The sequence below is a fragment of the Pelobates fuscus genome, chromosome 3, assembly GCF_036172605.1.
Source record: "Pelobates fuscus isolate aPelFus1 chromosome 3, aPelFus1.pri, whole genome shotgun sequence".
Lineage (NCBI taxonomy): Eukaryota > Metazoa > Chordata > Amphibia > Anura > Pelobatidae > Pelobates > Pelobates fuscus.
This window is the reverse complement of record NC_086319.1, coordinates 276,125,025-276,189,159: the sequence shown is the minus strand read 5'-3', so window position 1 is coordinate 276,189,159 and position 64,135 is coordinate 276,125,025. Positions and strand designations below refer to the sequence as shown.

Genomic DNA, 64,135 nt, shown 5'->3' with positions numbered 1-64,135 from the left:
AGAAATAATAGAAGAATTGAATTGTTTTGTGTTTGGCTTTCTGTTTTTGTGTATATGTTGCACGTACTGTCAAGTATAATCTATGATGTATGTATCTAATGGATTTAATTAGAAGGAAATTGTTACCTTCATATGTAAGGTTTATAAGATGTATAATGAAAAAACTAAATTATAAAATAAAATTAAAAAGTCTGGGCCACTAAAAATGGCCCCAGGTGACAGAGGGGTGCCCAATATATATATTGATACTTGGGGTTCATGGTGACAGCAGGGATTTAACCCTGCTCACACTATAATACCGTCTATGGGAATTGAAATCTCCATTTAAAGAGCTGAATGCTGATCTCACTTTGAGCTATGCATGCAGCTCACATGTCAGTTTGGGCATCCTAAATGGGGCTTTCAATTATCAGCAGGGAAAAAATCCCAGCTGGAAAAATACTGCAAGATGGGATGAAATACTGCATTCTGTCATGCATCCTTAAGTGAAGGGCCAGCATGGTGGAAAATGTCCGTCATGCATTCTGAAAAGGTTAATACTTAACTAATAACCATATCTCTTATAAAAGAGTATGGCATGCCCCCAAAATCTGGTATACTGAATGAAGTAGTGAGGAGAACATACTTCATAACCCTAAGCAAAGGATACACTGCAATTACCAAATGTAAAATTGAAATGTGAGAACCTGTAAGTGTAAATTTTACAGTCGATGAGGGGGAATTTTTTCGTTTGTTGTGAACATGGTCCCTATAAACCCTCATGGTCCCTATAAACCGATAACCGATATGATGAATTCAAACTGCACCCTTGCTGTATTACAAAGTTCTGTGTACTACCGTGTTTCCCCGAAAATAAGACCTACCCCGAAAATAAGCCCTAGCCGAATTTTCGGGGTGGGCTGCAATATAAGCCCTACCCCGAAAATAAGACCTAGGCATTTTACCTTTGCGGCCCGGCGGGACTTCCTTCTTCTATGAGGAGGAGGGGGAGGGGGAGGAGCGTTGCGGGCCGCGGCATCGCGCAGCGTGATGACGACGTGCGCAGCGCCATCAGTCTGCCTTCACGGATCTTCAGCGGAAGGATCCATTCCGGGCGGTGAGGCACCCAGTGGTCGGACTCTTCGAACTGTGAGTAGATACCGGTATTTTATGTCTGGGACTTAATTAATTAAAGGGGGGGTGAATTAATTAAACAGGGGGGTGAATTAATTAAAGGGGGGGTGAATTAATTAAAGGGGGGTGAATTAATTAAAGGGGTGGTGGATTAATTAAAGGGGTGGTGGATTAATTAGAGGGGGGTTGTGAATTAATTAGAGGGGGGGTGTGGATTAATTAAAGGGGGTGGATTAATTAGAGGGGGTGGATTTATTAAAGAGGGGGGGTGGATTAATTAAAGGGGGGTGAATTAATTAAAGGGAGGGTGGATTAATTAAAGGGGTGGTGGAATAATTAAAGGGGTGGTGAATTAATTAAAGGGGTGGTGGATTAATTAAAGGGGTGGTGGATTAATTAAAGGGGTGGTGGATTAATTAGAGGGGGTGGATTAATTAGAGGGAGGGTGAATTAATTAAAGGGGGTGGATTAATTTGAGGGGGGTGTGGATTAATTAAACGGGGTGGATTAATTAGAGGGGGTGGATTTATTAAAGGGGGGGTGGAGTAATTAGAGGGGGTGGATTTATTAAAGGGGGGGTGGATTAATTAGAGGCGGGGGATTAATTAAAGGGGGGGTTCAATGTACATACCGGTACCGTAAATAAATAAGCCCTACCCTGAAAATAAGCCCTAGTGTGTTTTGTGTGACTAAAATTAATATAAGACCCGGTCTTATTTTCGGAGAAACACGGTACTTAGGTCACGCAGAACCATTTAACATCCAGCTACATACTAATAATACAAATAACAACGTTCGATAAATCATACTGGCCAAATATACAGGCTGACTTTGGATACAATATGCTGTATTGCTAGTCTGGGGTTCAAATATTAAGTAGTTAAAAACAATACACATCAGAGACTGATGCCATAAGGTCCACAGCCACAAATATGTAGTGAAGCCGAATGTATTGAACCAAAGTGATTATGCTTGGCTGAATGTACGCTAAATGTACTGAAACCATGGTGAATAAGTAGCATGGCTGAACATACTTACACACAGTGAATACGTAGCATAGCCAAATGTGCTGAATCATAGTGAATATGTAACCTTGCCAGACGAATGTACAATGTTTAAAGGACACCTATAGGCACCCAGACCACTTCAGCTTAATGAAGTGGTCTGGGTACCAGGTCCCTCTAGGATTAACCCTTTTTTTTATAAACATAGCAGTTTCAGAGAAATGAGGGTTAATCCAGCCTCCAAATCCTCTAGTGGCTGTCTCATTGACAGCCGCTAGAGGCGCTTGCGTGCTTCTCACTGTGAAAATCACAGTGAGAGCACGCAAGCGTCCATAGGAAAGCATTGTAAATGCTTTCCTATGCGACCGGCTGAATGCGAGCGCGGCTCCTGCCGCGCATGCGCATTCAGCCGATGACTTCGCGATCAAGATGGAGAGGAGGAGGAAAGCTCCCCGCCCGGCGCTGGAAAAAGAGGTAAGTTTAACCCCTTCCTCTCTCCAGAGCCCGGCGGGAGAGAAACTGCTATGTTTATACTGAGGGTCATAGGCGTGCGCACGGGGTGTCCCGGGTGTGCCTGGGCACACCCTAATCCCCGCTATGTATTGAGACCGGCAGGGGAGATCTCAGGATCCCCCCTGTCGGTCCATGCAGAGCCGGCGCTATCCAAGCGCCGGCTCTGCTCTCAGCCTCCCCTCACCAGCTCACATGCAGGGAGGGAGGCAGGAAAGGACCCGGGGAGCTATTGCCAGCAGCTCCGCCGGGTTCCTCTCTCAGATCAACGCTCAGATCTCGCGTGAGTGAACTCTAGCCCTGCGGGGACCACTCCACTGGACCACCAGGGAAGGCAGCAAGGAAGGATCCCCCCTCCCTACATAAAGTAATGTACCCCCACAATCACCCACACACATACATACACAGCACCCACACATACACATACACAGCACCAACATACATACAGCACCCACACACACATACACAGCACCTACACACACATACACAGCGCCCACAGACATACACAGCACCTACACACATACAGCACCTACACACACGAAGCACCCACACACATACACAGCACCTACACACATACACAGCACCTACACACATACAGCACCCACAGACATACACACATACAGCACCCACACACATACACATCACCCACACACATACACAGCACCAAGACACATACAGCACCCACACAGCACCCTCACAAACACACAGCACCCTCACACTCACAAACACAAACAGGACCCTAACAAACACACACACACACACACAGCACACTACCAGTACCCTCACACATAAACAGCACCCTCACAAGTGCGCACACACACACACACAAACAGCACCCTGAAACACAGTACATTCACAGCACCCTCACAAGCACGCATACACAAACACCCTCACCCACATAGTACGCTACCAGCATCCTCACACACACATCACACTAACAGCACCCTCAGCTTTGTGTGTGTATATATATATATATATATATATATATATATATATATATATATGATATATATATGATCCTGATGAAAGTCCACATGTTGGACTGAAACGTCGATCTGTTTTATGGAACCGAATAAAAGTTAAGTTTTAAAGGAATCCGTGAGTGCAGCCACATCTCTTTGTATATATGGATAAACAGCCCTGGTATTGCGCCGTTTTTTTGGAAATTGTTGGAAATTACTGGCAGCCTGAGTGCAAGGTATTGTACACATTTTTCTATATATACACACGCCACGTGTGCTTGTGCTTTAGGGTGCACACCCTAATGCAATAGGCTGCGCACGCCTATGCTGAGGGTTAATCCAGCCCTCAAATCCTCTAGTGTCTGTCTCACTGACAGCCGCTAGAGGCGCTTGCGTGATTCTCACTGTGAAAATCACAGTGAGAGCACGCAAGCGTCCATAGGAAAGCATTGATAATGCTTTCCTATGAGACCGGCTGAATGCGCGCGCAGCTCTTGCCGCGCGTGCGCATTCAGCCGAATGGGAGGAGAGGAGGAGGATCGGAGGAGAAGAGCTCCCCGCCCAGCCGTGAAGAAAGGTAAGTTTTAACCCCTTTCCTCTCCCCAGAGCCCGGCGGGAGGGGGTCCCTGAGGGTGGGGGCACCCTCAGGGCACTATAGTGCCAGGAAAACGAGTATGTTTTCCTGGCACTATAGTGGTCCTTTAAAATAAGAGAACTGGGGGATGGATTTCCCACCACCAATGCAGAAATGCCATCATAAGCCGGGAAGCCTGTGAACAGGAAGTTGAGTGTGGCAACCAAGTTTCAAAACATCGGCAAAATGTCAGAAGGAAGCTGGGAGGGGGAGAAGGGATATTTAGGCCGGCAAAACCCCTCTCACAATTTGAGGCATACTGCCATTACATATATTAAACACATATATTGAATATATTTAAAAGCATTATTATCCTTTTGAAGAAATGTTGAATAAATGTATAGCACCCACTTTCCAATACCTAATTTAGGTTTAGGTTATAAAACAATACATTGTGATATGCAGATCTTCATTTTAATGATGCCTTTCAGCATGTTTGATACCCGTTCCCTGTGTAACAAAGGTTGCAAACTATTACAGCCCTGGTGTCCTTATCTGTTCTTAACAGGGGGAGGGGGGGGGGGGGGGGGCTTGTGCAGTGAAAGATTAAGCAAACAAGTGTTTTTAAACTGTGGGTATGTACAATGTCCTCAGGATAACCCTACTTATCACACTATTGTAGTTAAAAAGGAGAAACTTACAATTGGTTAAGCCCTTAGTGAAGCTTTCCCGAAATTCCATACATACATGACAGATCTTTTGTGCACTTTTGCTTTGTGTTTGTTTTACTGGACCTTCCCATTATGTGTGTATTATATACCATTTTTAAAGGGCAGATAGAGCATTCTTCTGATACCCTATATTTATACATAAGACATAGTATTTGTAGAAAATAGATCACCATTGTTAAAATGCCCAACATATCTAAGATATATAGTGATGTTAAAGATTATAAAACAAATATGGCAAGTTGTGATTCTCAGTTTAAGATATACATTAGCAAAATTTGGTCTACTCTGAATTTACCTTTAATAGCAGTCACAGAATTCAAAACTGTTACACAAAAGTATTTATTGATAACATTTCAGACAACTGCACACATCACATCCTACCCAAGTCCATTTCCAAAATCTATATTGAAAATATTCCTATTCCAGGACTTGGAACAAGTGTGCCAGTTTCTCTGAAACTACAATGTTTTACATTTGAGGGTTAAGGGAACAAGGACCCAGAGATGAAGTAGCCTGAGTGCCTATAGTGTCCCTTTATGTGAAATTCACATTGAATTCCTAACAAGTTTTACTTTATTGAATAACCCTGATAGTCTTTCCTTTGTGGAGATGACAGCGTAAGAAATGAAAGAGGTCCATATGATTTCCACTAACCCTTGCCTAATTCTAACTTGAAATAAATTCAGGTCTACTTTTGAAAGAGAGGTAAGCTAAACTCTAAACTCAGATATCCAATCAGTTGACTGGTCACTGCAGATAGGATGAGAGCGTCAGTTACCGCTCTCAGCCTATCAGTAAGTACCCATTCATAAAACTGAGTGAAAAAGGTACGATAACATAAGTTGGTGCCTAGAAACTTCTTGAACCATTGCAAGTTTATTCGGATGAAGTTGTAATGGTGTCCATTGTGTCCCTGTGATATATTTTTCTAGCCCAATCTCAATTGAGAGGGTAGCATCCAATAATTAGTGAACACCCGCACACTATGAATTGTCGGTTGCCCTCATGCATCTCTGACTCCATCAAGGATTAAGGACCAATTCTATTTTGATAAACTGATGGCAATGGTCTATTGGGAGACGTGTGGATTATGTACAGTTCTCCTACTGAAAATACAGAAAGAATCGTAACTGGCTGACAGATCTCTGTCATTTCTTTCTTGAATAGGATTACATTGCAGAAGCCATATATACCGGGCATTTACACCAAACAAGAGACATTTATATACAACAAGGTGGCCTTGAACAAAAATGGATAAAACATCCCATCTACCCAATGCATCGATTTCACTTCATTAAAATTTGTTCTGTTTTTGTGTTTTGGGACTAATTTGCATGACACATATGGTTTACACACTAAACTGCAAAGTAAGTGGACATTTTTTTTTGGCAAACTTCTAAACAAAACACACAAGCTTTGACTACAGCCAAGATGGATAATTTGTTTTCCAAAGCAGCATATTTAAACTAAAACTGTGCAATTTAGCAAACAAAACCCTAAATGTGGCTGCCAATTTACATCTTCTAGCCAAGGAACTAGATACGGAGGTTTGGTTTGAATCACTTGTAACCCTTAAATGGTGAACAGTCACTTCCTAAGATTTGAACTAGATTTAGTTATTGCCTACATTTAACAAAATGGAAAACAAGATTAAATATAGAAATCCACACCTCCTAATCCTCCATCTTAGCTCCCTGTCAGTCTTTGTTGTGCTAGGACTGAACTAGACAATGATTTGCTATATTGTTATTAGATTGCAGATGAAAACCGATGAAAAAGATAAACACAAGTTCTAGGTGCTTTTCAATGTTTTATTCCATGGTGTAATTCCAAGAGAAGGGACGGTTCCCCTTTAACAATGAAGTGTGATTTTATGTATAGGTCTGTAGGACCATGTACATCTTACTGCAGTGTTAAAATGTGAGTAAATTCAACGCAAGCACACCCCCTCTTCAAACACAAACATTGGGTTTAGTTTTTTTTTGTTTTGTTTTGTTTTTTTTTATTCAAAACTATATAGTTCTTGTGCATTCTGATCCCTTAAAAAGATTGCTCTTTTTTGACAATTAAGATGTAGAGAAGTATTCCGCTGATTTGTTTACGAACATTCTCCCGTCAAAAGCAAATGTTTTGATAAGCCGAGGACCCCATCTTGTTGGTGCCAGAGGTCCTGTTGTCAGAGCCCTAATTTCTATAACAAAATATGACTGCTTTACAAAATGAAAAACAAGACAGTTTCTTTGCAGAATCTAATACATAATAATAATAAAAAATAAAAAGGTGCAAAAGCTTTGAGAGACGATGTCATCAGTGCAAGTATAGTGCCAAAAAACACAGGGGTTATCAGGTACGGCAAGATCACTGCTTAGCCCCGAAGTAACAGCCCTTGAGAATCCATATCCTGGGAAAATTCACACAGGACACAGAGAGAGAGTCACAATCAAACACGCCAAATTTCTATACAGAGGCCCCATCTTCCTCATCCTTTTCCTTTCACACGGATCTAGTGGTCTCTGTACAGACATGCCCCTCTTTGTCCTCGTCTTTCCCTTCCTTCCCATTTTGACAGGCAACCTTCTCATCCTGCTCACAAAGTACTATTCCAGAATCCCCTGTAACATGACGTCTCCTTTCAACAGCTGTGACTCTGCTTTCTTCCATATCTTCATCACTCAGCACAAAGTGGTCTGTTGTAGGTCCCTGGGCTTCACTTTGAAGATCTGCCTGACTGGGACGAGAAGGGTCTACATTTTCAGGTGTAGTTCCTGGCAGTGGTAGACATTCTCGGCGGATTAAGTCTTCATCCAAAATCTCACAATAAGGTGGTGGAGGTGTTGGCGGCTCCTGGGTGACCTCACTGTAAGAAGGCAGTTTGCAGCTTGGCCAAGTCTCTGCAGGTTAAGATATATCAGACGTTAAAGACGTTAAATAAAGACTATAGTATTAGGAATATAGCTTTGTATTCCTAACACTATAGTGTCCCTCTGCAACCTCCCCCCCCCCCCCACCCCCCTGTGTTTATTAAAAGTTTAAAGTGCCTTTAAACACTTACCTTATCCCAGCACCTAGGTCCCTCGGTGCTAGTTTCATCTCTGCTTCCTCTGACGTCTTTGCAAGAAAAACATAATGTGCATGCGTTATGCCTTCCCCATAGTAAAGCATTGAATTAATGCTTCCCTATGGGGATTTAGAGGACGCAGGATGTCCAAAGTGGAGTTAAACATTAGGAAGCGCCACTAGTGGCAGTGTTAAACCATGCACTGGAAACATTGTAGCTTCTCTCAAATTTTCAGCTGCAGTGTTAAAGGGACAGGGATCCCAGACTACTTCAATGAGATGAAGTGGTCTGGGTGCCTATAATATCCCATGTTCATTTGAGTCATAAACAGACCCTTGAATTGTAATTGTTCTATTCCTAAAACAGAATAACAAAAAAAAGGTTCCACAATTCAGACAACCAATGTTTCCAAATTGTATGTTATGACTCTTTCCACTTAAAAGGCACACTGGTCACCTAAACCAATACAGCTTATTGTAGTGGTTCTGGGGGCTACAGCCTGTCCCTGCAAGCTTTTCAATGTAAATGCTGCCTTTTCAGAGAAAAGGCAAGACAGTGTTTACATTGCCGTTTAGTAACATCTCTAGAACAGCCACTCAGACGGCAACTAGAGGTGCTTCCTAGTCTAGTGCTGCACATCTCTGCATGGAGACGCTGAACATTCCCCATAGTGTTGCACTGATTCAATGCATCTCTATTAGGAGATGCTGATTGGTGCAGTGTGGCATTTTGACACACATGTGCAATAGCCTCTCAATGCTTTCCTATGGGAAAGCATTGGATTGGCTGAGATCATCAAGACTAGAGGCAGTGCCAGCCTCAGAAAGATCAGCTCGGCTAGGGAGAAAAGGTCAGTAAATTCCCCCTTTCCCTGCTATCTAAGGGGGGCTGGAGACCTAAATAGTTAAACACTATAGTGTCAGGAATACATGTTTGTATTCCTGATGCTATAGTATTCCTTTAAAGGTTACTAAATCAAATTAAAGGGAAACTATGGTAATGTAAAAACATTTTAACATGTTTGATTGCCCTAAAAACAATTATGATAAAATGAAAAGAAACAAAAAAAACGGTTACACTGTAGACAAATTAGAATACTACCATGGATCTGGGCTTATTAGAAGAGTGTGTAGCAATGGCCAATTACCTAAGGCAGCTGGAAATGGTGCAACTCCCTGATAGGCCATGAGGCTGATCTCTCGCTGCCTTTGTTCCTGCTGATGCCTCAGCTTCACACGGCGATGACGATATGCACAGCAACATCCAATCATGATGATTAGTGTCCAGGCTAACCAGAACCCTACAAGTGAGAGTGACAACAAAATCTCATATACACATGAATTGATGAAATAGTGATAATATGAAAAGGAAAAAAAAAAATACTTAAAATAATTATATTGAGCAATCCAATTTCAATTTCTTGACACATGAAACTGAAGAGAGTAATACAAGAAACTGCTAAATTCATAATGTCGTATAGTAGAACATACAGCATGAGTGTAGTCTAGGGCAGTGCTTTTCAGCCAGTGATGTGAAACACAACAACTCAAAGTGAGCCACAGAATCATTCAGTTTTTTTTTCCCGAAAGTAAGTAAATAATTTGAAATTTAAAATAACACTGTAGTCACCAAAACAACTTTAGCTTAATGAAGCCGTTTGGTGTAAATAGCATACCCCTGCAGTGTCACTGCTCAATTCTCTGTAAAAAGAAATGTGTAAAAAGTGCCCTCTATATCACTAAAAATCCCATTAAAAGTTAAAAACTGCTAAACTTGCTAGTTGGGTAGCCACTCCCAAATTAAAAGCCTATAAAAGCTATAATCACCAACATAGCAAGTAGCGTTCTCAATGAAAATATACAGTGCAGTAATATGATAAATAACCAATTGTAAAACTCATTTGTATAATATAGATAGTTTGAGTGCTGTTTAGCAGCTGAAGGTTTTCTGACAGTAGACAGTTCAATTCTCTGCCATTTGTTTATGCAGTGCTAGTCACCCCTCCCTGCATGTGACACACAGCCTTCCTAAAAACTTCCTGTAAAGTGAGATCCAATGTTTACACTAATGTGAAATTTTTATTTTACATTGTCTCATAGCTATAACAGTACCTCTATGTATCCGATTTTCAAGGTTTTGGTAAGTCACAGGGTCAAACATATCAGATGCCTTTTTCAACTCCCTAATACCCCACGTGTTTTACATTAATTTACCAGGGTCCGTATGTGTAACAGATTCTATGTGTATAAGTGTGTGCATCTGTGAGTGTATATGTAGAATAGTTAAAGGGACTCTCCAGGCAGCCGAATTTACTCACCTGGTTCCAGCGCCGGGAGCCTTGTGAAGCTGCGCCCCCTATTTCGTCGAAATGCCGAAATGGGCGGGCGCGAGCAATCAGACGCTTCCATTTGGAAGCGTCATTGCTCCCTTGTGCGCATGCGCGGCTTTGCCGCACATACTTCAGAGGGCGGCATTCATGCCGCCCCCTGAAGTCTTGAGCGCACTACCGCGCATGCACACGGTGCGCACGGCCGCGAGCTGACTGACAGTTCAGCTTGCGGTCTTTGCCCGCCCTCCTCTCCTCTCTGACAGGCCGTAGAGAGAAGACGCGCACACATTTTAGTACGTCTGACGTGTACAGGGCCTTTTTAGGGCTCTGCATGATAGGAAGTCCCTCTGGTGGCCGTCTGAGTGACGGCCACTGGAGGTATTCCTATCAATCAATGTAAACACTGTATTTTCTCTGAAAATACAGTGTTTACATTAGATTGCCTGCAGGGAGCTATAGATCATACCTGAACAACTACATTAAGCTGTAGTTGTTCAGGTGACTATAGTGTCCCTTTAATGTATCTGCGATTATTTGTAAAGTTTGAGTGTATACGTGTAATATTGTGTGTATATATATATGTAACCGTGTGTGTACCTGTATGTGTAACAGTTTCTGTGTAACGGAATTTATGATTGTGTATGCATGTGCCTTTGTATTATTGTTTATGTATGTGTAACAGTGTGTGTGAGCCAGTGAGAGTATGTGCATCTAGGATAGATTTTACAGCAGAGGTTGTGGTATTAGGTGGAGATTGGGCGAACTTAAAGTCTATTATTGAAGCCTCTAGTCTTTTTGCTACCTAGCTGTGCTCCTGCTCTATCTTCGTTTGAGTTATGTTTAACATTAATATTAACATAATCAATCTAAGGCTAACAAGACAGATAGGGAATTTATTCAATAAACACTGTATTAGAGTGAATTATAGGGTTATTCCAAGCATCATAACCACTTTAATTATTTGAAATGATTACGGTGTGTAGTCTGTATATGCAGCATTTCAGTTTGAAATGCACATACAAAGTTTAACCAATTTGCTGCCCGAGGTGTAACTCCACCCCTTGCAGTGTCATTCGGGCGTCACCAGCCTGCCTGGAACAAGAGGCTCCAAACTGGCTAATGTAAATTCTGTGCATATTTCTGTACACAGAGCTGTATTTATGAGCCATGAGTGGCGGGATCGTCATCCGGTTTGGTCACAAGCCAGAAGTACAGAACAGGTGCCCGGTAAGGACCCAGGTATAGATTTTGTAAAAGTTAGTTGGAATTGGGCCAGTTTACGCCTTCCAACACTACCACTGCGCTGGGAGTAACCCTTTTAAAAAAAAAACTCAAATTCCAATACTGCTGCTAAAACAGCCAAGCTGTAACTACAGGTTGGTGGAAGAACTTGTTGTGTCAGCTATCGTTGCCTAAATTAGCAATTCTGTTTTCAATTTACTATTTGATGTTTAATGAATAAACAGTTTCACATGTCTCATCTAAAACTCGCACACGTGTACAGTCATCCCCTGCTTTATACAGACCATCTGTGACATGGCCTATGGAAGAAAAAACATTTATTAAAACGAATACTTATTTTACTTATCTATAAAGGATTTAATAACGCCTTAATAAGACGTATCAACACTTACACCATAATTCGTAGTAGTACGTGCAGCACTCCATGTCTCCGCAGCAGTATCCAATCTCACATCTGTATGGCTTTCCATCCTGCCCAAAACAGAAATCCCGTCCCTACAACAAAAGACAATTAGGGCTTAGACAGACATGAAACATTGGTATACCTAGTGACCTTTAGCTTGCAGCCAGCAAGCACCAGCCCTTGTAAGGCAGATCGCTCTCAGCCAAAGAGCTAAGCCCTGCATTGCATGCTTTAGCTTAAAAGAGCCAACGGAAGTTCGGGTACAGGAATTTCTGGCTCTCCAGTGTTAGTGAAGGTGGGGAGTGGCTCCCGTTGGACCCTGGGTAAGAAGTCAGACCATTCAAAAATAGTTTAGCCTCCTTACATTTGGGAGAGAAGGCACCAGTGTATGCCTGGGACCATGACCACTGCACTGAGCTGAAGTGTTTATGGTGCTTGGAGAGTTCCTTTAACAATCCCTATCAATTATATTTATATGTTACAGAGTGTGCTAGTATTCGAAACTCAAAGTGAAATTTCCAGGCTCAGAGAGCAACATGAGGCACTAAAGTAAGGTATATTTAAGACAAAGTAGAGAGCACAATGCTTTAAGTATATCTTTAGAAGCAGTTATAGAAAACTCATTCTTTGGCATATGACATCACCAGCCTCTTCTAGCACTAATCGCACCGGTGTATATACACGCATTAACCCTTAAAAGGACACTGTAGGCACCCAGACCACTTCAGCTCACTGAAGTGGTCTAGGTCTAATGACCCCTGTCCCTACAGTGGTAATTATTGCAGTTTTGTGAAAAACTGTAATAATTACCTCTGAGGATTAACTCCACCTCTAGTGGCTGTCTACCAGACAACCACTAGAGGGCTTCCTGGATTGGAACGGATCTTTGGTCCGATATCTGATGCTGGACGTCCTCACGGTCTGCACGAGGTCTTCCAGTGTCAGATTTTTCCCCATAGGAAAGCATTAAATAATGATTTCCTATGGAGAAATCCTAATGCAGGCGTGAATGTTGCCGCATATGCGCATGACGTCGGCCGATGTCTCTTGTAAGGTAAATGACTGAAGGGGTTTTAACCCCTTCAACGCTGTAAGAGGGGGGGGGGGGGGGGGCAAAGGGAGGAGGTAACTGTAGGATTCCATAGTGCCAGGAAAACGGCTTTGTTTTCCTGGCACTATAGAATCACTTTAAGGACGGAAGCAATTGTCCAAGTTCTGAACCAAAACAAAGCTATATGTCTGTTCAACCATAGTTTACCTCTTTCATATTCAGTGCACCCACACCTGGAGAAACAGGGCTTTAATGACCAAATATTCATATGTAGAACACAATTTAATATGAATACTATCTAAAATAGTGTGATAAATTAATCAGTTTTGTTATTTTATGTCAATTGTGTCATTTTCACATACATTTACAAGTTATAATTTATTTAATATAAATTTGCCCACCCAGCCTCCCTATCTTTTGGGACAGCAGGAGTGGATACTGACGATCCAGTGGGGTGGCGCTGATCATCTCCCTGCTCAGCCCTCAGGTGCTATTTAGTAAGCCAGGCCGGAATTATGTCATATTCCGGCTCCCGGCATCACTGTGAGGCACGCGCATAGGGTTGCCACCTGGCCGGCTCAGCCGGTATTTGAAGCTGTGTGGCCGGTGCCGGTATTGCAAAAATACCGACAACACAATTGGGTGTGTGTATTCAGTATCTGCATATTTAGCAGTCTGTGTGTGTGTGTGTGTGTGTCTGTCTGTGTACGTGTATTCAGCAGTCTGCATATTTAGCATTCGGTGTGTGTATTCAGCAGTCTCTGCATATACTCGTCAGTCTGTGTGTGTACATGTATTAAGCAGTCTGCGTGTGTGTTTGTATATATATATACACATTTAGACAACGACACACTGCTATACACACATATACACTCATCCAGACAGTATATACACACACTGCCTCAAATACACAATACTATACACACAGTCAAAGTACAAACTTTGTAAGTATTTTATTAGTGATTTAGGGAATTTCCTGCTTCCAAATGTTATCGTTCTTTTATATATATTGTGTGCTTTGATGTCACACATATATAAATATGCAAATTAGCATGGCTGGTATTTTTTTCCAAAAAAAGGTGACAACCCTATGCACGCGCTAGGGAGCAGAGCTGGAAAAATACAGTTCCCTCCACAGTCAGTAAGCTGCCCGTCTCCATCCCTCAGATCTTCATGCTTCATGAACCGCATGCCCGCCCTCGCTCTCCATGAGCTGCCTGCCTGTCTCCCATTCCAGGCTGCCAGATTGGTTGCTTAAAAGGCCTTACAAATCCCAGACAACCTGGCGCCTGGGATTTGTTGAGCGATGATATAAATACTAAATACTATATAAAATACATTATCATAATTTTTTTTTAATGATTTATGCCTAATTATTTTGTTTTTAATAATTATGGGGATCTGCGTGACAATCCTGCACGCCAATCAAGCTGGTCTGGTCAAGTGATTGCAGTGACATTGTGATCACATGACATGGATAGGCGGGATTTGCTGCCGAGTGTGAGTGTACAGGCCGGGGGTGCTTATAGGTAGGGTGTGCTATGCTGCCCTATGCAGTTACAGCTCACCTTTTGTAGAAAGGCATAGCACACCCATTGTCGCTGAGAGGTTTAAGATACATTACTGTGAGGATTTTTGCTGTGAAGCTCTGTAATACTCACACACATCACCAATATGGAGCTCCTAGAATAGAGTGACCGTGGGAGAGAAAATAAGGACAAAGGGTTTGGGGCCCAAAACAGGGACCGTCACTCCTAGATAGGGACAATTGGGTGTTATGCTAGAGGGGATACATACCTGGTATAAATTATTGCCCTACATGCCAGCCCCCCAAAAACCCCAAACAATTTAATGCCAGTGTGCTTTAACATAACTTCCCAAACATTCAATTCATCATGCTTCAGAGTGAGCTGGCACCATGTGCTGTAAACAATCTGATCCGGTCAGCACCTTAATAGCCAGTAATCTATTAATAGCAGGCTACGCAGTACATGGTGATTTACACATCTGGCAATGCTGCTTTTTCAGGGGAAAAGTATATTGGTTATTGTGTGTATGTTCGTTTTTTGTTGTTGCCTGGACTAAATATGGACTGATAAAGATAACTGCAGGTTTAAACATTATTAGGTTTAAAGGTACCCCACTAATCAAAATTTTCATTTGGATTACGATAAATCCCATCGGCCACAAATATAAGTGACTATCAGAACCTTTAAGAAGTTATAGCTAAAGAGGTGAACATTCCTACTTTCAACTAGCCAGTGGTTGTTGACAGGGGTGTTTTGTTTAACCCTGCAATGAACAAATGGAAGTTTCTAAAAATAGAATATCTAGCATTGCAGGGTTAAACCTGCTTGGTTTAAATGAAATGGTCTGGGTGACTTCAGTGGTCTTTTAAACGTGCAAAAATACATGACGACAGCCCCTGCATTATCTGTACTTTCATGTATGAACTCTACCACACTGTAATCAACTATATTGCTGGGGGGAGCCCAACGTTTGAGCTGAATGGACGCCATTCTCCCGAGCTCCTGCACATTGAAAGTAAATCCAACGTAATCTCTGCAAGCAAAGTGCTACACCTGAGCCAAAACACTCACCTCACCAGCCTAGCAGTCAAGGCGTTGACCAGATGCCCTTCTTGTTCCCGCAAACGGCCAGGAAAGTCCGCCGCAGGAAAAAGGCCTACTGCGCTCTACCGCAGTACCACAGGCAGCATCATACCACTCGGTGCTGATACCGGACACCGGCCTGTACCCTCACAATACCAGAGAGCATCGCAAGCCTGCATGTCCAAAGACTCAAGATATAGGAGTTCTGCTTTAGCGCCCTGCAGCCTACAAAATGGCGACCCCGCCGAAGCACCATGCTAGCTCCTCTAGCTCAGAGTCAGCTTCTGTGGACCAGGTGAAACCTGCAAACCACAAGACGGCCGTCACAGTTCCTGCTGATCTGGACGCTCTGACCCCAGCCACTAAGCTGGATATCAAAAAACCTTCTGCTGGAACTAAAGCAGATGTTGACGGCTGACATGGACTTACTAAGAAACTGTACTGCAGCTACAGGCCTCACAAACGGAACTCCTTACCCAGTTAGACCTAGCTGACGACCGAAACCACCACACAAACATCAAGATCTGGGACATACCAGACACAACCGGCCCAACCGAACTGCCACATTGCCCAAGACGCCGTCACACCACAATGTTGCCTCACACGCAGACCAAAAAGCTGAATCTGGAAGGATATTTCCGCATCAATAAACCCAGGCAGGCGGCAGCACCCAGAGACGTGATAGTCAGATGCCAATCCATGTCTGATAAAAACAGAATTATGAAAAACCCCATTCGAATTCAAATCCACACAGCTCACCTTTTTTCAGGACTTAACTAGAAATACATTGTTTTGGAGGAGACGCTGGGGTGGAATATAGATGGACATTACCAAGAGCCCTTACAGTAGAAAAAAATGGCACTACCACTCGCTGTACATCGCCCATTTCTCCAGGCACTGGGACTCCCAACGGGACCTATGGTCCGAGATACCGACCACTATGCACACCTGGGATCCAGCATGAAATTGCTCCTTTTATTCCCCTTATGAGAGGGAAATCAGGAGCCAACACCTGAACTGTTCCTGTCAAGAGGGGCACAAAAACGCCCAAATATCTCTGCTCTGCAATGTTCTTGTATCTGAAGTTTAATTTTTGTTTTAGCTGTTAACCATTACTCTTTAGAAACATTAACATATACTGCACAACCGCACATCTGTGCACCTGACTCACTTACCAGTCACCGACAACCTTATACACTCATGGGAGTTTGGCTCACTTCTACCAACAACAGACAAATGGTCCCTGCCATACTGAAAGCACAAACCACCTTATACTAAATAACCTCCACACATCTGGTGCTACCCTAATAGCAATGGAGGCACGGTGAGGACCCTGTTAGTACACGACTATTCCCCCCCAATTAATCCCTACAAGCTCAAAACAGGGTGGAAAGACGACCAGTAACAGGACCATTCAGACTCTACATTACTCACCTACACCTGCTAAGCCAGAACAGACCTGCATTTAATCCACAATATAAAGCGTAGGCGCACCCAATACTTTTGAGCCCCTATCGATACACTAGTATTGTAATACTGTTTCAACACACTGTTAAACATGTCTAATCGCTAATCTTAGACCACCTGCCTAGTCCACTCCACTCATACAGACATGTAATTTATCGGTTTTCTCTTCTACACCACAAAAAAAAAGAAAAGAGGCGGTGTTATCTGAGAATTGTTTTCACTTTTCTATGATGTTATATACCGGTCATGAAAGCTTTCTGTCTGTAACACTTAACTCAATCACCTCAATAAAAAAAAAAAAAAAAAAAAAAAACTATATTGCTGGGATGTCAGAATGCTATTTATATTACAGGACACTTACTTACTAGACAGAAGTATTATTTAATTTTATTATTATTTAAGATACCCAAAGAGGTCATGATGGTACGTGTGCCAGAAAAGAAAGCCTTATCCATATTCCTTTCAATCAAACTCCATAGCTACATTTTGTTTGTACCTTTCACAAGCATAGACACAACAATACTGGAACTGCAATGACTCAGAAATAGACAAAATAGAGGAGAGCACTGTCCAGGAATATTAATAAGTAGAACATCCCAGAGACACGCAATACAATGTCAAAAGGCAAGAAAGATTGTTCTTCAACCATATAACAATAAAGAAAGAGCAGGTTGCCAACTTGTGTTTTCTTTAACCTAGCTACGCATGGACATTTACAACTGCTCATTCCCACATTAACCTACCAAGAAATTGGGAATCTCAAGGTGATATGTTGCATTAATACACAAACACTAAACAACAAATTGTAGTGAACCAGTTAGTAAAACCAGAATTGTGACAATTTGGGTAGAAGTGCACTTCCAAATATGATATTTTGAAATTAGTCTTTCAATTCTCCACAATTCATTGTCTAATTAATAGTTCATAAAATAGTAAAACTATTCAGAGTGAAATGCCCCAAATACTCGATCTAAACTATTTACAACGACTTGTTTCTTGTATTTATCCCCCCTCCCCATGAAAAAAAAAAATAACAACAAATCCAAGCCTTAGTAACTGTATCAGAAAAAAACACCACGTTTTGTACTACAAGTAGAATTTCTGATTGCTGTAGTGTAAACAGTTGCAATTAAGCATTTGCACTGTAACTAAGTAGGCACCATGGAGACCTAGCAGACAACTGCATGGCTTTTAAAGTGCAACTCACATGATTCTCAGCCAGCAGATCTTTGTATTAAAGCGGTTATCTGGCCATATATATGAAACAGGGTATAATCAACAAGTTGGCTCTCCCTATTCCATACATATGGGGAGATACCTAAGGCAATGTCAACACAAGTACACAACAGTGTGAGCAAAGTACACACAGACACAGCTGAGTGTGCTGGTATAGATATATCCTCATCACACACACACACAAAGATATTACACAATGCTATGTATGGAGAAATATATACACACATAAACTGATCCTCTGACTCCCAGCTCCAACTCCTCTCTTCTCATCTTTCTGCTGCCGCTGCCACTTCCTGTTCCTCACTTCTTCACTTCCTAATTGGTTGAGGGGGGAGGATTTCCTGCTCTATGATTGGTCAGATCCGCTTTGGCTTTAACACTTTGTAACCCACTTTGTAACAGGTCGGTGTTCACATGGAGCACAGGAAGGGGGTGGGGTAAGGTGTGTGTGTGAGTCACACAGTGTCATCATGGTGGCATGTTCTGCGTGACTTGGGCATCATGTAATAGCTGTTTGTAAAGTTTATAATGAAGGGATGCCTGACATACTTTTAATGTGGACACGTCACTTGGGAAAAACTTTTGCTCTATTTATAGAACGTTCTATTAATGTGAATGAATCATGCATAGGTGTAATCCATACATCTAATTTTAAAGTTAATTTTTTTAAAGGATCACCATAGGCACCCAGACCACTTCAGCTCAATGAAGTGGTCTGGGTACCAGGTCCATCTAGGATTAACCCTGCCTGCTGTAAACATTGTTTACATTAGGGTTAATCCAGCCTCTATTGGCTGTCTCACTGACAGCCGATAGAGGCGTTTCGTGCTTCTCACTGTGAAAATCACAGTGAGAAGACGCTGACGTCCATAGGAAAGCATTGAGAAATGCTTTCCTATGGACTGATTGAATGCGCGCGGCTCTTGTCTCGCATGCGCACTTGGCAAATGACGTCGGAAGAGGGAGGAGAGTCCCCAGCGCCGAGGGAGTGTGCTGGAGAAAGGTAAGAGTTTAACCCCTTCCTCCCCCTAGAGCCCGGCGGGAGTGGGACCCTAAGGATGGGGGGGACTCAAAGACCCTATAGAGCCAGGAAAATGAGTTTGTTTTCCTGGCACTATAGTGGTCCTTTAACAATAAGATTCGTCCTAGTTGACATAGCGCTAGATTTGTTTTGTCAAAGTTCCATAACCTTATATATTTCTTCTTAAAGGAACTCTTCAGGCACCATAACAACTATGTGATGTAGTGATTATGGTGCTGGGAATGCCCTGGCACTCCCCATCCAATGTAAGTGTAACTATTATTAGCATTTATACAGCGCCAACATATTCTGCAGCACTTTACAATTATAAAATGGGGATATTTAACCAGTAATTAGCATACAGAATATTACCGAGACAAGAGGTGAAAAAGGACCTGCTAAAGCGAGTTTACAATCTATGAGATTAGTCAGTTTAGTAATGGTTTGACGTCTTGCCTGGAGTCCGCAAAACGCGCTCCAGGTAGGAACTTCCTAGCTCCCCTGAGCTACACTCTACTGTTCACAGCCAGCTCATTGGCAGAGAGCCTGAGCTGATCGCAGCACACGCTAAACAGCAACTTCAATGTTGACAGATTTTATCAGGTTTTTTTTTTTTTTTAAATACCTAATCTCGGCAAACATAATGGGGGTTTAGTTACATTATATGATCATACATTGCATAAGCCTGCCACAACGTCAATGTACCCCATCTTTGGCAGGTCTTACTCTAACTATTGTCTGCTCTTATGAGATTAACCAATTTACTTTGGGAAAAAATTCAATCTGGGGCTCTCTGCAGTACAAGGTTAAATAGGGCCCTGGGATGAGGTACCTGTGACAGGGAAGGTTGAAAATGCATTGTATGATCATATACTGTAACTAAACCCCTATTATTTTTTCCTACGTAAAATGTTTTTAAAACAAATTATAAAATTCCTGCACTCCTCATAATATATTGTATAATTCTCTCTGCCGCTCAGCAAAGGACTTCTGGATCAATAAATAAAACGTAACCTTTATTGTTCACATAAAAAAATAGACGTTTCAGTTTGTCCCCCAAACTTTCATCAGTATATATATATATATATATATATATATATATATATATATATATATATATATATATATAGAAAGTTAAAGGTGAAAACAATAAATAAAAACAATAAAAAAAATCATTTTTTTTCCCTGTTTTTTATTTAAAATTTTCGTTGTTTTCCTTTCTTCTCTTTTCTCCTTCCTTATTGCAATCACCAACAGAAAGGCTGAACTAGGTAGCCAACTGTATTATTAGATAACAACAGAGAAAAGGAATATCTATATATTAGGGGTCTTCTTTTCCTCTCTCTTTATTGTCTCCTGAACCAAGTAAACAAAAAATAACAGAACTTTAAATGCCATGCTTCTAACTGTCCCTGCTTTCACATTGAGTGCATCTCATCTCCTCCACTTCCTGTGTGTTACATCATAAAGGTATGTTATAATGCTTTTTTTTTTTTTTTTTTAACCCCTTAAGGACACATCACATGTGTGACATGTCATGATTCCCTTTTATTCCAGAAGTTTGGTCCTTAAGGGGTTAAAGGGACACTATAGTCACCAGAACAACTACAGCTTATTGTATTTGTTCTGGTGAGTATAATCTTCATATGCTGGCATTTCCATGCAAACACTGACTTTTCAGAGAAAAGGCAGTGTCTACATTGCCCCATAGGAATACCCCCTGTGCCACTCCTCAGATGGCCACTGGGGGTGCTTCCTGGGTAGCAGCACTGCCGTTTAGCGTCTCCACGCCATGCATGGAGAAGCTGAAGTTTCCTCATAGAGATGCATTGATTCAATGCATCTCTATGAGGAGGTGCTGATTGCCCAAAACGGGGTTTGCCCCATCCCACCTCCTTGCCGATTTCAGCCAATCTAATGCGTTCCCTATGGGAAACCTTTGTATTGGCTAAAAATAGTAAATTCTGATTATGTCACCAAAGAGGCGGGTTGAGGGCAGGGCCAGCGCCGGCGGACCTGCGCAGCACTAGAATTAAGGTACATTTGAATTCCTTCCAAGAGGACTAAGGGGGGCAAGCCACCTAAACGGTGGTTTTAACACAAGTGGGTCAGGAATATATGTTTGTGTTCCTGACCCTATAGTGTTCCTTTAAATTTCAAGCATTTACCTGCTGGCTGGCAATACATACTGTGCAATACATGTAAAAATTGCAATAGATCAAAACGTTTAAAAATATAAAATAAAAATGTCCAGCTTTCTAAGGAGGGATTAGCAGGTTGGACATGTTTTGTAAAAATAAAGAGATCTGGTGTGCCTATTGCAACACACAGGGATAAGGGAGTCGGACTCTTGGTATGTCCCTCAAACTGGATAAAAATAGGGATAGGGATTGGACATGTTTTGTGTCAACTTTCACTTTTGTGTCAGACGAAAAAGAGTAGTGAGTATTTTTTGCATTTAAATTTTGCTACTTGTTATTTTGGGTTACTTTGAAGTCTTATTTTGAGATTATACCTACCATAAGGTTCCGGGCTGTCCATCGGGCGGGCCTTTTCTCTCAAAAGGCAGTGTTTACTTTATAAAGCCTGCAGGGACAAGCTGTAGACATAAGAACAACATTAAGCTGTAGTTGCTCTGGTGAGTGGTGACTATAGTGTCCCTTTAAATTCCAATGTTAGTATCTGGATGGATACACTAACATATTAATTCAATGCTGTCATGTATAATAGCCAGGAAAAGAACATTTGGGTGAGTATTGAAGTAATTATGGTGCCCTTATAATGTGAGTAGTTAAACCATCTGCAAACAGTTTAATAACTTACCTTTCAATCCAACAGGTGCCTGTCATGACCTCCTTCTCTGCTGCTGCTCTGAGCTAACCCTGGCGATGCAATGTTTAACTCATTGGCTAGAAAAAAATACTATATCACCACTTAGTGAGTAGTGAATACTAGTGAAAATATACTTATCTCAATATGCAAGTAAGAGAGCCTCCCAGGTCATTACCCAGAATAAATTACCTTTACACAGCAAAATACAAAACAACCAAATAGATTTGGGATACGGCTGAAAGATCTAAAATTAAAAAACAAAAAAAATACATAGTGTAATATGTATATGTAAAATACAGAATTTTGTTATTGTTCCGTATACTTGATTTTTAATTTTGGTCCCTGAGGAAGTTCCAATATTGCGAACGAAGTGCATTGGACCTCTGCTGTTTTATATTTTTGTATCTACATCCTAGGAGCAACTGGAGGAACACTTTAGCCCCCCACTACTACCTGGGGAGGCACCCTTGAGCGCTATTTTCCACGTAATCTTGTGAGTGCATTTCATGAATATTAATTGATTTCTTTAAACTGAATTACACTATGTATTTTTTTGTTTTTTAATTTTAGATCTTTCAGCCGTATTCCAAATCTATCTGGTTATTTTGTATTTAACTCATTGGCTGAGGGTTTTCAGCTGACACTACAGGAATGAGTTGGCTCTGTGGAACTCATGGACGCTCCTAGCAGAAGAAACTGCAGCCAGCAACAGGAAGACCCCAGTGAAGTTTTCAACCCATTAACAAATGTTTTGACTTTTTACCCTTGGAGTGTGCCAGGGCACTGCTGGCAAAATATCCATTACAGAGCTCTGTAGTGGTTTTGGTACTTAGAATGTTGCTTTAATACATTTTTTTTTCACAGTAGGCACATTCAGTAGCATAGAACCTTTTGTATTTTTTATTAGTTCTATTAATAAAAATATGTTTTTATATTTGTATTTGGTCATATTTTTTATGTTTGAATGTGCTTCAGTGCCACCTTGTGGACAGTTAACCAGTGATTATTGGTCTGCTGTTTTCTTGTTTGTGTGTTTGTTAGTTTTTCACTTGTCATGTACTTACTTGTATTATTGATTTCTGTAAAATCTACAGGATCTTAAAAAAAATCTTTTCAGATGCATTTATTTTAATTGAGAACATTTCACCCTTTTCTGTGGGTGAAAGGCTCTGCAGACAGCTGACTTTTTCAAAGAGCAGCAAAGTTTCTTGGATGGTAAACTGTAGTCCACAGTAAAAATGTGTTTTTGAAGAATATAGATTCCCTTCTGACAACCCCTTTGCTGTAAAAAAAAAAAATTAAGTGGAATATTTATTATTTACCTTGTTTCCAGTGCCGATACTCCTTAGCTGCAGCTGCCTGCCTGCTAATGTCTTCCACTTTCTCATCTAATCAAATGTTTCTCATAGAGCAGCAATGGATTGGAGATGCCCGTGGGCAGCCAAATGGCGAGCTAATCCAATCAAATGCTGCTATGATCAGATTTTTTTTTTTTTTTTTAATTCTTTATTTTTGCGTGCAAGAGTGAACATAGCAGCTTACTCTGCCACAATAGCATACGTCAGCGTGGACATAACACATTGATTTTACAATTATGGCATTCGAAGTAGTGCACATTTTTTGAGTATAGATGCTCCAACAAAGTATAGACTTCTATTGAATACAAATTGCATTTGAACTTGTTAGCTTGATCTGCGTATTTTATGAAAAGTATACAAGCTTGATAAGTACAGTGCTAGAGGGTAAACTGTGTGGAACATGAGGAGAAAACACTGATTTGAAACGTAAAAAATAAAAGTAAAGCCCCCTAGCTACATCTTAGCTTTATATGCAGACCTCCATTTTGGCTGCGAGTGATGGGATTTTAAGAGGCAAAACTGAACAAAGTAAGAAAACAAAATAAATTATATATGTCAGCAGACATTCGTGTGAGATCCAGTGGGGCAAAGAGTTATGTGTCTGATACTATGCCTGGGTTAGAGTCTCAGTCCCTTTGGGGTCAGCCGATGCCTTGACGGGGCTGGGTGAGTACCCCCTTCTGTAGGTGGTGCAGCTGGTGCGATCTCCTTGGTGTGTGGGTGCTGAGCTCTCCTGGGCTGTTCTGAGTTGCTGTGGGTGCTGAGTGTAGCTTCGCCTGCCTTGGTTGGGGTGGTCTGGTGCTTGTCTTCAGCGGTTCCCTCTGCTTCCCCGTCTTGCCTGGGAGATGCCGGTGTTTGGCCACCCGCCGCCTTCCATCATCCGCTTTTTTGGGTTGTGCGTCCTGCCTCTGCCCCTGCTGGTTCAGGTTAGTGTCGCCCTTTTGCTGCATCTGCCGTTGGGGTCGCGCTGCTGTTTTTCCCCGTCTGGCGTCTTGTGGGGTATCATGTGGCAAAGTCTGGGGGATCTCTTCAGGCTCTGAGCCCCTCATGTGGGCTTCTAGGGACTCCCAGAAAGCATTGAATATACTGTTTAGTCGCATCTCAGTTTCCCGCCATGCGTTAGACGTGTCGGCGGCGCGAGAGACTTCCGCCATCTTGGAGGTTGCAGGAATGGTAGCTTTTGGGCTCCACGTAGCCGGTACTGGGCCATTGCTTTGCCCGGTGTTGGTTGGGGGTGGACCGGGATGACCCCCACCGGTCCAGAGGGGGGGGAAACGAGGGCTTGCAGTCAGCTTTCCGGCGTGGCCTTGCTGCTGGGGAAAAACAGCAGCGCGACCCCAACGGCAGACGCAGCAAAAGGGCAACACTAACCTAAACCAGCAGGGGCAGAGGCAGGACGCACAACCCAAAAAAGCGGATGATGGAAGGCGGCGGATGGCCAAACACCGGCATCTCCCAGGCAAGATGGTTTAGTAGGAGCTGCTGAGATGAGCGTCTGCACAGCTCTGCGGTTAGGCCCCGCCCCCCATGAGCAGATTTTGATCCCAGGAGCTTCATTTGTTTCTGGAGTTGGAAGCAGCGTTTAGTGGCTGTCAAGAAGACAGTCACTAGAGATGTATTTAACCCTTCTATGTAATCATTGCGGTCTCTACAAAACTTCAGTGTTTTACATGAAAAGGTTAAAATGACAGGACCACTGCACCCAGATGGAGATGAGGGTCTGGGTGACCTTAGTACTTCTTTAACATTAAACGACTACTATAGTGCCAGGAAAACAAACTCGTTTTCCTGGCACTATAGGGTCTTTAGGTCCCCGCCACCCCAGGGTCCCACTCTCGCCGGGCTGAAGGTGTTAAACTCTTACCTTTCGCCGGCACCGGGCTCCCTCGGTGCTGGGGAACTCTCCTCCCTCTTCCGACGTCAGCGCCGAATGCGCATGCGCGGGAAGAGCCGCGCGTGCATTCAATCAGTCCATAGGAAAGCATTTCTCAATGCTTTCCTATGGACGTCAGCGTCTTCTCACTGTAAGTTTCACATTGAGAAGCGTGGAAGCGCCTCTAGCGGCTGGATTAACTCTAGTGTAAACTGAAAACTGCTATGTTTACAGCTGCAGGGTTAACCCTAGATGGACCTGGCACCCAGACCACTTCATTGAGCTGAAGTGGTCTCGGTGACTATAGTGGTCCTTTAAATACAAAATTATTCAATTATTTATTTTTTCAGTTATTTCTCCCAACCCTAAATCTTGCTGCTGGTCTGAAGTCATACTGTTTCAATCAGATTAACATAAGCGCATGTGCTTTGTCAATTTGTGTTATTTACCTGTGTTCCATACCTGCCAATATAGGGAGGTATCAAGCAGTGTTAGAAGCTTGTGCCCGTTGTGCTATTCACATCACTTGTGATGGCTCAGACTGTAAAAGGTAATTCCAGCAAGAATGCATGCCAAGATGTCAGGTTGCCCTACAAGGACTCAAGACTGTCCATTCATGGGTCATTGCTGGAGCAATGTTGTATGGGCATAAAAAACATGGACTTTAAACACTTGTTTAAAGAGAAAAGGTAGTGTTAAGACTGCACCCTAGGGAAAAATTCTATACCAGCCCAATAATAAGTCGCACCAGCATAGTGTGCTGATATAGAGGTGGACAAGATAACTTAAAATCGAAAACTATTACTCCAACGAAGGAAAGCATAAAGGGCTTCAAAATAAACAAACAAGTGCCTTTATTTTAAGAAGATGTACATTTGCATGTAATCAATGTTTCAGTCCAACTACCTTGACATATTAAAGGGATACTATAGTCACCTGAACAACTTCAGCTTAATGAGGTTGTTCAGGTGATAACTATAGCTCCCTGCAGCCTTTCTCTGTTTTTTTCTGAAAAAATACAGTGTTTACATTTAAAGCTAGTAACACCTCCAGTTGCAGTCACTCAGACTGCCACCAGAGGGACTTCCGAGTTGATGAATGCATAATTCACATTCATCTTCACGTTTGACGTCTTCACACTTCGGTGAGGACATCAAACATGCTATCAGCATACAGGAGACTGTGAACGTGCCTCCTATGTCCTGTAGTAACCCCTGAGCCTGTGTGGGAGATAAGATCTCCAGCACATAGTGTCAACTCAAGCTGACAGGCTGAAGACCGGAGACCGATGGGTGAGTCATTGTGTGTGTGCGTGAGTGAGTGACTGAGTGTGAGTGACTGAGTGTTGGTGGTGGGTGGGTGACTGAGTGAGTGTGGGTGAGTGACTGAGTGAGTGTGGGTGGGTGAGAGAGTAAGTGTGGGTGGTGGGTGAGTAACTGAGTGAGTGTGGGTGACTAAGTGTGGATGTGTGAATGTGGGTGGGTGAGTGAGTGTGGGTGGGTGAGTGAGTGTAGGTGAGTGACTGGGTGAGTGTGTGTGGGTGACTGAGTATGGGTGGGTGACTGAGTGTGGGTGAGTGAGAGAGTGAGTGGGTGAGAGAGTGGGTGGTGGGTGTGTGGGTGACTAAGTGTGGATGTGTGAGTGTGGGTGGGTGAGTGAGTGATTGTGAGTGTGGGTGGGTGGGTGACTGGGTGAGTGTGGGTGGGTGAGTGACTGACTGAGTTTGGGTGGGTGACTGAGTGTTGGTGGTTGGTTGATTGAGGGAGTGTGGGTGAGTGACTGAGTGAGTGTGGGTGAGTGAGAGAAATAGATAGATATAGATAGAAATAGAAAAAGATAGATAGATACATTGTGGTAACCGCGATGGAGCATGGTAGTTAGCTCTGCCCCCTCCCTCAGTCCTCCTGTGCTGACAGCTGTACTGCTGTCAGTATCAGTGAGTGTGCCGCCAGACTGGTTAGGGGGCCGCCTGGCACACTCACTGATACTGACAGCAGTCATACACCACATGAGATGTCGCATCCAGCCGCAAGGTAACCCCTCAGAGTGCGCCACCGGACCAGCCACCCGGCGGCACCTAAATCCAGCCGGCGGCCATGAAAACGGACACAGGGCTCCCTCTCTATTGGGAGTTAGAGTTGTGCAGTCCCCAGGTGCTGCGGCCCACCGGGAAATTTCCCGGTATCCCGGTGGGCCAGTCTGACCCTGCTCTCGTACTATTCTGTCTGTTTCTCCCCCTCCCCTTGTGTCTCTCTATTAACCCTCTGTCTATTTGTCCCCCTCCCCCTGTGTCTCTCTATTACCACTCTGTCTCTTTGGACCCCTCCCCCTGTGTCTCTATTTTTCCCCTCTGTCTCTTTCTCCCCCTTCCCCTGTGTCTCTCTCTTACCCCTCTGTCTCTTTGCCCCCTTCCCCTGTGTCTCTCTATTACCCCTCTGTCTCTTTTTCCCCCTTCCCATGTGTCTCTCTATTACCCCTCTGTCTCTTTGTCCCCCCTTTCCCTTTGTCTCTCTATTACCCCTCTGTCTCTTTGTCCCCCCTCCTCCTGTGTCTCTCTATTACCCCTCTGTCTCTTTGTCCCCACTCCCCCTGTGTCTAATGCTGATCTTGTCACAGGAGGACTGAGGGAGGGGGCAGAACTGACTACCATGCTCCCTCGCGGTTCCCATAATTCCCAACATGGACACATCATAGAGTAATCACTACTCTATGATGTGGCTTTGCTGGGAATTGTGGTAACCGCGAGGGAGCATGGTAGTTAGCTCTGCCCCCTCCCTCAGTCCTCCTGTGCTGACAGCTGTACTGCTGTCAGTATTAGTGAGTGTGCCGCCAGACTGGTTAGGCAGCCGCCCGGCACACTCACTGATACTGACAGCAGTCATACAACACATGAGATGGAGGTAACCCCTCAGAGTGTGCCACCGGACCGGCAACCGGGCGGCACCTAAATGTGGATGGCAGACGTGATATTATTGCAAACGGCCGCAGGGCTCCCTCTCTGTTGGGAGTTAGAGTTGTGCAGACCCCAGGTGCCGTGGCCCACAGGGAAATTTCCCGGTATCCCGGTGGGCCAGTCCGGCCCTGCTTGTGGCAGTCACTCAGATGGCCACTAGAGGTGCTTCCTAGGTCATTGCCTCCATGCATGGAGGCACTGAACTTTCCTCATAGAGATGCATTGATTCAGTGGATCTTTATGAGGAGATGCTGATTGGTGCAGTGTGGTGTTTTGCCACACATGCGTGATAGCCTTTCCTATGGGAAAGCATTGGATTGTCTGAGACAATAAATTCAGACGATCTCAGCCAAGGAGGCAGATCAAGGGAGGGGCCAGTGCTGGCACCCATGCAGCTCTAAAATAAAGGTATTGGGTGGGGCAGCTAAATAATGTTTTTAACACTATAGGGTCAGGAATACATGTTTATATTCCTAACCCTATAGTTTTCCTTTTAGCTGTAGTTGTTCTGGTGAGTATAGTGTTCCTTTAACAAATCTTAAATTAAGTAATGATTCATATATAATTGTTTGTATACACTTGGAGGTGCACAGCATGCTTTCAGTGCACAGGGGCACATAAACCAAATATGACAAAAGAAGAATTGACATGTCTAAAAAATCTAGCTGACTGAGACGACCTCATCATAAAGGAGGCAGATAAAGGGGGAGGATCGTTATTATGACCACAGAGGCATATATGACAGAGGCATATAACATTCTTGGGGAAAAAAATACATATGCAGAGTTAGATAATAACCCGACAAAAAAATGCAAAAAGGAACTACAGACTATTCTAAAAATAGCCTTATTAGAAGGTGTCATTATATCAAAAAATTATCAATTTCTAGACGTGTGCAATTCATTTCCTAACGAATGTCAATTCGAACGAATTACAGGCAATTCAGACATTCGGATACTTCCGAATGTCCGAATAGCTGAATTGCCAAATTGCCGAAGTTCCAAAATTGCCGAAGTCCCAAAGTTGCCAAAGTGTCGAAGTTCCGAAGCACAGAATTGCCGAAGAACTAATATACCCAGTGGAAGAATGAAGAATGTTACACTGTATAGCAGTTTAAATAAAAAGTATACAAACATAGCCAGGATTTAGCTGTAAGCATTTGCAACATGAATGAGTAAGTAGATAACTCCTTAATTCCCACGGTATTAGGGAACTATCTACCAAAAGGCTGAAAGAACTATATTGGTCTTTCAGCCAAATGTACTAATACTAAGTACTGTAAAAAAAAAAATGTGTCCCCCCTTCCGAGTCCTCACCCGTGCCGTGTGAGTGGGGTCTCCTAATCTGAAGGGGGGACCTATTGGGGCCCTAAAGTAAAATAGGGGGGGACCTATTGGACTCCTCCCTGGCCCCCACCCCTGAGCAATGGGTGAGGGCCCTAAATACCAATAAGGAGAATGGGGACCTCTTGTCCTCCCCCCCGGCCCCCACCCCTGAGCAGCAGGTGGGGTCCTTAAATAAAAATGTAACCCCCCAGGTGACTAGGGGTCCCCAAACCCCTAGTCACCCCCCTCCCAACAAAATGAATTAACCCCTACCTACCCCACTCACCCTAAAAATAGTGAGGGGGGACCAATAACTAGGTACCTGTAAAAAAATAAATAAAACTTTGATGTCTTCGTTTTTCTAAAATCTTTTTTTTCAGCCCCCCAAAAAGGCCATATAAAAATCCATAATAACCATCGCACTTTGAAGAAAAAAATAAAATAAAAAAAAAACAGAGCGCAAACACAGTAATCCATCTTCACCCGTGGAGGGCACCGTGCAGACTGAGCTCCGCAGGGTGGGGGAAGGCTTATAAAGCCTTGCCCCACCTTGCAATTAGTCTCAGAGCACTGTGGTTGGTTGGTTTAAGCCATCTAATCAGAGTGATGTGTCAGGTAAATGAAGACATTGACAGGTTAGTCTCTACATTTACCTGTCACAGAACTCTGATTGGTTAGCTTGAAATCCAGCCAATCAGAGTGCTCTGTGTCATTTTACACAGCATGGGAAAGTGCTTTGGAATTTTCCCATGCTGTGTAATTTGACTCATAACAACACTCTGATTGGTTGATTGAATGTAACCAATCAGAGAGTTATGAGTCAAAGTTCCGAAGTTACGAATTGCCGAAGTCCCGAATTTCGGAATGCCGAAATGCACATCCCTATTAATTTCTATATAACTCATACCCGGTCATCCCCATTTTTGATTTTTTACCCAAAATACACAAATTCCTCACTTCCCCACCTGGACCCACCCCATTATAAGTGGATTTAGTTACATTACATCAGGCTTATCAGCCTTTATAGATTTACTGTTACAAACCCAAGCACAACACGCCCCATCATATATTAAAGATACCAAGGCCATTATACAAGAACTGGAAAATATAGAGTGGGGAAAACAGTATAGTTGGGCCACTTTAGATGTTACCTCCCTCAATACTATCATCAACCATCAATTAGGTATAGAGGCAGTGGAACACTATTTACACAACGACATAGCTATTTCCCAGTCACTTGGGGGTTTTATTTTACAAGCCATCAGTGGTGTATCCTGGTTTTGTGCTGCCCTAGGCATGACAAAACTCAGGCACCCCCTCCCCCCCGCCCCGCCTTCTAAATACACATATGCACTCACTGACAGACACATATACACTCAGTGTCATACGCACACTTTCACTGACAGACACATACACACTCACTAACAGACACATACAGTCACTAACAGACACGCATACACTCTCACTAACAGACATGCATACACGCTCCCTAACAGACACACACACACACACACACAAAACTAACAGACACACACATAGTAACACACTCCCTAACAGACACACACTAACAGACACACACACACACACTCACAAACAGACACTCAAAATGTTTTTTTAAATTCAATCCCCCCAGCCTCCTTACCTTTGGGAATGCTAGGGTGGATTATCACTTTCCCTGGGGTCCAGTGGGGCTGCTCGGCGTCCGGTCACTGCAGTCGGTGAGGGAGCAGTAATCCTCCTGTTCAGCTCCCTCGCGCGCCGCGTAGTGATGCCAGAGCCGGAATGACGTCATATTCCAGCTCCGGCATCACTGCGGGGCACGCACGGGAGCTGAACAGGAGGATTACTGCTTCCTCGTCGCCTGCCCGGAAAGTGCTGCTGCTGCCAGCCTGGGGGCCCTGAGGTGGTCAGCCAGCCAGCTCCTGGGCCCCCCAGGATAAGAGGCTGGCAAGGCATTTGCCAGGGCGATTGGGGGGGGCGGCTTTTTTTGCCACCCCACAGAAAGTGCCGCCCAAGGCAAATGCCTTGTTTTCCTCGGGGTAAACACACCCCTGCAAGCCATCACTTTTATTTTAGAACACAATTATTTTATGTTTGATGAGGAGACGGACTCACAGGGACAGCCATTGGGGACCAGGTTTGCCCCCAGCTATGCCAATATTTTCATGAGAAGGTGGGAGGAGTTAACTGTGTGGTCCTGGCATGGCTGGGGGAGAGACCTGGTCCTCTGGGGAAGGTATATAGATGACATACTCATCATTTGGCGTGATACAGAAAATTCTTTCACTCAATTTGTTGATTTTCTAAATCAATAAATTTTCACAATTCTTATAATTTATTCACAGCGAAATGGAATAAAAAGAAAATAGATTTTTTTTTGGATGTGACCCTTTCAAATAACAGATCTGATACAATTTCTAAATGTTTTTTCAAAAAAATAGATGGCAATAGTTTTGTACACAAACAGAGCTGTCACCAAGAGGAATCGCCAAAAACCAATTCACTAGAGTACGCTGCAATTGTTCCAAATTAAATGAGCTTCAGACCCAAGCCACTGTTGTCAAAAACAAATTAGTTGCAAAAGGATACAATAAAATTCACTTAGAGAAGGAACTAAAAAAAGTTTCGAGAATAAATAGGAGTAACTTATTGGAAGATAAATATATAGATAAAGAAATTATAAAGAAATATGATCATGCCTTCATCACAAAATATAATATGGATAATTTCAAGATAAAAAGGGCAATGTTAAAATACTGGTCTATATTACAGGAAGATAGACTTTTAGGACCTCACCTTCCAGATCGTCCACCCATAATTTTTAAGAAAACAAAAAATCTCAAAAATACCCTAGCACCTATCTATAGTATCAAAATTACCAATAAACAGAAAGAATTATCCAAATCGGTAGGGTTCAAAGGATGCATAGCATGCAAGTCATGTAACACCACAGGGAACAAAGTGGGAATAATAAAAGACTTTACCAGTACAGTAACCGTAAAAAAACATCTTATTAGAGATTATATTGGATAATCAGATTTTTAGAACACCTGAATAACATTCGGAAAAAATACATCAATCACACAGTTCCAGTTCACTGCAACAATTTCCCCCTTTTTAAATGGCAGACCATGATGTGTTTTGGTATAGAACATATAAGACCCCACTGGAGAGGTGGCAACAGGGACGAGAGGCTAGCAGAGCGAGAGACCTTCTAGATCCATCAATTGGGCACTCTGAAACCAGGAGTTCTCAACGCTGAAATAGACATTATCTGTTTTCTGTAATGTGAATGAAATTACAGTACACCTCTCATATGGACCCATTGTGGGAATAATACCATCTTAAAAAGTAGATCTGAACATTCAGATTACCTAATTCATTCTCGTATTATTATTATTATTTTCATTTTTATTATTTATATTATTTATTATTATTTACATTTTTTACTTTTATTCTTATATTCATTTTTATTTTCATTTAATTTATTTTATATTTACTTATTTTTTTCATTATTATTATTTTTATCCATTTATTTTAATTTTATTATTTTTATTTTCATTTTTTTTTTTTTTTTTAATTCTTTATTTTTTCGTGCAAGATAATTACAGGCATACGTAAAGTGCCACAACAGCACAAATAGAGGAGTCAACAGAAGCGTAAATTTGGCACTGATAAACTGCACATTTTTGTTGTTATATTATAATAGGCTAGACTAGCATGTCTGTATCAACATCGGCTGAGTGGAAATAATTAAGCTAACAGAGCTAGATAGCAGCACGTTTGTTATATTAAGTGAAGACATGCTGAAAATAAAGAAATAAACAAATACCACCAATGGGCCACTGCTTGGGTTAGACCTTAACGTAATGGGTGGGGGAGAGAACGACTGTAGAGTAACAGGGAGCCAAGACTGGGCTCAAAGTCCCGTGTTCAGCCGATGCCTTTAGCTCGCTGGCAAGGCTGGGGCAGGTGGTCGGTGTCCTTGGGGCCATCGCAGGTGTTATCTCCCTTAGCTGTCAGCCATCTCCCATTGTCACAGGCTCTTCTCACTGCAGTCAGGCTGGGTCCTTGTGGTGCTGGCAGGTACTGGGCTGCTCGAGTGTGTGAGCTTCTTGCAGGCAAGCTAGGTCGCCGAGGTCTCCGTCTGGGAGTTTGTGTCTGTGCTGGAGCTCTGTGGGTACGCTTAATCCCAGGTGCAGGCTGCGAGGGGCACTTGCTCCTCTTGACCCTCGGTCCTCTGAAGGCACAGTCGGTGAGGTGACTGTTAGCTTTAATGCCTGGCAGGTGTGGTGGTGTTCCCAGGTGGGGACCGGGATATCCCCCGCCGGTCCAGAGGGGGGGGGGGGTGTTGAAAGACCAAATCTGCGCGGTCTGTTTAGCCGACCAGATCCCCAGGAGAGCAGCCGTCCCTCCTGCGGCAGGTCTGCCTGTAGGCCGCAAAGTCAGGAGTCGGGCAATCAGGTGAGTAACTTGAAAGTTGGACACTCGTGGGTTCGCCTGGATGCCCTTGTTCACGTTGGTGATTTTGCAGGGTTTGAGCTGTGGATTGTCGGCCTTTTAATGCCTTATTTCAGTGTTTAGAGCAGGAGCTCGCCGGGCATGCGACTGCTCCGCTTGAGTGTCAGGCCCCGCCCCCTTTATTTTCATTTTTAACTTTATCTTTATAATTTATTTATTTTCATCTTAATTCATTTTTATTTTTATTTTTTTCAATGGAACGCAAGTGTCATCATTAAGTATCCATACAAGCCGCCGCACTGGAAGTGACGTTTTTCTATTGCCAAAAACTGGTGGCGTCACAAAATCGTTGAAACCCGGGAAATTTGATTTTCTACAGCTGGAACAAGCCAACAACGCCCAAGGGAACACCAATGAGACCAGCCAACCATATAAAAGGAGGGGCTCAGGGGGGAGGGATTATACTGCTTTCTTCTGTTATTGTTACTGCTGTTGCTATTTGTAATTTTTAATACCAGGAGGTCCCTGAGGAAGTCCTTTTGAGAACGAAACGCGTAGAACCTGGAACTATTGGAGCTTATGCTTTTATTTTTTGTACTTATTTTTAAATAAAGCAGAATTTTTTATTCTACTATCCTGAGTCTGATCCCGTCACCTTCCGAAATAGGAGAAGTGTTTTTTACCTCCCATCTACATCAGGGGAGGCACCCTTGGGCAATATTCTTTCATCCTTCTTGTGAGTGATATTCTACACAGTGCATTTACACTTATTTAACAGTGTTACACTATTATTTGTTTTTTTATTCATGTTGCAGATCTGCAGCTGTGTCCTCCTTTGTTTGTATACATGTGTTATTTAAAGAGATTATCCCTGGAGGAAGCTGTCATCACTATCCATTGAGATAAGTGCTGTTTTTCACTTTCCTATTACATTTAGGTGTTAAGTGATCGTTTTTGCTCATATATATATATATATATACACAGGGGCACATAGTTTGAATATGTATACCCACTGCATGAGATTGCTAAATTACAAAATTATGGTAGCCATTTAAAGAAACAGTGCGTGGCTTGTTTAGGTGGACATAGAATTAATTTTATTGGGCATACTGAAGGTGCATTTAATGCCTCTTTTGTGATCTGATTGTATACACTTTTTAGTTTGCTATTTTGTACACATTGTGGGGGTCCAAAGGGTTTGTTATTTGTGGCCATTGTTCTTACATTGTTTAGTTTGTAGAATTTATGATTGCCTAATTAACTAACTAAAATTAAGCTATTGGTTTGCTATTTTGTATTTTATTTATTTATTTTAAGTCTGACTGGATTCTTTTTAATTGTAAGTTAACTGAACACAGCACGAAAATGAGTTATCCCCTGCAGTTCCATTTGAGCCTTTATGGCAGACTGCATCCAAGACTTTGTCATCCATAATGCAGGAGTGCAGATAAATAAGCTTTTCTTACCTGAGTGACTTATATATTCACCCTAGAAAATGTTGCAATACATTTGACCTGAGAAAAGATAGATATCAGGTGTATTAAATAACAAATATTTGGGACTGGCAGCTACATACATACACAAGCGTCTAAAATTGAGTGGTAGCTCAAAAAAGTATAAAGAAGTATGTGCGCTCAGGAATGAATATGTCAAAAAAAGGACTATTGTATTTACTGTGATTTAGCACTTATACAATAAATAGATATATTTATTTAAAAAATCAAACAAAACATTGAATCAAATAAAAAGTCACAATGTGTGCACGGATCCACTTTAGTGAACAATGTATCGATCAACTTTCTCTATAGAATATGTAACACAATACAAAGTGTAATACAGATACTAATCTGTCACCTAACTCTGTGTAGAGAGTACAAAGTATCACATACGGTATCAGAAGCAGCTGCCCAAAAAAACAACAAATAAAAAACCTATATATAAAAAATAAAACTATAATGCATAAACAATAATAAAAAGTACCTGCCTCGGTGTGGGCCCCCCACCGAGGTAATAGAGGAAAAAAAAAAACCCAGGAAAAAGGAAGGGTATTGAAGAGGATTCTATGCCGCCGGTATCCGACCCACTTCAAAAGGGGTCCGTCGAGGAACGGTGAGATGCACCGCGGTCGGGATCTTCGAAAAAGACCGCGGTGAACGCTGTAGCAGACCACTCACACAGGCACCTGGTGCGTCACTCACAATATGACTATATATAAATATACCGCGGTCGGTGTCTTCTCAAAAGACCGCGGTATAGTTGAAATGGAGCAGCCTTGAATATATAGCCGTCAGTCCCCGGCTTCACTGTGTCCGGAGGTATAGTAACCCTCACTTCCCTTAACAAAAATAGTTAGTGGAAGGGGAAAATGAATAAACAAAAAACAGGGGATTAAAGAAAAACAAAAAAATAAAAAATCTATACACAAAAATAATGGATTAAAAATAATAATAAGAAAACAAAGAAAGGCAGCCGAAAAGGGACGAAATGCGTAGACGTGACTGCATGTGTGGCTGGTTCCACCGGATCCTTTTCAAGGCTGCTCCATTTCAACTATACCGCGGTCTTTTGAGAAGACACCGACCGCGGTATATTTATATATAGTCATATTGTGAGTGACTCACCAGGTGCCTGTGTGAGTGGTCTGCTACAGCGTTCACCGCGGTCTTTTTCGAAGATCCCGACCGCGGTGCATCTCACCGTTCCTCGACGGACCCCTTTTGAAGTGGGTCGGATACCGGCGGCATAGAATCCTCTTCAATACCCTTCCTTTTTCCTGGGTTTTTTTTTTTCCTCTATTACCTCGGTGGGGGGCCCACACCGAGGCAGGTACTTTTTATTATTGTTTATGCATTATAGTTTTATTTTTTATATATAGGTTTTTTATTTGTTGTTTTTTTGGGCAGCTGCTTCTGATACCGTATGTGATACTTTGTACTCTCTACACAGAGTTAGGTGACAGATTAGTATCTGTATTACACTTTGTATTGTGTTACATATTCTATAGAGAAAGTTGATCGATACATTGTTCACTAAAGTGGATCCGTGCACACATTGTGACTTTTTATTTGATTCAATGTTTTGTTTGATTTTTTAAATAAATATATCTATTTATTGTATAAGTGCTAAATCACAGTAAATACAATACATTTGACCTGTCCCACCATCCGACTTTAGCTCCCTGGTGTCCCGCATCTTGAAACCTGTTAGCAATGGTTTCTATTATGCTTCTTGTTAATAAAAAAATATATCAATATATTCATCAACTTTCTACAATCGGGGGGCGGAGCCTGACTACCAAACGGACAAGACGTACAAAGAGTGGGCTCCCGAGTCTGGACCCTAGATTCCGGGCATAACGCCCGACCACCCGAACACACGGACTGCTGATAGCACTAATCGAGTGCAAAAGACCGACCTGAACCCGGGGACACCAGTCACTTGGTCCTCCGGTACCGGGCGGACCACGTGCGGCAAGCGGCCTGTGCGGGTGGGAGCCGAGGAGGGACGGCCGCTCTCCCGGTTCTCTGGCAGACGAGGGGGCACACACATCCTACCCCCCCCCTGCCGGTGGGGGTTACCCCAGTTCCCAAAGACCTGTACTGCCTCCGGTCTAAACGCCTCTGTGTACCCGGCGGAACTATCGAGCGGGTCTGGAGCCATTCAAGATGGCGGACGCACCAGGCGCTGCGACGATGGGCCAGACAATAACGCAATCGGATGAAGCAGACCCCAGGTGCCAAGTTCTGGACACCCTGGGGGTCATATTTGAAAATTTCTGGTCCAAGCTGCAGGAACGTATGAGACAGGCACAAGCTACAGAGAAGCCGGACAGAGGTAAACAAACCCGCAATGAGCGGCGACCTCAACGGCCTCCTAAATGCCGACAGCAAAACTACAATAGCCTCATAACGCTAGAGAGACGACCGCTACCACAGAAAACCCACAGAAGGAAAAAGCGGGCTAATGACGGACATAACACCTATCGCTGCCATACAGTCACGATCCCTACAACAGCCCTGCCTGGCGGTACCACTCTGGGGTACCCACGGGGACCACCCAAGGGCCGAACGGCACACCGCACCACTCGCAAGGAAGTCGATACTGGGACAGTGTACCATTCTTCTGAACTGGGGGCTTACCTGGAGGTGACCCTCCCACGCCGCCCATATACCCGAGGGGATAGCTGTGCTCAGGCACACCCACGGGCCCATGACCCTGTTGATGGGGTCAATGGACATGCGGCACAGGCCCCTACTAAGGCCTCGGGCCGAAGAGACACGGCGCCAGTACGACGAGCACCCGGGAAGTGCAGAAGGAGAACCGCGGAGCGGGGAGTTGAGTGCCAGGAAGGCACGGGCAGACTCCAGCACGCCGCAGCACAAACACTCCGGCACAAGCAGGGCGTTGGCTGAACCTGTCGCACCATAAAAACACCAGCACCTTGCCATGAGGTTCAGGCCGGCTGGATGACATGTGCCTAAACCTACCGTTATGCCCACACACACACGCATTGGGACTCTCTCCTATGAGTAATGTTTATTCGATGTAGCCTGATAAGTACCACCAGAGGGCAACTGTGCAGTACCTTAAATGTGTAATTCATGACTTTTTTTTTGTTGTAATTTTTTATTTTTGCGTGCAAAGGTTTACATACATGCAGGTAATGCCACAACAGCAGGTACCGACAACTTGTATTTGACATATATATGGCATAGGCTAGATCTGCACAATTTTTAACTTTAAAACATTCAGGCGTAACGCAAGGCAAACTATTGTCTTGTGATCAGGTAGTTAATAACAAGGTAGGAAATAGCAATACTAGTCAACAACGGGATTAAATCTGTAGCATAATTACTAGCATAGACATAAAGCATCGCCACGGAGATTTGCACTTTACTATGATAAAACAGACGTAAACTATTCAGCATGTCACATAGTGTAGGAAGCCTGTTGCAAAGGCAATGAGGCATACTCGAGTGCAAGTATAAATGATAAGTGAGAATAGCTAGTGTTAGTGTGTGACTCGTTTGCTATAGCTTATACATCTTTCATGTTGCTACTGGGTGTGTGTTATTAGGTACATTACTGAGAATGGTATGTAAATACAGTGATAAACCAATATCTAAGCGTTTGCATGTTAGGACACGATATTAGATTGACAGGTAAGTAAGAGATAGCTTAGAATAAGCATGTTAGACCAGGGTAACCCATTATGGATGAGACCCTCAGGTCCAGGCAGGTCCATGGTTGCTAAGCGAGTGTCCTTGAGGACCTGGGCAAGGGCATTGGTAAGTGTCTCTATCCCACTCCGCAGGGTGAGGCAGCGCAATGGTCTCGGGATGCTTGGTTGTCGGGCAGCGAGGAGAGAGCCTGTGTAACCCACTCACGGTTGAGAGGCAGCAGTGCTGTGCTCGGTAGTTCTTCCTTGGCAGAGACTCTGACAGCTGACTTGTTTGCAGGATGCTTCCAGTGGTTTCTGGACTTGTGGAGTCTGCTTGCCACTTGTCTTCAGCCTGAGGCCTAAAAGGGAACTCGTGCCGTCTTGCCATGGATCCCGTTGGGAGGATCATGTGCCCAGGGTAACTTCGAGTCTCCCCAGGTGTATGGCTGGCGTAGGAGAGGTGTCTCCAGGTGAGTACCCAGCCCAGAAGAAGGGTGGGTGGCTGAGACTGCAGCTTTGTCCATGCGGGTATCTGGGTCTTCTTGCTTAATGGAACCAGTCGCCAAGGGAGTTGCTGTTTGATTCTCTGCTCGTGCTGCGATCCGGCACCAGAATGCCTCACAGATCTTATTAAAGACTGCGTTAAAGTTGGCTTCCCAAGTCGTCGTGGGAGAGTTCTCCGCTCCGTCGGCCATTTTGGATGCGGCCCAGGAGCGGGAGGTTGCAGTGTGTCTCTGGGAACCATTCTCATGTGTCTGTATTTCCCCAGCAGGGACCGGGATGACCCCCGCCGGTCCATAGGGGGGGGAACGGGCTGCTTGCTTGAATTCGGCGGCCTCAGGGCGGAGGATCGGCCGTTTCCTCCCCCCATGAGTGCCCCCACGAGGGTAGGCCTCAGAACCGGTGCTCGGCTGTAAGTCGGCTGGCGGGACTCCGGAGTCATCTGGGAGTGTTCCCCATCGGTCAGGTACGATGTGCTTGCTCGCTGGTTGCTTTTTTGCGGTCAACATCCCTGTTTGTGGCTGGATTCTCGCAGTTTGTGTGAGGAGCTCACCAGGCACATGTCTGTCGGCCATGATGGTCAGGCCCCGCCCCCTGTAATTCATGACTTAACATAATTTCTGTTTAATATGACTCAGCTCATGTTTCCTGTATAGGTACAAGCATTTTTAGGTCCTCACTAGTACACTTTACATGGCAGTGTTTTATTGCCTTTAGTACGCTTCGTCTCATGCCCCTCACGTGCCTTAAATATCTATGTTACCGGATAGGCTCCGAGCCCCCAAGCCCCCTCACATACACTGCTCCGCATAAACAGAGGGCTAAACCAGCATAGATAACCTAGCCTGTAGACTAGCCATGGCTACCCATTTCCATGCCTCGACATACTAACGAGGTAACATTAACATTTGAACCTGACTTAGCCGAGGGAACCTCTCTCGCATAATGTAAAAGCAACAAATATTAAAGCGACACATGTTAAAGCGACACATGTTAAAGCGACACATGTTACAGCGACACATGTTACAGCGACACTTGTTAAAGTGACTCTTGTTAAAGCGACACTTGCTGAAGCGACAAATGTTAAAGCGACAAATGTTAAAGCGACAGATGTTAGAGCGACAAATGTTAAATCGACAAATGTTAAAGCGACAAATGTTAAAGTGACAAATGTTATAGCGACAAATGATAAAGCGACACGTGATAAAGCGACAAATGATAAAGTGACAAATATTAAAGCGACAAATGTTAAAGCGACAAATCCAACACTTATATCACTCTTCAGCTAATGAAACTAAACGACTGAAATACTCACTATTACTGACTAGCCTGGACCCAGCCTGATTCTGCTAATATTATTTTCTGATTTGCTTACATGTCGATGTTAAACATAACATATAAAAAAAAAAAGAGGTACGAATACTAAAGAAATGTTAGCTACCATTGTTATTGAACCCTGTACTGTATTCTAAATGCACATTTCCCCTCTCTTTATTCTGTATCCCAATTACCATGCCTCAATAAAATACAGATTGACAAAAAAAAAAAAAACTTTCTACAATCTACCACGCAATTTTCACAATAAAGAATGTTTAGACCAGGGGTAGGCAACCTACGGCACTAGTGCCATGCACGGCACTCGAGGTGTCTTTGCACGGCATTCAAGGCTGCTACAGCCAAACAGGCTCTGGCCTATCAGGAGTCCCAGTGAAACTTCAGATATCTGCTAATACGAAAAGGTGGTGAAGGACAATCCTCAATTTATATATTGCAGCACATAGAGTAAGTGATCTCAGATCACTTCCTCCCAGCACTTGTGAATGGGAATCCACACTGAAGTAGAGCAGCCTGCAGCTGCTGTAGCAGCTCCTGTCCTTGACCTGTACCTGGCCAGCCTGGTCCCCACTGGAACCCACCCACATTGCTAGATTTACACAGAAATGCACAATAACCCTCCCCTCATACAAATAATACGAACAGCCCACAAGCAAACATACATACAATCCGCACAAACGTAACCCGCTAACAATCCACATACATGCACACAACCCCACATGCAGCCTCTCACATGCAATACCCCAAACAGCACCCACACATACACACACTACCAAACACACTATGTGACATATCCATCCACACACACACACTACCCCAAACAGCCCCACATATACACACTACCAAACACACAATGTGACATATCCATCCACACACACAATACCCCAAACAGCCCCACATATACACACTACCAAACACACAATGTGACATATCCATCCACACACACACAATACCCCAAACAGCCCCTCACATACACACACTACCAAACACACAATGTGACATATCCATCCACACACACACACAATTCCACAAGCAGCCCCCATACACAGCCCACATTCATATGTATCATACACAATACCACAAACTACTCATGAATATGTACAATATAATAGCTCATATACATACAAATACAACAATCCGAAGTAACTGCAGTATAAAGAACACAAGCAGAATCTGGCAGCATACAAACCTTAATTTAAAAAAATAGGACTGGCACGCTACGGGACATCACAATCCTATATCGGCACAGTGCTGCTAAAAGGTTGCCTACCCCTGGTTTAGACTATTGCAATCTCTGTGACAAGAGAGGAGACATATAAGTATCCTGGAATCCTTATACATTGTTCTGTATAAATAGCACACTCACACAATTCTAGTTTCTCAAATTACCAGATCTCTAGATAAGATGCAAAACATCAGGTATGCACTCTATTATATGTGTGTGTGCAGATGATCATTGTGTTATACATGTATACTTGACCCTGGAATAGTTGTGGATTTGACATCCAACTGCTAATGGGTAACCTTAGAGTAAGCCCGGTGGCTTACTATAAGGTGCAAAGAATAGTGTATGGATACCTGGAGACAGGCCAAGGTCAAGGATAGGAGAAGGTAGAATAAACAAGTGAAACAAAACCAAGGTGAGGGATTCCAGAGGTAAGAATAGTCAGACAACCCAAGTCAAACCAGAAAAAAAACACACTGAATGCTATAACGCACTCTCGGGCTACTAAGACCATTACATTGCAAGAAAGTGATGTCAGAGAAGTACTTAAATAAGCATATGTGTGTTGGGGAACATTTGGGATAATTAACCCATTAAGGACGGTGGGCATGTTATGCCGTCCTTGGGGACCCGGCTCTAAACGCCGGCGGCATAGCACGTCCACGCTGTCCTTCCTACTTACCTGCTCGTCTGTTCCGAAGGGAGGACTTACCTGACATCCCAGGGAGTCCCCCTGCTGCCGATCCGGCCCTCCTGGGCCATGTGATCGCGAGGTCCTTGCGAGGACCTCACAATTACATGAACGGAATAGCCGTCCACAGCAGTGCCAGCAGGGGGAGTGCCTGGAATGACAGGTAGTCCCCCTGCTGCCTGTAGAATAGTTTAACAAAGTTTTAAAACAGTGTAAAATAAAGTAATATTTACTTAGATCATATATATATATGATCTAAGTATGTATATACACCTACACATACATCCACTGTCTAAGTGAATTTTAATATTAATATATATATATAATTATATATATATATATATATATTAATATCAAAATACACGGAAAATGGTATATATTTATATATATATATATATAAATATATATATATATATATTTGTGTTAGGGGCACAAAGCCGTATAAGAAGTAAGGGTTAAGTATAAGCGTAGAATAGTATAAAGAGCAAGTCGGTTGTGGTGTGCCGGAACCGACGATGCGGTAGGCCTGTAATTAAAAGAGGGCCCACCAGGGAGTAAAAGAAAAGAAAAAGAGAAATATGGAAATGTTGAGTAGTGGGAGTGGAGGGAGGGTCATGCAAATCGTTAGACCTCGGACTGGATGGGGTAAGGTAAGGGTTCCCTTAAGTAGGTAAGTAACATATAAGCCCCTCCCACAATTACAGGCCAACTGGCCTTAATACTTGTATTAGGGGCACAAAGCCGTATAAGGAGTAAGGGCTAAGTATAAGCGTAGAATAGTATAAAAGAGCAAGTCGGTTGTGGTGTGTCAGAACCAACGATGCGGTAGGCCTGTAAATAAAAGAGTGCAAAATATGGTCAATCAAAAATTTTAATACAGTCAACAATACATGCAACTTATCCAGACATTTCCTTAACCCCTTAAGGACCAAACTTCTGGAATAAAAGGGAATCATGACGTGTCACACACGTCATGTGTCCTTAAGGGGTTAAAGGCATTACGTATCTCTTGGATGTTTTGGGTATGTAACGAGTATAGGCAGAAGATTTCCAACGCCCCAGTGTTTTGATTATGTGCACTGGAATGTTGACACTGGACAGGGCCGGACTGGGAATTAAAAGCAGCCCTGGACACCATCTCAGCCCCTGCATGAACGACTAGACGCTCTGTTCCAGCGCTTCTGGGAGAGGCTGGAGTGGCGGAGAACCCACCAAACCCTCGCTCAGCACGAGGAGGTGAAGCGGGTAGGGGCCAAGAGGCGGCAGATGCAGACCCTGGGCGAAGCCGGCCTACACTCACAGACGGCATGCCCATCCAGGCGGGGGCCCACCAGGAGAATCCCTCCTGTATACCGACCACAACGCAGGAGGGTCACCCGCCGCCGGCGGCGGAGAACCACCAGGACCCTTCATAGCGCCCATAACGGGAAAGACCCGGCCCCGAGGGGTCACCGAGTCTGTGGACGCAAGGTATTGGCCCTACGTGCAGCCTGGAGCTGGGGAGAAGTTTCCCGCCGCGCTCAGGTTATCAACAAGATCGCCCACGCTCCGACCACCACGCATCCTATCACGGGCATTGGATGAAGCACAGACCTGAACACTGGGCCAGCACACGAGACAGACCACCCTTCACGAACCGCCGGCGGGAGAGAAATATACCACCACAGCTGAGTATTGCCTAATACCCAGGCGGACATTGTATACCCCTCTATTTTACCATGCAGTAGTCAGGACTGTTCTCTAGGCCCTAGACAACCCTCATAATGGCAATTGTTTAGACGCTTCTGTGAGTCCCTAGTCAGACCCTAGCATTTATAAGGGGCTATTCCCCATACACTTGGTCTCCAGCTTGTAACCACCCATGTCTCTCCATGAGCAAACTTAAATTGAACCTGTGTTACTGACTGTGGCAGGAAAGCTAGTATTAGTCTGTAACAACTACCCTGAACATTGCACTAGAATAATCATAAATGCTTATCTAACTTGCTAAACTTATCTGTGTTTACGCTACTAGAAATGTATGTTTAAAGCCTGTAATATATTGTATAATAAAACTTAATCCTGTAATGGGCGACCATCATTCATGTATTTTACATCTTAAGCGGTGCTGACGCTGCCTCCTCACTGTTTTATATCATTTCATGGCATAGCTAGCTGTTCTGAGTCTGACCAGTTTGATTAACGTGTTCACAATATATACACTCGCGACTTCTATACTTACCTAACTAGCATGCTCCAAACTTGATCCTCTTGTCTTTAAAAAATATAAAATTGTGCAATGTTCCTTTATACCCCATTGTTATCTATGTTTTGAACTACGCAAGTGGAATGCCTTTGGGGTACCACGTGCCTGTATGTTATCCTCATATGCACTACAAAAATAAAAAATTTGTAAAAAAAAAAGCAGCCCTGGAAATTTTTTTTACCAGTCCCATAATGCGTCGCGCCATTATAGTGTGCAGATACAGAGTTAGAAAAGAGAACTTAAAATTAAAAATTATTACTCCAACGTAAAAAAAAAGCACTCATAGGCTTCAAAATAAACAAAAGTGCTGATTTATTTTAAGCAGACGTGCATGTAATCAATGTTTCAGTCAGGGGCGGACTGAGAACCCTCAGGGCCCCCGGGCAAAATAAATCAAGGGCCCCCTTACAGGCCCCACCCATACTCCGCAGCAAGCGCCACCCATGTCCCGCCTCCATGCACCGCCTCCAGCCACACCCTACACAATCTTTAGACACAAGGAACAAAAGTGCAATAATCCCTTCAAGGCCCCAGTAGAGACTACAATTGAGGGCTAATGGGCCATGGAGGGGGGGTCTTTCTAGCAGAGGCTATCTCAGTGTCCTTTAGAGAGTGTGATAGAAAGAATCTCCTCCAGGCCCTATTAGAGACTACAATGGAGTCTAATAGGCTTGGAAGGGGGTCTTTCTAACAGAGGCCATCTCAGTGTCCCTGCTGGAAACAGTCGCCTCCAGGCCCCAGTAGAGACTACAATTGAGGGCTAATGGACCATGGAGGGGGGGAGCATTCTAGCAGAGGCTATTCCAGTGTCCTTTAGAGAGTGTGTTAGAAAGAATTTCCTCCAGGTCCCATTGGAGACTACAATGGAGTCTAATGGGGCCTGGATGGGGGTCTCTCCAACACTCTGGTTCCTATTCACAATATAGCAACACAACATAGCTCGCTGATACCTAGGCCAAGTTGGCTCCTCTTACCTTAATTACTGTTGTTGGCTGGCAGTCTGTGGGCTTGCTGGAAGGCTGTGGGCTTACTGGCTGCAGCTGGCAGGCTGTGGGCTTGCTGGCAGGCTGTGGGCTTGCTGGCTACTGCCGGCAGGCTGTGGGCTTGCTGGCTGCGGCTGGCAGGCTGTTGGCTGGCAGGCTGTGGCTTGCTGGCTGCGGTTGGCAGGCTGTGGGCTTGCTGGCTGTAAGCCTAACTGGTGGCCTGTTGGCTGGCTAGCTACTGGCCAGCCTGTGGGCTGGCAGGCCGGCCTGTGGGCTGGCTGGCTGGCCGGCCTGTGGGCTGGCTGGCTACTGGGGCACTTGTAGATTATTTAAAGAAATAATCCATGCACAATAACCACTACTGCTCTGTGTAGTCATTATGGTGCCAGGAGGGCCGCCCCCCCCCCTTTCAGAGTAGTTAGTCAAACCGTTTAAGAACAGTTTGACAACTTACCTGGGGTCTGCTGGGATATGAGGCTGTAGTAGGGTATAGGAGCAGTGGTGCAATGTGTAAGGGGTGCAGTGTGTGTGAAAGGTTCAGTGTGTGTGAGGGGGTGTAGTGTGTGAATGTGTAGGGTGTGTGGGGCAATGTGTGTATGAGGGGGCTGTGTATGTGTGTGGCAATGTTAGTATGGGGGGCTGTGTGTGTATGGGTGGGCAGTGTATGTGTGTGTGTGTGAGGCAATGTGTGTAAATGTGTATGGTGTGTGTGGGTGTATGGGGGGCAGTGTGTGAATGTGTATGGTGTGTGGGGGCTGTGTGTTTATGGGGCTAGAGTTCACTCTCACCACTGTGACCACCAGGAATCCCTGGTGGTCACAGTGTTGAGAGTGAACTCTAGCCCGTAGCTCCAGGGCTAGAGTTTACTCTTGCAAGAGCCGTAACGTTGCCGTGCCCTCTTCTTACTCCCTCTTCTTACTCCCCCCTACCCCCTCTTCTTACTCCCCTCCCCCTCTTCTTACCCCCCTCCCCCTCTTCTTACCCCCCTCCCCCCTCTTCTTACTCCCCCCTTCCTCTTTTTACTCCCCCTCCCCCTCTTCTTACTCCCCCCTCCCCCCTCTTCTTACCCCCCTCCCCCTCTTCTTATCCCCCTCCCCCCTCTTCTTACTCCCCCTCTTCTTACCCCCCTCTTCTTACTCCCCCCTCTTCTTACTCCCCCCTCTCCCTCTTCTTACTCCCCCCTTCCTCTTTTTACTCCCCCTCCCCCTCTTCTTACCCCCTTCTTACTCCCCCCTCTCTTCTTACTCCCCCACCCCTCTCTTCTTACTCCCCCTCCTCTCTTCTTACCCCCCTCTCTCTCTCTTCTTACTCCCCCTCCCTCTCTTCTTACCCCCTCTCTCTTCTTACCCCCTCCCTCTCTCTTCTTACCCCCTCTCTCTTCTTACCCCCTCTCTCTTCTTACCCCCCTCTCTCTTCTTACCCCCCTCCCTCTCTCTTCTTACCCCCCTCCCTTTCTCTTCTCACCCCTCCCTCTCTTCTTACCCCCCCTCCCTCTCTCTTCTTACCCCCCCTCCCTCTCTCTTCTTACCCCCCTCCCTCTTTCTTCTTACCCCCCTCCCTCTTTCTTCTTACCCCCTCCCTCTTTCTTCTTACCCCCCTCCCTTTCTCTTCTTACCCCCCCTCTATCTTCTTACCCCCTCCCTCTATCTTCTTACCCCCTCCCTCTATCTTCTTACCCCCCTCCCTCTTTCTTCTTACCCCCCTCCCTCTTTCTTCTTACCCCCCCTCCCTCTTTCTTCTTACCCCCTCCCTCTTTCTTCTTACCCCCTCCCTCTTTCTTCTTACCCCCACTCCCTTTCTCTTCTTACCCACCCTCTTTCTTCTTACCCCCCTCCCTCTTTCTTCTTACCCCTCCTCCCTCTTTCTTCTTACCCCCCCCCTTTCTCTTCTTACCCTCTCCCTCTTTCTTCTTACCCCCCCTTTCTCTTCTTACCCCCTCCCTTTCTCTTCTTACCCCCCTCCCTCTTTCTTCTTACCCCCCTCCTCCCTCTTTCTTCTCACCCCCCCTTTCTTCTCATCCCCTCCCTCTTTCTTCTCACCCCCCTCTTTCTTCTCACCCCCCCCTCTTTCTTCTCACCCCCTCCCTCTTTCTTCTCATCCCCCTCTTTCTTCTCACCCCCTCCCTCTTTCTTCTCACCCCCCCTCCCTCTTTCTTCTCACCCCCCCTCCCTCTTTCTTCTCACCTCCCCTCCCCTGTAGCGTGGCCGAGCTGCTCTGCGGTCCGCGGTGCCCGGCCGGAGTGATAGGAAGGTGCACACTGAGTGTGCACCTTCCTGTCAGTCCGGCCGGGTACAGGAAACAGAAACTTCTGTTCCGCGCGGAGAGCAGTGTGTCTATGGGGCTAGAGTTCACTCTCAACACTGTGACCACCAGGAATTCATGGTGGTCGCAGTGGTGAGAGTGAACTCTAGCCCATAGCTCCAGGGCTAGAGTTCACTCCCGTGAGAGCTGGAGCATTGCCGTGGTAAGCGTGGCAACGCTCTGTGCTCGTGCGAGAAGGACGCAGAGGAGCCGGCTGCCTGCATGGTGCCTGTGGAACGGGGAGGGAGATCGGCTGGCAGGGGAGAGCCTCGTGGGGGGGGGTCTCCCCTCTCCTTCCCAGTCTCTCTCTTCCCCCTCTGCCTTTCTCCCCCTCCCCTTGTGTGTCTCTCTCCTTTCTCCCTCTGTCTCTCTCTTTCCCTCTGTCTCTTTCTCCTCCCTTTCCCTGTGGCACTCTCCCTCCCCCTCTGTCTCTCTATTCTCCCCCCTCTGTCTCTTTCTCCCTCCTTTCCCTGTGGCACTCTCTCTCCCCCTCTGTCTCTCTATTCTCCCCCCTCTGTCTCTTTCTCCCTCCTTTCCCTGTGGCACTCTCCCTCCCCCTCTGTCTATCTATTCTCCCCCCTCTGTCTCTTTCTCCCTCCTTTCCCTGTGGCACTCTCCCTCCCCCTCTGTCTCTATTCTCCCCCCTCTGTCTCTTTCTCCCCCCTTTCCCTGTGGCACTCTCCCTCCCCCTCTGTCTCTCTATTCTCCCCCCTATGTTTCTTTCTCCCTCCTTTCCCTGTGGCACTCTCCCTCCCCCTCTGTCTCTATTCTCCCCCTCTGTCTCTCTATTCTCCCCCCTCTGTCTCTTTCTCCCCCCTTTCCCTGTGGCACTCTCCCTCCCCCTCTGTCTCTCTATTCTCCCCTCTCTGTTTCTTTCTCCCTCCTTTCCCTGTGGCACTCTCCCTCCCCCTCCGTCTCTCTATTCTACCCCCTCTGTCTCTCTATTCTCCCCCCTCTGTCTCTTTCTCTCCCCTTTCCATGTGGCCCTCTCCCTCCCCCTCTGTCTCTCTGTTCTCCCCCCTCTGTCTCTTTCTCTCCCCTTTCCCTGTGGCACTCTCCCTCCCCCTCTGTCACTCTCCCTCCCCCTCTGTCTCTCTATTCTCCCACTGTCTTTCTCCCCTCTATCCCCCCCACCCACCTGAGAGGAGTCAGGGGGGCCGGCCGTGTTCCACGCTGCAGCCTCGCCGTTCCGGCGGCACTCCTAATGCTGGGGGCTGAAGGAGGAGGGAGCATGTCTCTCTACCATGCTCCCTCGCGGTTCCGGTTCCTGTGCTGGGAATTGTGGCAACCGCGAGGGAGCATGGTAGAGAGACATGCTCCCTCCTCCTCCTTCAGCCCCCAGCATTAGTGACAGGAGTGCCGCCGGACTGGTGAGGCTGCCACCCGGTCCGGCGGCTCCAGCGCGGAATGCGGCCGCACCCGGTGGCACATACATAACCAGCGCAGCCCCCAGGTGCCGCGGCCCACCGGGAAATGTCCCGGTATCCCGGTGGGCCAGTCCGGCCCTGGCACTGGATGATATGGAGGCCACCCCATCCTGAAGGAATGACCAGAATAGTTAGAGGGGTTAAGGTCTAGCTGGGTTATCAATGACCTGAAACACTGCATAAATTTAGAGGTCGTAAGGATTGAGCCGTATAGTGAGAACAATGGTTGTGAGGGTTGTATGTTGAGGTTCTGAAAATAAGAGTCTAGAACCGCTACCAGGCACCATTTATTGAGGGTAGGGTAGTACGCTATTTCTAATGGTAGGGCATGTTGACTAGTTTTAGTGTGTGGTAGAGCCAGTATGTAATGGTCTGTGTGTTTGTGTATGTGAGAACAAAAGAACATATATATCTATATACATAAATATTTATGTATATATTACTATATATAAATAAAAATCATTTTTAAAAATCATATATATATATATGTATTAAGGCCGTTTGGCCTGTATTTGTGGGAGGGGCTTAAATGAATTCCCTCCCCTATATAAGGGACCTTACCTGACTCATATCGCTTGAGGTCAGCATCAGAATAATTTCCACTTCCAGGTCATCCAGATGCCATTTTACCTGATTACTCCATGAGGTTTTAAAAGCTGAGCTGTGTCAGGAATCCAGCCACAGGCTTTTCCGGCCTACCACCTTCTTTCTTCAATCCATCGCCATGGATGGTGTCCAAGTGACTCATAAACCGTAAGTCGACCTACCCGTTACGCCAGGCATCAGTCCCACGGCACCATGCACGGGTCAGGTCCTCACTTTACGGCTGCATTTTGTCTAAGTCTGTTCTAAAACCATTGCATGTTCATGCAGATCATTCGTTTAAACCCCCTACCGGTCTTTGGGTGTACTACAGGCTTCTTAGACATTAGTGCATTTCATGTACAAACCAACGAACCACTGCATTTTTCACCTACACACTGACCCCTACCGGTCATTCGGTGTACTACAGGCTTCTTAGAAGTTTTTTGCATTTTCATGTACAAACCAATAAACCACTGCATTTTCGCCTACACACTGACCACTACTGGTCTTTTGGTGTACTACAGGCTTCTCAGACATTATTGCATTTCATGTACAAAACAATAAACCACTGCCTTTTCACCTACACACTGACCCCTGCTGGTCATTCAGTGTACTACAGGCTTCTCAGACATTATTGCATTTCATGTACAAACCAACGAACCACTGCATTTGCGTCTATACACTGACCCCTACCAGTCATTCGGTGTGCTACAGGCTTCTCAGACATTATTGCATTTCATGCACAAACCAACGAACCACGGCATTTTCGCCTACATGCTGACCCCTACCGGTCAATCGGTATACTACAGGCTTCTCAGACTTTATTTCACTTCATTAGCAAACAAACTAACTACAGCATTTTCGCTTTTAGACTGACTCCTATCTGTCAATACCATACTACCAGGTACATACACCTGCTCACGTAGTTATCCATCTCTTACCTTCCCTGGAATAGTAATAGTGTACTGGCAATTAGGGTTCTAGGGCCCAATAGGTATTACCCCCTTTTTTCTCTGCATTATGCTTCGTTTAGTGGACCCGCGAGGCCAACACCCCGCCTCACACTCGGAGGCATACACCCCTCGGGCCACTCATGAGCTAGCCGCCTCGCATTGTATCATAGAGAGGGCCTCACCTGTCACTCCCCTTCCTATTTTCTGGTTACTGTCACCGAGAGGCCAACATCCTGCCACAACGTTCTGTGGCCACACAAAATCCCCTCGCGCCAAGCATAGATAGAGCCTCTCAAGCCACTTGGCAACTAGCAGGGCCTCACCAGTCACCAAAAAACACCAAGCCTAATCGTTTCGCCTTACGGCTTAGCTAGCCAGCCAGTACAAAACCCCTGGGTACAAATAATAATTACAATCTTTATTGTTATTTAAGTATTTCTCAAAAAGATGGTGAAGAATCACCTCTTCCTAGCACCCCGGCTAGAATTGATACACCTTCAAGCAGAGGAGATGTTGCTAGTCCAACAGCAATCAGATCCTGGACGATCCCACACATTACCACCGACCTAAAGAGGTGACAAATCCCCTACCCTGCCACAGCAAGGAAAGCAGAGTTATTAAAACTACTCCATACATCAACGGACAACACGGAGGCAGGGGAAGGCCCAGCTACACCAACTCAGGTGACACCCAGGCCATGCTAGCCTCACTCATAAACTCATGAGCCAAAAAATTTATGACAGACTGTCAATCTCGAGTTAGTCACCACAGCCCTCACAAGGCTGGGCCTCACGCTACTGTACAACCAGCACCAACCGAAACTCGGTTACCAGGTAATCAATTCTTATGACACACAAGACGTTAACCCTGCACGTATGATCCCAGCACATTGGGGAAGCAAGGCATATATATGTATGATGATGTATCTGTGATGGTCAGATCCAGGGATTCCAGGTAAATCGGGAACTGACCATCCCTTGGTTGGGTTGGCATTTGGAATATGTAGAGATGTTTATTTGTGCAGGTACCCATACAGAAGGGATTTTGTCTCAAACAAATGGACGAGCACTCTCAGGCTCCAGGTACCAGCACCTCTGAACTACCAGAGACAATTGATATGAGTAGTTGCATTGCATATAGACTGTTGTATATATGTTCAAATGGTTCAGGGCACCTGACAAACCATGTGTTCCAATACAACTTACAAATAACATACTCACCATCTGTACACACCAATGCATTTTCAACACTCCTGACTCATCACCCTTCCAGACTTGTAGTAGATTTACTAAAGCTCTGGAGCTTCAAAGGGATCCCATACAGGTATCATAAATACACCTTCAAGGAATATAGCATGCCCTCACTTAGTCAGCACAACAGAACCATTGGCTGTAAACACACTCATAGCCAAGATTTGCAGAGGGGTCTTCCAATCTCCACCATTTACAGCATGGCACCAAACACAACACATTGGTATTGTCACAAGGAAATCTTCCCTTAAACAAAGACTAACCATAGACTTATTGGCACCACACACCTCCGCTACCCCAAGTCTCAACTCCCTCATACCCTCCGAGGAGTTTCCTTACTATACAACCCCATTGATCTACCTTTACAGCTATCACTCAAGCATGGGTTGAAGCTTGGTTAAGTAAGACCAACATCATCAACGCAGTAAACGGCTACCATCTACCCTACACACTGGCACTTACATGGCATAAAATGGGCAATCCTTTCCCCGCTCAACTTTCGGGCTACAGATTAGCCTACTATTGATATTCGCAGATACTCTGTGCTGGTTATGATAACATATCCAGAGGCCTTACAGTCATACACTATCTAGAAGACTTCTTGTTGATCAAAGATAACATATTTTTCACTAGAAGCCTCACGGCAGCTTAGTCTGGTTGACCACTTGGGCGTCCCAGTATCCCATATGAAACAGAAGGCCCAGACACTATCATCACATTACTGGGCATACGTCTTGAGTCGGCATCCATACACGCAAGTTACCACAAGACAAATAGGGAACATTCTCAACTACATCAATCACTACCTCCTGCTTAGTACTTTCAACTCCAAGGAACTACAATCCCTACCAGGTTCCTTAATTTTGCCATGCCAATCATACCACAAGACCACGCTTTCACATCCAGAGTACTTTCCCCTTTTTTCCACACTTCCAACATGACGATCAGAGGATATCCCTAGACACCCCAGCAACAGCAGACCTGCACATGGGGGGGAATTTCTTAACCACTTGGCATGGTAAAAGCATGTTCCTTCCAGGATTGTCTGACACTTTTCCAACCAGACGCGGCATCTACCACGGGTTTGGCAGCGATCTACTGGGAACGATTGCTTTGGAGCTTTTGGCCATGGCATCCAGGTTTGGAAATTTTTCACCACCTCAGCCCCTTTGGGGATCTACCCCATTGTAGCAGCTGCTGTGGCATGGGGTAAATCATGGTCATGTCTTGTTACTCAGACAACTAAGCACATGTCATATCAACAAATGCCACTACTCATCCATAAGGTCGTGATAATTCTGGGGAACTCACTTGGTTGGCAACTTATCACATTTCTTTTACTTTCATGTCCCAGGCGGGGGTATACATCCCTGCCGACAATTGTCTCATTTATATTCCAGGCATGTTCATACAGCCGCCCATACAGTTACGGCCACTCTTTCGTTCCAGAGACAAAATCATGGATTAGACATACTCATGCAGCATAGCATCCACTATCCCACCTAGCACTTTCGTCCCATACTTGTAGAACGCATAACACAGCTTTTCACCTGGCTTAAAGAATCTCATTGGAACACGACATAGCTCATCCTGTGTCATAACAATTCTCCTAGGTTTTGCTTCTTTTTGCCACCTTAAACTTAAACTATCTCACACACCATTAATTATATATTTTACAGGCATTCAACAACACAGGTTAACCTATGGCCAAAACTACCATAACTTCATGCTATCATACCAGACAAGAATATACTCAGAGGTTTTCAGGAATCCATTCCCCCACGTTCCTCTGAGAGATTACCAATAGCCATCCAACTTTTCATCTTTATCGGACCTATTAGATCTACAACCATTCAATTATACTACCAAGTCGGCCATTACCAGCCATGCACATTGCCTTTTATGCCTTTCTCAGGCCAGAGAATCCACTACCATCACCACCACTCAGACAGATCATTGTCTTCAACGATCCCACATACGTAAACACATATATCATTACCTATTGGCTCTACCACATTCCGAAACGAGTCAACACGCACCAACAGTAGAGATAACATACTATCCTACCCACAACAAATGGTGTCCACTTTTGGCCCTAGATTCCTATCTTCAAAATCCTTCCAGGAATTAAATACTGTAATGCATTTAAGGAAATGACTGGTTAATTTGTATATATTTGTTGACTGTATTAAATCTTTGATTATTCATTTTTGCCCTCTTTATTTACAGGCCTACCGTATCGTCGGTCTCGGCACACCACAACCGACTTGCTCCCTTTATACTATCCTACGCTTATGCTGGATCCTTACTCCATATACGGCTATTTGCCCCTTACACAAGTATTAAGGCTGTTTGGCCTGTATTTGTGGGAGGGGCTTAAATTAATTCACTCCTCTATATAAGGGACACCCCTTACCTGACTCATATCGCTTGAGGTCAGCATCAGAATGACCCTTCCACCCACTCCTCATTTCAACACTTTCTCTTTTATTTCCATTTACTTTACTTTCTTACTCCTTGGTGGGCCCTCTTTATTTACAGGCCTACCGTATCGTCGGTCTCGGCACACCACAACCGACTTGCTCCCTTTATACTATCCTACGCTTATGCTGGATCCTTACTCCATATACGGCTATTTGCCCATTTCACAAATATATATATATATATATATATATATATATATATATATGTTCTACATATATATTTATGTAATATTTTTACATAATTAAGTCATTTTATTAAGTACAATTTGCAGGACCTACCAGATAACCCACACAGAAAGTCCAGAGAGTTTAATTTGCTAGCACTATATTTAACCCTGTAACTTTCCAAGACACAATAAAACCTGTACATGGGGGGTACAGTTTTACTTGGGAGACTTCACTGAACACAAATATTAGTGTTTCAAAACAGTAAAATGTATTACAACAATGATATCATCAGTGAAAGTGGCGTTTTTTTTTATTTTTCACACACAAACGGCACTTATACAGACGATATTGTTGTGATATGTTTTACGGTTTTAAAACACTATTTGTGTTCAGCGAAGTCTCCTGAGTATAACAGTACCCCTCATGTACATGGTTTATGGTGTTTTCAAAAGTTACAGAGTCAAATATAAGGCTTGTGTTTCAGTTTTTTCACATTGAAATTCGTCAGATTGGTTACGTTGCCATTGAGTCCGTATGGTAGCCCAGGAATGAGAATTACCCCCATGATGGCATACCATTTGCAAAAGTAGACAACCCAAGGTATTGCAAATGGGGTATGTCAAGTCATTTTTAGTAGCCACTTATTCACAAACACTGGCCAAAATTGGGTTCAAATTAGTTTTTTGCATTTTTCACACACAAACAAATATTAATGCTAAATTTGGCCAGTGTTTGTGTAAAAACTGAAAATGTTATTCATATTAAATTATATTTCATAGCTAAATATTTGATGTTAAATGAAAGCCCTATTTCCGCTGAATACAATGATATATAATAAGTGTGGGTGCACTTAATATGAAAGAGGTGAATTACGGTTGAACAGACATATAGTCAAATTCCAAGTTTTGTTTAGATTTTATTTTGATCAAAATGTGTACATTTAGGCACGGTCCTTAAGGGGTTTACAATGATTATATAAATGTGTTTAGCTTACAAACGTTTTAGGCTTCACTGTCTCTTTAAAATAGAGCGGAACCTAGCGTCCCGCGTCATCAACCCATGATGTCAATGTGCACTCCACCTAACCCACTCGGTCAAGTGCCGGGCCTCAGCAGAAGAAGATTCAACAGTATCTAAAGGAGGAGGAGCAGTGAGGGCTGAGAGGAAGTATGACAATGACCCAGAAAAACTGTTAGAAACACTAAGCATTCGTGGGAGGTCTATACCCAGTGAATTAGATTTTTCCTTATTCAAAAACACACCCACATTTTGCTGTGATTAGATGTGATTTTTTTTTTTTATTTGACAAAAACTTGATTATAGATATGACATTCTTACAAATATTTCACAAACCGGAAGATTTTTTTTTTATTATTTGACAAAAACTGGGGGTCGCCGCACCTGCTTCTATGAGCCAGCCCCACTGATTATAGATATGACATTCTTACAAATATTTCACAAACCGGAAGAATCATGTGATGTCTGTGAATCATGTCTGTTACTATTTGCAAACTACTGCAGTTATAAGAGTCTGCATACAGGGACACAGTGACATGGCATCTCCTTATAACTAATACAAGTTATATGGTGGGAATGTCCTTTTAACTGATAAGTTAGCGACTTTGGCGACATTAATTTGTATTGCTTCTTATTTTCTGATGGGATTACTTTCATTGTGTTGTAATAAGTTAGGCATATTGTGTCATAGTGTTTTTTTAATAGGCAAGGAATTTGTTGGACTGGATGCATCATTGCAGACTGTAGGTATAGCCTCTTTGTATGAGAACCACTACATTAAGCTATAGTAGTTTAGGTGCCTTTAGTGTCCCTTTAAAGGGACACTATAGACAGCCAATCTACGCCATCTCATTGAAGGGGCCTGGGTGCAGTGTCCCTGCCTGTTTTACCCTGCAATGTAAAACATTGGAGTTTCTCAGAAACATTGCAGGGTTAAGTCCATTTCTAGTAGCCGTCTTACAGATTCTGGAGTTTTACTCTGTGAAACTACGCTTGATGCCTTCCCGTTTTGCATGAAGACGTCTAACCTTTTTAAATTCCCCATAGGAAAAAAAAATCGATTTCATGTGTTCTGACGGGGAAGCTTTTATGTGTGAGTGGTGAGCGCTGCGTATTTGATCCCACCATCACTGTGATGTCGTTGAAGGAAGAGTGCTAGCCAGTGCCAAGAAGCCTAGGCGCTGGAAAGAGGTAAGTGAAATAAGGTTTTTTTAAAACCTTTTATCACCAGACTTGTGGGTGGGACCAAGTAAGTTAGGGACAAAGACATTATTGTGTTAGGAATACAGGTTTGTATTCCTAACGCTATAGTGTTGCTTTAAGCACAGAAGGTGTTCTCTTTACCAATCGAGTCGAGTGTTAGGGTAAGGTCAGACATATAACTCTCACACTGCACTGTCATTACTACAAATCCCTTCTATAGCAATATAGATAAATTGTTGACTTTATGAACACCTTACTGTTTTCAAAGGGTTACAGTAGAGTTGCTTTTGCATGCTATTTAAAATAAAACAATGTACCGTGTGCACTGATTGCACCACATTATCATGTGACAGTGTAAGAAAAACCACAGAAACACAGAAGGGCACATAGAGCTAAATCAGCGGGTTTGAGTTTACATATGAGTTGGAAGTTTCATTAGTAAATTGTTCATATTCGCCTAGCCCTTACACTCAGCTTACTGTTTACATCCATAAATGCAGCAAATGAAAAAAGTTATAGGACATTAAAGGGACATTATAGTCACCAGAACAACTATAGTGTATTGTAGTTGGTCAGGTGTGTATGTCCCTGCAGGCTTTTTAATGTAAACACTGCCTTTTCAGAGAAGATACATTGTTTACATTGCTGCCTAGTAACACTTCTAGTGGCAGTTACTCAGATGGGTAAGTGCTGCCCAGTATGCAGCACTGGAGTTAAGTGTCTCTACACTCTGGAGATGCTGAAAGTTCCTCATAGAGATGCATTGATTCAATACATTTCTATGAGGAAATTCTGACTGGCGCAACGCAGCGTTTTGCCGTGCATGAGCAATATCTAATTATCTCCCAAGTTTATGATCTCAGCCAAGGCAGGGCAGGCAGGTCAGCCATTACGAATCCGCACAGTGCTGGAAAAAAGGCGAGTAAACCCACCTTTTTAATGAAGGTAAAAGTAGCTGAGGAGCTAATATATTATCTTGGTTTTATGTCTTACCGTGCTTTTACGTCTTACTGAGGGTAAAATGAGCCGAGGAGTAACTTTTACTGCCACAGCTCCCTCTTCAAAAAAAAAAAAAAGAAAGCAAAGCTCACCTGTAATCCACTTCTGAAGTTAAGTTCTCCCTGCAGCCTGATTCTCCTATCAGGCTGAGGGAGGACTTCAAGCAGCATGAGGGGGACATAGAAACATAGAATGTGACAGCAGATAAGCCATTCGCCCATCTAGTCTGCCCAATTTTCTAAATACTTTCATTAGTCCCTGGCCTTATCTTATAGCTAGGATAGCCTTATCCCTATCCCACGCATGCTTAAAGGACCACTATAGGCACCCAGACCAGTTCAGCTTAATGAAGTGGTGTGGGTGCCAGGTCCCTCTAGGATTAACCCTTTCTGCTGTAAACATAGCTGTAACGGACCGTTTCAGCAGACAAGGGGTTAAAATCCGTTTAGGCGATAATCCCCTTTTCACAGACAGGCACAGCTACTGTAAAATCACCAAAACTCACGAATTGGATATAATAGAATGCACCAAACTCCCGAACTGCATACAAGGGAATAAGGTAGCACTCCAAACTCCCAAACTGGAACCTCACGAATAGCTGCTAGCAGACGAACAGGAAAAGCTCTCAAGCGGCTTACACTCCTGGCAGTCAGTCTCTATCAGCATACAGTAAATCCCCCCCAAGAACGAGACAAGGCTCCGTGTTGAGGGTCAAGCAGTGGTCTATTTAATGAGGGCTACCTGCCCCTGTATTTATGCAGGTCTCCCACCTGGTGGACACTCCCCTAGGGGACCAAATGGAAGACTGTAACACAGAAAGACATGTATCACATTACAGACTCACAGAAGCAAAACATCCCCACAATGCATCCTGGCTTCCTCCCTTCTGCCCTGGAGATAATTGGAGAAGTAATTCAATTATCTCCCAGGACAAAGGCAAAACTCCATTACACACGTGGGGACCCAAAACAGTAATATGCTTTAAAATACATGAAGTTACTTTTTATACATTAAACATAGACATGTCACATATCCCCAGATAGCTCAGGTCTGAGTGCACATTATTAGGTGAATGGCACTCAGACCAACCGAATACAGTTTAATTGCCATGGAGCCAAAGTCTTTAATCACACGAATAGGCTCCATGGCATAGCTATCTGGGTTACCACAAATTCACATGAAACAAAATACCGAATGAACGGCTGTTCGGCTACATCCCCACGAATAGGAACCAGGAGACGGACGGCTCAGCGGTGTTCGTGCAAATAAGTGTCCTCCTAGTTTAACACCCTAAGGACACATGACATGTGGGACATGTCATGATTCCCTTTTATTCCAGAAGTTTGGTCCTTAAGGGGTTAAATACATCCTAGCAAAACCTCTGAACTGCTCACTTGGAACATTTGTTCCCTTTTGAGAAAGATGCAAACCATCTTTTTTGTACAGCTTATTTCCATTCAGAGCTAACATGAGAAATGAAGCAAAATCCTTGCTTCCGACACCATTCACCAAGCCACAAGTTTAGGTTCCTAATACGCATCCGCCTGTCATTGTGAGTGTTATGCACAGGAAAAACTCCAGAGAATGACAGTGTGGAAGCAACCTGCCGTATATCATTGGTAAAAACACAAAAAACTTCCTTTACCTCTGAAACCTCATTGCAAGCCAAGTAATTTGTCCCTAGATGGACAAGTACACCCAATCCCCCTTCCTGCTTTTCTCGCTTAACAATATTATAAATACGTCTCCTGTCACTGTGAGCAGTAGCTCCGTGAAGACATCTCACAAGACCACTATTGTCCAGTTCCACACCTCTTATGATAGAATCCTCCAACAACAACTGCTTTCTATTCGGCCTCACCATAGTCTCCAAGCCTGTCTCCAAAACACCACTAAACTCGGTGCCTGAGCCTGTCTCCACAACACCACAACCCTCAGTGCCTCAGCCTGTCTCAAGATCACCACTACACTCGATGCCTGAGCCTGTCTCCATAACACCACTACACTTGGTGCCTGAACCTGTCTCCATAACACCATTACACTGTGAAAGTGCTGAAAATGAATTTAGTAGAGTAGGGGTTCCCAACCCGTGGTACGTGTTCCCCCAGGGGTACAATTCAGTGCCCCAGGGGGTACGCAAAATAATTTTGGTAATGGCGGCCTCACGGGCAAATGTCCGATGTACCACTGGGCAAATGCCCGATGTACCACGATGGCCATGGGCCGACAGGGGAGATCACAGGAGCCCTAGCTGGGCCAGCGCTATCAGAGCGCCGGCCCTGCTGTGTGTGCCTTCATGGGCCGATGGGGAGATCAAAGATCTCCCTCACCGGCCCACAGGCACTGACAGGCAGCCTGGAGAGGGAGCAAAGGAGGAGCCGGGAGGCTTAAGGTTCCTCCCTCGAGTTCGGCAATTCGGAGCCACGGCAACGCTCCGAGGATCTCGCGGTAGGACTGAACTCTGCCTGCAGCCAGAGGAGCTGCCGGCAGAGTAGTGCTGCTCATCTCCACCAGACCACCAGGGCAATGCCCCCTCTCCATGGGGAAAAGGTAAGAAGAGGAGAGAGGGGACATACCGTTTATTTATAAATTATTATTATTTTTTAAAATAGTAGTAATTTTTTTTATTTATGAATTACTCCTATTGCCCCCCAATATATACCCCCCACACACACAATACCCATCACCCACACACTGCACCCCTCACCCACACACAGCATCCCTGTCACACACACACAGCACGCCTCACAGAGCACCCCTCTCACACACACACACACATCTGTATATCTGCATGTATGTCAGTGTGTATGTGTGTAACTGTGTGTCAGTGTGTATCTGTGTCAGGATAAGTATCTGTGCATGAGGATGTGTGTCAGTGTCTGTATGTGTGTCAGGGTATGTATCCTTAAGTGTCAGTGTGCGTATATATGTGTCTGTGTATTTGCATGTTTGTCAGTAAATGTATCTGTGTGTCAGTGTGTGTATTTCTCTGTGTATCTGCATGTGTGTCTGTGTATCGGCATGTGTATCTGTGTGTCAAGATGTGCATTTGTGTCTCAGGGTGTGCATTTGTGTCTCAGGGTGTGTATCCTTAAGTGTGTCAGTGTATGTATCTATGTGTCTTTGTATCTGCATGTGTGTCAATGTGTATCTGTGTCTCAGGGTATGTATCTGTGCGTAAGGATGTGTGTCAGTATCTATATGTGTGTCAGTATAGGTGTCTGTGTATCTGCATGTGTGTCAGTGTAAATATCACTGTGCATCTGCATGCGTGTTTGTGTATCTGCATGTGTGTCAGTGTGTATATGTTTGTCAGTGTGTATCTGTATGTGTGTATCTATGTGTCTTTGTATCTGCATGTGTGTCAAGGTGTGTATCTTTAAGTGTGTCAGTGTGTATCTATGTGTCTGTGTATCTGCATGTGTGTCAGTGTAAATATCACTGTGCATCTGCATGCGTGTTTGTGTATCTGCATGTGTGTCAGTGTGTATATGTTTGTCAGTGTGTCAGGGTGTGTATCTGTATGTGTGTATCTATGTGTCTTTGTATCTGCATGTGTGTCAAGGTGTGTATCTTTAAGTGTGTCAGTGTGTATCTATGTGTCTGTGTATCTGCATTGGTGTCAGAGTGTGTATTTGTTTTTCAGTGTGCCTGTGTGTCAGGGTATGTGTCTGCATGTGTGTCAGTGTATGTATATATGTCTGTGTATCTGTATGTTTGTAAAGGTATGTATATGTGTGTCAGAGTGTCTGTGTTTCAGGGAAAGTATCTGTATGTGTGTCAGAGTATGTATCTGTGTCTGACACACAGATACATACCCTGGGACACATATAGACACAGAAACATAGATACATACACTGACACACAGATACACACCCTGACACACATGCAGATACACAGACACATAGATACATACACTGACACACATATACATACCCTTACACACATACAGACACAGATACCCACGCAGACAATGACACACAGATACATACCCTCACACACATAAAATGTCTGTATCTGCATCAGTGTATATATGTCAGTGTCTGTATCTGTATGTCTGTGTATGTATGTGTGTCAGTGTATGTATCTATGTGTCAAAGTGTGTATCTGTGTCTCAGGGTATGTATATGATCGTGAGGATGTGTATCTGCATGTGTGTCTGTGTATTTTCATGTGTGTCAGGTTGTGCATGTGTGTGTCAGGTTGTGCATGTGTGTGTCAGGGTGTGAATGTGTGTGTCAGGGTGTGCATCTGTGTGTCAGGGTATGTGTCTTTGTATCTGCATGTGTGTATCTGTGTCTCAGGCAATGTATCTGTGCGTGAGGATGTGTGTCAGTGTCATTATCTGTGTATCCTTAAGTGTATCAGTTTATGTATATATGTGTCTGTGTATCTACATGTTTGTCAGTATAGGTGTCTGTGTATCTGCATGTGTGTCAGGGTGTGCATCTGTGTGTCAGATACATACACTGACACACTTAAGGATACATACCCTGACACACAGATGCACACCCTGACACACATCCAGATACACAGACACACATTAACACACAGATACATATAATAACAAACATGCAGATACAGACACATATATACATACCCTGACACACTTAAAAACACATAGATACATACACTGATATATCTGCCAGTAAATTACGCCCGGTCTGGAAGTGACGACGGATTCATTCCGACGCGTCACTTCCGGTTTCCAATCCAGGGAGTTTGCCCACAAGTAAAATGGCCGCGGCGAATGCGGAAGTGACGCGGACTGGGAGACCGCGCCATTGCCGATCACCCTAAAGGACTACAGGTGAGGCACTCCACCCTACTACATACAACAACACGATTGGACTATGCTAATGAAGGACCGTCCAACCGGAAAATAGACCGCAAGCAAGGTAATGAAGACAGAAAATCCGATTGAAAAAGCCCATAGGACGAGGGTGAAACGCGTCTCGGAATTGAAGCCAACTAATTGGGACTTTGTATTTATCTTTTACTTATTCATCATTGTTTTACAATCTTTTGATTTTTAACTTAGAATAAATTTATAATTTTTTACTACATCCCATTGGCTGTTCATCTTATCTTGCTGCTAAAAGAAGGGTAGATGCCCCCCTCCAGAGGCACCTAAGTCTACTATCCAGAGCCAGGTTCTCATTGGCTCAGAAGAAGGTGAGCACTACCATAACCACTGTATGTGCAATTACAAGTTTAAACCATAATACACTAGGAGGTTTCTCCCTTTTTCTCTCCCTTTTCCCTGAGGAAATTCAATCCAGATTAAAGGGTGCAGTGTCTCCATACGACACTACTGTGGAAGTGATTTGAGCCTGTCCTGTTTGAGGCTCTAATCCATGTGAGTTTGACTATTGATAAATTATCACAATATCCTCATTTATCAGATTTACACTATATTGTGTTGTATTGTTTATGTCTCACTTATATGTACCAACATACATCTGAGATTTAACCCTAAATCAGGGTAAGTGT

General features: G+C 44.1%; 1 protein-coding gene across 1 annotated transcript; it reads right to left on the bottom strand.

The window, feature by feature from the left end:
- Window positions 1-6,684: 6,684 nt before the first annotated feature.
- LOC134601130 (WW domain-binding protein 1-like) lies at window positions 6,685-18,588 on the bottom strand. The gene is made up of 4 exons (XM_063445564.1): window positions 18,518-18,588; window positions 11,916-12,018; window positions 9,100-9,252; window positions 6,685-7,785 (listed from the first exon to the last, which is right to left on the bottom strand). The coding sequence occupies exons 1-4, from the start codon at window positions 18,560-18,562 to the stop codon at window positions 7,388-7,390; spliced, it is 699 nt and encodes a 232-aa protein (XP_063301634.1). The 5' UTR covers window positions 18,563-18,588; the 3' UTR covers window positions 6,685-7,387.
- Window positions 18,589-64,135: the final 45,547 nt, after the last annotated feature.

Coding starts and splice junctions, on each gene's coding strand:
- LOC134601130 (XM_063445564.1), bottom strand. CDS start 18,562: ATGAGAAGAGAGGAGTTGGAGCTGGGAGTCAGAGGATCAGTTTAT. Junction 12,019..18,517: donor GAGTCAGAGGATCAGTTTAT/GTGTGTATATAT, acceptor CTTTTGTTGTAG/GGACGGGATTTCTGTTTTGG. Junction 9,253..11,915: donor GTACTACTACGAATTATGGT/GTAAGTGTTGAT, acceptor TCTCACTTGTAG/GGTTCTGGTTAGCCTGGACA.